General features: G+C 35.9%; 5 protein-coding genes and 1 long non-coding RNA gene across 38 annotated transcripts in view; 3 read left to right on the top strand and 3 right to left on the bottom strand.

Annotated features, from left to right (window-relative positions):
* The window catches only part of LCAT3 (lecithin:cholesterol acyltransferase 3), a 6,247-nt gene extending 2,567 nt beyond the window's left edge, over positions 1–3,680 (top strand). For 2 of the 6 annotated variants that reach the window (XM_088869476.1, XM_088869473.1), the window contains 5 exons: positions 2,182–2,364; positions 2,673–2,830; positions 2,956–3,010; positions 3,139–3,192; positions 3,315–3,680. In XM_088869476.1, the coding sequence (XP_088725602.1) occupies positions 2,182–2,364; positions 2,673–2,830; positions 2,956–3,010; positions 3,139–3,192; positions 3,315–3,425 (561 nt within the window). In that variant the 3' untranslated portion in view covers positions 3,426–3,680. Of the gene's footprint in view, positions 1–666; positions 795–913; positions 1,124–1,243; positions 1,296–1,401; positions 1,503–2,181; positions 2,365–2,672; positions 2,831–2,955; positions 3,011–3,138; positions 3,193–3,314 lie in introns of all 6 variants that reach the window. The other 4 variants (XM_006858567.4, XM_088869475.1, XM_020676353.2 and 1 more) reach the window with 4 other exon arrangements.
* A 3,544-nt stretch (positions 3,681–7,224) lies between these two features.
* LOC18448504 (putative respiratory burst oxidase homolog protein H) lies at positions 7,225–14,095 on the top strand. Of its 7 annotated transcripts, none has more exons than XM_006858568.3 (14): positions 7,225–7,774; positions 7,898–8,060; positions 8,300–8,348; positions 8,449–8,562; positions 9,001–9,420; positions 10,888–11,274; positions 11,685–11,780; positions 11,879–11,994; positions 12,139–12,241; positions 12,337–12,425; positions 12,504–12,831; positions 12,928–13,056; positions 13,199–13,277; positions 13,365–14,095. In XM_006858568.3, exons 1-14 carry the CDS (start codon positions 7,384–7,386, stop codon positions 13,472–13,474), a joined length of 2,574 nt encoding a protein of 857 aa, XP_006858630.1. In that variant the 5' UTR covers positions 7,225–7,383; the 3' UTR covers positions 13,475–14,095. The 7 variants fall into 7 exon arrangements, with proteins under 7 accessions (XP_006858630.1, XP_088725595.1, XP_088725594.1 ...); XM_088869469.1 differs by having other exon boundaries at positions 12,498–12,831; XM_088869471.1 differs by having other exon boundaries at positions 7,271–7,774; positions 7,930–8,060; positions 12,498–12,831.
* On the bottom strand, positions 10,804–22,905 carry LOC18448505 (uncharacterized). The gene is made up of 3 exons (XM_020676363.2): positions 22,763–22,905; positions 20,940–22,668; positions 10,804–11,258 (listed from the first exon to the last, which is right to left on the bottom strand). The coding sequence occupies exon 2, from the start codon at positions 22,585–22,587 to the stop codon at positions 21,151–21,153; it is 1,437 nt and encodes a 478-aa protein (XP_020532022.1). The 5' UTR covers positions 22,588–22,668; positions 22,763–22,905; the 3' UTR covers positions 10,804–11,258; positions 20,940–21,150.
* A 3,166-nt stretch (positions 22,906–26,071) lies between these two features.
* LOC18448506 (Pentatricopeptide repeat (PPR) superfamily protein) lies at positions 26,072–35,337 on the top strand. Of its 20 annotated transcripts, none has more exons than XR_016057475.1 (16): positions 26,154–26,487; positions 26,791–26,914; positions 27,408–27,465; positions 27,619–27,731; positions 28,037–28,268; positions 28,372–28,474; positions 28,588–28,652; positions 28,757–28,882; positions 28,983–29,075; positions 29,378–29,531; positions 29,665–29,715; positions 29,816–29,925; positions 30,750–30,854; positions 31,929–32,081; positions 32,765–32,860; positions 35,131–35,337. XR_016057475.1 is itself a non-coding variant. In XM_020676266.2 (15 exons), the coding sequence occupies exons 4-15, from the start codon at positions 27,727–27,729 to the stop codon at positions 35,242–35,244; spliced, it is 1,302 nt and encodes a 433-aa protein (XP_020531925.1). In that variant the 5' UTR covers positions 26,072–26,487; positions 26,791–26,914; positions 27,408–27,465; positions 27,619–27,726; the 3' UTR covers positions 35,245–35,337. The 20 variants fall into 20 exon arrangements, 9 of the variants coding, with proteins under 9 accessions (XP_020531925.1, XP_006858632.2, XP_088725585.1 ...); XR_016057474.1 differs by having other exon boundaries at positions 30,750–30,864; XM_020676266.2 differs by lacking the exon at positions 30,750–30,854 and having other exon boundaries at positions 26,072–26,487.
* Positions 35,338–37,267: 1,930 nt separating this feature from the next.
* On the bottom strand, positions 37,268–44,849 carry LOC18448507 (uncharacterized). 3 transcript variants are annotated; one of them, XR_016057483.1, is made up of 12 exons: positions 44,508–44,849; positions 43,898–43,992; positions 42,812–42,869; positions 42,001–42,195; positions 41,776–41,852; positions 39,595–39,677; positions 38,856–38,907; positions 38,514–38,582; positions 37,996–38,082; positions 37,840–37,879; positions 37,643–37,749; positions 37,268–37,526 (listed from the first exon to the last, which is right to left on the bottom strand). XR_016057483.1 is itself a non-coding variant. In XM_020676268.2 (12 exons), the coding sequence occupies exons 1-12, from the start codon at positions 44,653–44,655 to the stop codon at positions 37,483–37,485; spliced, it is 1,077 nt and encodes a 358-aa protein (XP_020531927.1). In that variant the 5' UTR covers positions 44,656–44,849; the 3' UTR covers positions 37,268–37,482. The 3 variants fall into 3 exon arrangements, 2 of the variants coding, with proteins under 2 accessions (XP_020531927.1, XP_020531928.1); XM_020676268.2 differs by having other exon boundaries at positions 37,840–37,901; XM_020676269.2 differs by lacking the exon at positions 42,001–42,195 and having other exon boundaries at positions 37,840–37,901.
* Positions 44,850–46,447: 1,598 nt separating this feature from the next.
* On the bottom strand, positions 46,448–47,605 carry LOC148781878 (uncharacterized). Its single transcript, XR_016057484.1, has 3 exons — positions 47,543–47,605; positions 46,659–46,699; positions 46,448–46,547 (listed from the first exon to the last, which is right to left on the bottom strand). It is a non-coding gene; the product is annotated as an uncharacterized LOC148781878 (long non-coding RNA).
* Positions 47,606–52,319: the final 4,714 nt, after the last annotated feature.

Genomic DNA, 52,319 nt, shown 5'->3' with positions numbered 1-52,319 from the left:
GGAATGTATCCCATTCAATAATTTAGGAAGAATTACTCAATCAGCTCTGATACTGATGCCAACAAGGATCAAGCACAACAATGATGGTTTAGGAAGAAATTACTCAATCAGATACTGCTTCCAACAAGGATCAAGCACAACAATGATGGTTTTCTCTATAGAAATTCCATGGAGGAATTGAATCCTAGGTCCTCTCTAGAACTAGCATCCAATCTGGTTTCATGGTCCCACATGGTGGTTTTCCTCTATTACTTCCTCATTAACCTTGTTTACATGACTGTAAGTTTCCTTGAATGGGGGGGGGGGGGAAAGGTAAAAAGAAAGAAGTTTACACAAATATAGCAGGGGACTTGGAGAAGATGGGGCGGTTGGGGGGGGGGGGGGGGGGTAGAGAGAGAGAGAGAGAGAGGAGACTTGTGGCTTTCTGGGTGCTTCCAATTTAACCTCTCTATCCTTCAGCTTACTTCTCAAAGCTTTCTCTAAATACTAACTGCTTTCTGGCTAACCTCTCTATCCTTCAGCTTAATTCTCAAAGTTCTCTAAATACTAACTGCATTTAGGTATAATTCCAGGATCCAGGGATTTTTGTTTTTCCTACGATTTGATTGGTAACCTCTTAGTTGATATCTATGCTATGTGTTAACGTATCCCTCTTCTACTTTCCAGTTGGTGAGATGTTTACATTTGACGGACGTATATCATTTTCATGATATGATTGATATGCTGCTTGAGAGTGGATATGAGAAAGGGACCACTCTTTTTGGATATGGTTATGATTTTCGACAAAGCAACAGGTAATCAGTCTTACCAGGCATTAAATAGGGATTGGTGGAGGCTGGAATGCGGTGCTTGAACGATTATTGTTATGAAATTAAATATGTCAGATTCTTAATCATAATTTTGTGTGTGACAGCTCAGCTACTGTTTATGTCATTTTTGTCTATGGGTGAACCTGTTACTCATTTTAGTGTTTGGTTGGATGATAAGAATAAAAAAGATTGTGGATGGGTTGAGAGAAAAACTGGTTACTGCTTACAAGGCTTCTGGTGGGAAAAAGGTGAATATAATATCACATTCAATGGGTGGACTGGTCGTCTTGGCCTTTTTGTCTCTACATCGAGATGTGAGCATCTCTTTTAGGTTATTGATTTGCACTGATAATAAATGTTGATTTCTTAGTTTGTATCCTTGAAGCATACCCATTGGACTCTGTGTGACTTGAAAACTTTATCTTATTTGGAAGGTGTTTGAAATGTATGTCAATTCTTGGATTTGCATTGCGTGCCCTTTCCAAGGTAAGGCCCATGAAGTCATTGGCAAGGAAGCAAATTCCTACTTAGCTATCCTCATATATGATTTTTAGATCAGCCACAATACTGAATACATTTACCCGGTCAACAGGTGCTCCAGGATGTATAAATGATTCCCTTTTAACAGGACTGCAATTTGTTTATGGTCTGAAAAGCTTCCTTTTTGTATCCAGATGGACAATGCACCAACTGGTAATTCATATATTTGAGTTTCCATATCTTGCATGAATTATTTTTGTTTAAAGATGTAGTGCATTGGACGTTTCTAAACATTCTTTAATTTAAGTTTCTATAAAACATAGTCTCAATATTGATGTGTATGTGTGCACGCACATGCCCATGGGATTGTCCTATACAATGAGCGTGGTGGAGCTACAGTGGTTTGTTGGACCCAAAATGTTGATTCTCAGTAGGGTCAAAAAATAAAATAAAAAGAGTTTACACAAAAAAGAGGTCCAGGTGGATCTAGGTCTTAAAAAACTCAAAATCATTTCTCTTTTAATTATTTATTTCTAATCCAAGATGTTTTGCAAATTTTCAGCCCAGAAAAATCCCTCTAGTTTGGCCAATGGGCTTGTAATGTAATTTTTTGTGTGTGTATATAGTATATATAATTGCCAGGATAGCTCATGTTTAATCTTGTTAATTGATTGCTCTATGTTTCATGGAGATTATGTCGTTTACGTGCCTTCTTGGAGGGAATGTAAGAGTTCAACTTGCAGGTCATATTTTGAATCCTAGAGTTTGTTTGTTTGAAAGATTAAGTTTGCATATTTTTTCTGGTTTTAAGAAACTGACACTTTGGCAGTCCTTCTGGCCAGTATGTTCCTGCATTGTTCAACTAATCAAGGAAACTTGTTTTAATGTATAGTTGATTGAATGCCCATCAATCTATGAGATGCTGCCAAACCCTGAGTTCAAATGGAAGCAATCACCACTCATCAATGTCTGGCGGAAACAAAGTGATGGCAAAGGAAGCACTTCAGTCAAAATGGAAAGTTTTGGCCCCATAGAAACCATGCATCTGTTCAAAGAAGCACTGCAAGATAATGAGGTATGCATTTTCATTGATAAAGTTTCATCTCAGACTCTCTCAATGTAGGATTAGTGAAATTCTGTGGAAAAAAGTTAAGAAATGTTAATCTTTTGGAAAGTCTATATAAATTACTCACTTCTCATACAACTTTACTCGAAATAAGCTTGTACTTACATGAATTTCTATTTTAAATCTCATGCATGTATTCCATTTCAAAAAGAAAATCTCATGCATGTATTCTCAGAAATCCATCTTATGCTGTTACAATGGGCATGTGCCTTCTTTATCTTTTTTAGTTGTTGGTTGACTACTAGCGTAATTGGCAGCTGGAGTATGATGGGAAGAGAGTACCTGTGCCTTTCAATTTCTCAATCCTCAAATGGGCGATAGAAACCCGCAGAATCTGGAAAAGTGCCCTGCTACCTGAGAGCGTCCGCTTCTACAATATATTTGGCACATCATATGACACACCTTTTGATGTCTGGTGTGTTGCTCTGACAATAACCTCACTCACCAGATTCTTCATATTTCCTTTTTCGATTGTTCTCTCGCCAGATTCCATAAACTGATATTATATACTACTTTCATCTGAAAAATCATCTTATGCAGCTATGGATCAGAAACGTCTCCTATTGGTAATTTATCCGAAATATGTCAATCCGAGGTAAACAAACCTGTCATACTGATGGCTTTATTAGTAGCTTTGTATACATGTGATTGAATATTGTATTCCTCTACCCACTTTCTTTCTTTCTTTCTGGTTTTATTTTTTATTTTTTATTTTAATCTCAGCCAGGATATTCTTGGGTGGATGGCGATGGCACAGTGCCGACTGAATCAGCAAAGGTGAGGTTTTGCATGAATCCACATTTTCATGCAACAATTGCACTTGGCTAGAATCTCCATCCAGGCCGATGGTTTAGTATTTGGGATTTAGGGTTTTAAACAAACTCAAAATTTCCATCCAGGCCGATGGATTTTCAGCAGCAGAACGGGTTGGCATCAGCGATACTCATCGGGGCTTGTTAAGCAACGAAACACTATTTCAGCATCTCAAACAGTGGCTGGAAATCAACTAACCAAATCAAAGGATTGAAGAGTCAAATCATTTTTTAAGAGATTTTGCAATACCGCAGTGACCAGTTAGTATGAAGAAGTGGAACCATGGTCCGATATGCTAATTAGCGAATGAAGTTTAACCATTCTAGTCATATCTGTTATTATTGCTGTTACTAAATGTGAAAATATCATGAATGTGCAATTTAAATGCGTTTTAATGCCAATATGACATTTGAAATTTATTTTTATACAAGTAATATGTATGCATTGTAACATTCAGTATTGTTAATCTCTCTCTCTCTCTCTCTCTCTCTCTCTCTCTCTCTCTCAATACTTTTCTTAATCTTTCTATTTCTCTCTTTATCTATTGCTTTTTTCTCCGATTCTTATTTCCTCGGGGTGAAGCAACTCGAATGGGAATCCCCCATGCATCAGCTGCTTCCCTTCATTTCCTTTCCAAAACCCTTTTTTTCCCAATAACCTTCGTTTGTTATCGAAATGGATATATATCTTTGGCAACGACCACAATTTTTTGAGGATTTATATCTTTCAACATGAGTAGAAAAAAAGTTCAATGTATCTCCATGATTTTCTTCTTCCAAGTCATGACGCATTTGTTTAATTTTTACGAAACACAAAAGAATAATGAAAGCAATACCAAGTAGCAACAAATACTGTACTTCACATTTCTTTCTTTGTGAAAATGAAACTGGAACTGAGAAATGTTTGATAATACAAATAAGAGCAAAAAAATGACTAGAACAGGAAAATGTGGTGGATAACGTTGATCTGAGCAAAGGACTATTATAATATCGTATGCCATAGTCTGGAGATTCAAAATTATGTATATGATCAAACAATCTTCTCACGCAAAAAAAAAAATGCACTCTAAATTGCATCAATTGTAAAGAGATGTTAAAACTGTGTCATCAAATCCACCTTGACTTTTATAAGTGAATTCTGTACAGGTGATGAGAACTACTTGTTTCATTAATAGATGGCCAATTTCTTTTGTATCTCTTAGAAACAGAACTTAAGAAAGAAAATAAAACAAGAACAATTATAGATAAGACAGAAAGCATAAAGATAAAGGATGAAACCTGTTTTTCCTGATAGTTTTGGGTGAAGCACAACATTCGTTAATATACAGCATAGAAAAGGTATTCCCATGAACTGACCTGTAGAATCAGCTGAACAACCAAAGGAGATAATCCCTAATAACAGTTTTTGCTAGAATCAGCTGAATAACTAAAGGTGATAATCCCTAGTAACAGTTTTTGCCCTAGCCAACAACACATCTGATACTCAAATGCCAGACTGATGATGCACCATTGACATTTCATGGTCTGAATATAAATGTACTATTTCACACCCTTGAGCATGGATTGTATATTATGGAATATTTATTCTTACTATAAGGATGTCACAATCATTTTTAGCCATTAGATGTGAATCCAATAGATATAAATCTATTACAACATTCGAGAAATTTTATCTTAGACTTTGTGTCTAAATAATGACATATCCTTAACCACCCGATTTCAAATCTAATAGACAATAATGTTTGTGACCTCTTTATGTCAAAAGTAAATATAGTCTCATTATATACATTTCCTAATAAAATACCAATAAAAATGAGAACTTCCAAAAGTATAAACATGCCCATAAAACTAAGAAAAAAGAAAATGGGTTCTTCATTGTTACCAGGTGCTGATAAAATGGACTGGGAGCTTGAGCTTATAGTTGCTAGATGTTTTGGCAACCGTATTAAAGATTTTGAGAGTTTGGTCATGGCGTAGTAAATTTGCTCTCTCTAAAAATTCCAATATGCTTCCACTCAACATGATCAATGAATACCCATTTGCATCGATAACGTTCCAATTGAACAGTCTGCATACAGAATGAAGATGAACAAATTCAAATGAAAATAGAGCGAATCTCAGAAGATAGTAAGGAAAAGAAACCAATATGGACGCCGGTTTTATAATGGGGAGGATTTCAGAGACAAACTATAGGTTAGAGACATAGGAAAAAGATGTACAATGAGAGAAAGGGAGAGAGAGTTAGCCGTGGGAAAGAGAGGTACCACACATTGGCTTTACTTCTGGTTGAGAACAAAAAAGCCACAATTAAGATCTCTCTCTCTCTCTCTCTCTAAGGTGGTGAGACCCTTAAAAAATACACATTTTTTTTAAAAAATACTAATGGTTGAAAACAAAAAGGGTGTGGTTTGTATAAAGTCACAACCTTCAACAATCAAAGTAAAGGTGCACCTCCAAATATTGTCACAAGATGTAATTTTGGTGTCGAAAATTCTTGGGATAGTGCGACTTTAAACCTAAAAATAGTTAAAATCAAGCGGATCTATAGACCGTCGAAAGGTTTTTATACTTCCACTATAACATAGAAGATTTATGCTTCCCCTACCATCTAGCCGTCCAATTTTGATCAAGTGAGTCATTCGCTATTTGATCCTAGATCCAAAGCCTCAGAATATTTTATTTTTTATTGTTTTAATACAAATGATATGAATATGAAATTTCGTACGTGTCATCTTCTCATTGGGGCGCACTATAAAAAATATTAAAAATAATTTTTTGATAAAATAAAATCAACAAAATACCCCTTAAAATTTTCTTGAGTATTTTGATCATTTAATTTTATTGAAAATATTTTTTTTATATTTTTTACAAGTGAGGGTTTAATAGAGGATTGGATGCCCAAAATCTGGTGTCAAAATGTTTTATATAAAAAATATTAAAAATAAAATAGTGCAGAGACTTGACATTGTGATTGGGGCAATCTTAGCCCTCCATTCAGAATGGACGATTGGATAAAAAGAAGCATAGAAGTTTATGTCGTAGGGGAAGCATAGAAAGCTTGCCTTCTGGATAATATGTTGCAATATGTACTATTTTTAAGACTTGAAATCTTTTTTTCTTTTCTCTATATCTATAAATCTCGATGTCGAGATAATCAATTAGATATTTTTCCACAATCAAAACAATATTTTTTGAATGATTTTTGAGGTGCACCTTAATTCTACATTTTAAGCTGCGAACATTATTTAAACATTTTAGCCACAATTAAAATCTCTCTCGCTAAGGTGGGGAGACCTTTAAAAATATACACAAGTTTTTAGAAAGACCTTTGATTCACCTGGTGAAATTTCTTAAAAGAAAACTTTCAAATTCCTAGACATATTCATGGTTAAACCAATGTTGTTCGACTATTCGGCGAGCAACCTGGACTTCCCAATTAACTCGGGCTCCTCACTCTAGCTTGCTTAAGTAGCTCGAGTTTGGTGGTCAAGCTCTGGGATCTTAAATAATAATAATTAAGAAACTCAAAAAAGAGAAAATTTATTGGTAATTTTTTTTGTTATGCTTTTGTCATTTTGGTGAAGATTGAGAAGAATTTTGGCCATGAGTATTATTTTTCAATGTTCTTTCATTTTTGGATTATGTCTAAAATACTTCCAGTCACAAATTGATTTTTTTAAAATCTATTTTTCATTAATTTTTTAATCTCATTTAGATATGTTTTGTTCAATTTTACTTTAAATATATTTCTTCATTTTTTTTTAGGATTTAATTTTTTAACCTGCCCAACTCGGGCTGTGTTCAGGGGCCGAGTCGAGTCGTTCTTCCCTGCACTGGTTCAAGCTCGGAATCAAATTATTTTTCCCTATAAAATTGAAGGTGACGGGAGGGGAGGGGGGGACCATGTGTTGTGTTAGGGGTGGTCTCGCGGACCACCTAGGAAGCCGCAGTCTGTTATTTCCGATTTAAAGTTAGTTAACGAGCACCCGATTTTCCCACCACAAAACAAACTGCTTTTAACTAACTATACGCGCCTTCGGCCCTGTGCCTTCCATTTTCTTCTTTCTCCTCCCCCTCTCTACCCACTTTCCTTCTCTCTCTCTTTTTGAACATCTCGACCATATCTCTCTCTCTCTCTGTAAAAAGATAAAGATTAATGGGGCACGAAGAGCCAGGCAAAAGCTCTTCGCGCTGGGCTCCCACTAGAGAAGACATGGATAAATCAATAGAGATGGTGAGGCCAATACGAAGGGAAATGTCAGCCTCAAGCCGAAGGCTTTCTTTCACCGCTCGAATCAAATCTGAGGTCAAGAGACTCTCCACCTTCAGTTCTCAGGAATCAATGAAGATAGAGAGTACGAACAATAAAGCCATGTCGAGGATGGTTCGAACTAAATCGAGTGCAGAGAGAGGGCTTCAGAGCCTTCGGTTTCTAGACAAAGCATCAGGAAGTAATGAAGGAGAGGGATGGAATGCAGTTGAGAAGCGGTTTAATCAATTCGTGGTGGAGGACCGGGTCTCTAGAGAGAATTTTGGGCGATGCATTGGTGAATCTCTCTCTCTCTCTCTCTCATTATGGGGAAGAAGAGCCCCAAGTAATATGGTAGTTTGATACTGGGTGATCAGAAACCTGTTCTGCTATTGTTTTGTCTCTTTTTTTTTTTTTAAAGGAATGGGTGATTCGAAGGAATTTGCATTACAGCTCCTTGATGCCATGGCAAGGCGTAGGAAACTAGATGTCGAAAACGGTTTATCGAAAGAGCAGCTTAAGGAGTTATGGGGAGAAATGGCAGATCAAAACTTCGATTCTAGACTTCAGATATTCTTTGACATGTAATTATACAAATCCTTCAGCACTCATCTCTCTCTCTCATCACTACCAATGACAAATTTGATGTATCTGCGAGTCTTCACACTCATCTCTCTGTCTCTCTCTCTCTCTGACAAATTTGATGTATCTGCGAGTCTTCAGGTGTGATAAACGGTGATGGCCTCCCACCCTCCCTCCCTCCCTCTCTCTCTTCTCTCTTATCAATACCAATGACAAATTTGATGTATCTGCATGCCTTCAGGTGCGATAAGAACGGTGATGGCAAACTTTCGGAAGATGAGGTGGAGGAGGTCTGATCATTAACCCTGTAGACTCTTAGATTTCCTATTTCATCAAACAAGATAAAAGACAAGACACAGTAGTAGTGATCAGTTTGTATCTCCTCTGAAGGTTATCGTGTTGAGCGCCTCAGCCAACAAGCTAGCGAAGTTCAAGGAGCATGTGAAAACTTACACCGCACTAATAATGGAAGAGCTCGATCCCGATCATTTAGGTTACATAGAGGTACACACATACTTGCTTTCTCAGTAAATGATTCTATCCATGAAGCAGCAGATCTGGAGATTGTCACCTCACAAAATGGGAACAACGAAATGGGACCTTCACGTATTGTTTATCTACAAAACTACAAATGAATCGTCATAAATTATAAGGATCACAACTAACAATGATCCTATGCATTATGCTTTTTTTTGGTGGGGGGGGGAGTTCAGCAATAAGAATCAAACTTGAGATGTAGACCTCAGCCCAATTCCTGATCCAATGCATATTTATTCTGATTACTTTTACACAAGTAACAGAGAAATCCTTTCAACAAGTTGCATTTTTCCTATGCACTCCTTACCCAAATTTCAGGAAAGTTTATCATAACCCAGGGCTATGCTCCCACACAAATCAAGTAAGAAAGCCCGTCATAACAAATCCATCCGGCTATTTGCACAGATATGGCAGCTCGAGACCTTACTACAAGGGATGGTGAAATCACAAGGGCATGAGGCCTTCGAAAAGAGCAGCCAAGCTCTGACTAGGACCATGATCCCCAAGAGATATCGGAACCCAGTAAACAGATACCTCGATTATGCCAAAGACTTTGTGCATGAGAATTGGAAGAGGATATGGATACTTCTTCTGTGGATCATTGCGAATGTAGCACTATTCACATGGAAATTTGCACAATACAAGCAAAGATCCCCATTTCAGGTTATGGGGTACTGTGTGTGCACAGCCAAAGGAGCGGCAGAAACCTTGAAACTCAACATGGCAGTCATACTCCTACCAGTTTGCCGAAACACCATCACGAGGCTAAGGTCGACTTTTCTGAGCAAAGTTGTGCCTTTTGATGACAACATCAACTTTCACAAGGTGAGGCATGGTATACAGAGCTGAATTACATGATTGAGAGATATGTCACACTGTTATTTCTTTTTTTTTTTTTGGAGAAATCTCAATAAACTTTCACTAGTATAATGAGACTTTTCCTCCTCCTTTTTAAATATTCTCGGTCTTTTTTTTCTTTTTTTCTTTCTTTTAACGTAAATGAGACCATGGAAACTACACTTTATAAGAGAGGCAAAGTACACCATGAAAAGGTCCAAAGAATCAGTGATTAAAACCAGACTCGCGCTCAGACTCACTAGGGTCCCCGATTCCAAGTGACCCAGCTTACCTCCAATTCTCAGGTTTTCCTTCAGAATCACTAGGACCGCTATCCGGACCCAAAGGGAATTTTTCAATGGCTATAATGAACCATGCCATATGGTAATCCAGCGAGAGGGACAGCCAACTTGAGACAGGGCTCAAGGGGATATATCAGGACTTAAAGTTCATCTGTGACAAACTTGGATGGAGCATGGATGTTATTTATAAAGGAAAAAGTTTATACAAGGGTGAGGCCATAAACAATCAAATTAAAGCGCACATCAAAAATTCACTAGAAAAGGTTATTTTGATACCCAAAAATCATCAATTGATCATCTTGACCTTAAGATCTATGAAGATGAGAAAAAATGGATTTCAAGTCTTGAAAATAATGCTCCTTGTAATGTATTTTTTGGAATGATAATTTTCAAGATTCTCAAGTATTCGTAAATCTACTAGATCTAGACTATTTTTTAAGCTTTAAATTTTATAATTAGATATGAAAATAAATTTTCATGCCATCACAAAGATTTCCAGTACTGAAATAACATCTTTCGATACTATTAAAGGTGCGCTTTACTTTTGATTGTTTAGGGCCTCAGCCTTAGCCTTATGCAAACCACACCCGTTCATAAAAGGAGAAACTGTTTCTCTCTTCTTTTTTTTTCTTTTTTTCTTTTTTTCTTCCTTTTTTTTCTTTTTTTTCTTCCTTTTGAGGTTTAAGATGCATGGCAGCATGTTGTTGATAAGCAGGGTCATATGCGAATAGTAGACTGGACCAAACTGGGCCCTTTATAGTGGGTGGAGACGAAAAAAAGCCCAATTCCCAATGTCTGGTCCTCCTAATGGGGATGAAGGCTAATGGGGACGAAGGCTGAAAGAGCAGTGCGCCACAGTAAATTGGACAATCATAATTTCACAAATTTCACTACAATAGTATAGGGAAAAAATCTTTTTATTTTTTATTTTCTATTTGATATAATTTTCAATTCTCTTCAAGCTTTTCTTATCTTCTCCGGAGCTGTCTTCCAGAAAAACATAATATTTTTCAAAGTTTCCTACAAAACTACCTCACAAAAAGATAGCCAGGAATAAGATTTCTCATTATGGCTCAAACAAACAAAAATTCCTCATTTATTTATCAAAATAATGGGAAAAAAAAAGTTTCTTACACCTCTCTTTCCATTGCAGGCAATCGCATTTGGCATAGCAATTGCAGTTATAGTACACACAGTTGCGCACCTTGGTTGCAATTATCCCAGAATCACGTCATGCTCAAACACAAAATTCTTAAGAACAATAGGGCCTGATTTCAATAACAAGCAACCCACTTTCCAGAGCCTGGTCTTCAGCTTCCCTGGCATGAGTGGAATCATCATGATCTTTCTCATGTCATTTTCCTTTACACTAGCGACGCACAGCTTTAGAAGAAATGTCGTGAAATTGTCTTGGCCCCTCCACCATTTGGCTGGTTTTAATGCCTTTTGGTATGCACACCACCTCTTCGCCGTTGTCTACTTTCTCCTCGTCTTCCATGGTTTCTACATGTACCTTGCAAAACTCTGGTATAGCAAGACAGTAAGTACTTATCCTCTAAATTCCAAGTGATAACAACAAATGCCTATGGAAAAGTTCATCATAGTCGTCATAGTTAAATGGACTGTAGATGACCAAAGTGCCATGGGGTTGTCATGATCCAGTGATGTGACGCATGTCAATGGAGAGAACCAACGCCCCTCAGAATGGACACCAATGGTGGATCCTGATCTCTTTAAAACCATCCATCATTAGAATGGATGATGATGACCTACTGGAAAATGGCGTTCCATAGTACATTGGCTTAAAAACCATCCATCATTAGAATGGATGATGATGACCTATTGGAAAATCGTGTTCCATAGTCCATAGGCTTACAGTATACTTTCTAACATTTACGGCGTCTAGTATTGCTGTTAGTCATTCTAACTGAAAGTTCCCAACATTTACAGACATGGATGTACTTGACAGCCCCAGTTTTGTTCTACATTTGTGAGAAGACAACCAGACTTTTCAGAGAGAAACACTATCGAGTCAGCATCATCAAGGCACGTGAACATTATGTCACAACATGATGCTAACTAGGTTCTCTTTTGTTCTGGTTTTGGCAGTAAAACAATAATTTTTTGGGTTAAAAAATGTGCAGGCTGCAATATATCCAGGAGATGTATTGGCGTTGTATATGAGTAAACCTCCGGGATTCAAATACAAGAGTGGGATGTACATGTTCATAAAGTGCCCCAATGTTTCCCCTTTTGAGTGGTACACTTTTCTAAGTCCAATAGATATCTAATTTTACGATCCTTCTTGTAAAAGAAGCCCGCATTCTCTCTCTAAAGGCACACTTTCTTATTTTGTTTAAGACCTCGTCTTTGGATCTCTCTCTCTCTCTCTCTCTCTCTCCAGGCACCCCTTCTCCATTACCTCTGCACCAGGAGATGACTACTTGAGCATCCACATTCGTACATTGGGGGATTGGACAACAGAGCTGAGAATGCATTTTGAACAGGTCCTCTCATATTAGCAAGCATTATATCTAGGAATGAACTCTTTTTTTATTGGTACCATGAAACTAAGCAGCAGTTTGGGTTTGTTCCAATTCAGGTCATTCAGTCTGGTACAACCTACAGGAAGAGTGGCCTGACTAGGCTCGAAACCACAGTATATGCTGAAGCAGGTGTTCCCCATTCTAGGTAAAAACCCCACAACTTGCTTGTGGATAAGAGGATTGAAGATTTTTGTTTTGTCATTATAAGCTCTTTCAGTTGCAGGTTTCCCAGGCTTTTAATTGATGGACCATATGGTGCCCCTACTCAGAACTACAAGAAATATGACATACTTTTGCTCATTGGACTGGGAATAGGAGCCACCCCAATGATCAGCATACTAAAGGATCTTCTCAACACTATCAAGTTGCACGAATTTCGCTCCATTGATTATGATGATTCCAAAGATGTGCACGAAATTCAAATAACAGAAGTTCGAAGGAATAAGGGAAAGGGACCAAATCGGGCCTATTTCTACTGGGTCACAAGAGAACAAGGCTCTTTCGAATGGTTCAAAGGGGTCATGAATGAAGTTGCGGAGTTTGATCATAACGTACATTCACAATCAAACTGCTTCAATTCATTTCATAATTCTGTAACTCTCCCCCAGATTACCATCTGAAATCTTTGATGATATCGACTGTTGCAGAAAATTATAGAAATGCACAACTACCTAACAAGTGTGTACGAAGAAGGAGATGCTCGATCAGCACTCATTGCCATGGTTCAGTCTCTGCAACATGCCAGAAATGGAGTGGATATTGTCTCTGGAAGCCGGGTAAGCCCTTCCATAACAAGTTCTCCAATGAATGTACAAATTTGCCCATTGTGTTTCAACCCGAGTGTATTGTACTCAAGCAACAGGTAGAAACGGCAGTAATTTTTAACTTTCACTAAAGCCATGAGATGGGAACTGGCAGATACGGACGCACTTTGCCAGACCGAACTGGAGTAAAGTGTTTGCAGAACTAGCCAACACCCACAAAACAGCTCATATAGGTAAAATAAATCGGCTAAAGGAAAGAAACGTATCTAGCTCCTTGAGGCTGAAATTGACATTATCTGAATTTCTTATGGCCATTGCAGGTGTCTTCTATTGTGGGACACCTACGCTTACGAAGATGCTCAGGAAGCTCTGTCAAGAATTCAACCACGGCACCACCACCCACTTCCACTTTCACAAAGAGAACTTCTAGTATACTGAGCTTTTTTTTAAATCTAACCTTCAACAAATTGTTTTGTATAAAATTGTCTATTTTCTCTTCCGTTTTGTACATTCTTTCCTTATAATCTACTTTCTCTTCCCAAAACTGTAGCTTCACAAGATCAAAAAACTAATGTTGAGAAGATCTAAGATTAAACGCAAAGCTTGATTTCATTAGTTCACAAAAACTGCATCTTCTCTAATGCACTTTTCATGTTGTCATCCAGCTAATTTCATTGGAAACATGCGTGGAGTTTCTGTTGAATTTTTTCAACTTTTCTCTGACCTTCAATTTTCTCCTTACCAGTTTTTCCTTTTGTTTTATTGGATGGCTTTGAGGGGGTTAACCTTCTGTGGGACCTGACCGTTTTTGTTGGACCACCCTTTTTATGCAGCACCTTGCACTTTCTTATTCACCCATTGTGTCCCTGCCCTCCCTTTTCTTCTATATTCCAATTCACCTTCTTAACATTCAACTACGAGCAATTTCTAAGGCATACTGCATTATCAAATAGAGTTTGATCGGGTGGTCAAGTGATTGAAGAACCACCTCCTGTAATTTCAGTTCTTGCTCCAATAACAAAAGTTCTTTTGAGAGTGACCAATAACAAAAGTTTCAATTGCATTTAGTAAGAATTTCATCCAGGCCAGCAGTTTAGTGCTTAGGGTTTAGGTTTTCTAAATAAAGTCAAATTCTCCATCAAGGCTGATGGATTTTCAGCAGCAGCACGAATTGGCATCAGCAATCCTCATCAAGGCTTGTTAAGTAACAAAATGATATCTCAGCATCTCAAGCAGAGTCTAGGAATCAACCAACAAAATCAAAGGATCAATTTGTCAAATCATATAAGACATTTTGGCAATATATCAGTAACCAGTTAATCTGGTGCAGTGGAACAAGAAACCAGTAAGCTAATGAAACTAGCCATTTTACACATAGGGCATGGGCATTCACGTATGCCCTATTATTGTTGGCACTAAATTTGTAGATATCGTGAATGTAATGGGAATCCTCCGTGCATCAACTGCTCCTCTTCATTTCCTTTTCAGCTTAGAAGCTGCAACCTTTTTCCTGCCAAGTATTGCCTTCTTGTGCTCTGGTAATGGTTATATGTATCAGGGTAACCACCGGAATTTTCTGAGGACTGTAACTATTTCAACATGAGTAAAAAGAAATGCAACGGATATCCATCAAATTCTTCTTCCAAGCTATGAAGCATTTTGTTTACACTTTTCTAAACACAGAAAAATAATAAAAGCAAATCCACCTAAGAAGTAACAAATATTGCGCGTCCATTTTCTTTCTTTGAGAAATAAGAAGCTAGAACTGAGCAATGTCTAACCGTACAAATAAGATTAAAAGATTCACTAAAACCACATGACCAATTTCTACTGCACACCTCTTGAAAACACAACTTAAGAATGGGAAGAAAACAATGAAATGGCCCAATCCATTGGAAAAAGAACACCTGGAAAAGATAGGCATCAAAATATAGAGGATGAACCTTTTTTTCTTTCCTTTCCTCATAGTTCTATGTAAAGCACAAGTTCATAAATGGTATAAATACAAAACTGGAGATTAACCAGAACAAACAAAAGAGAATCTTCCGAATTATAGAGCTTTTTTCCCTGTGGCCATCAACATCTGATAGTCAAATGCATAAGGAACATGACTTTAAGGTCTGAACATAGATATGTCTATGTCATGCCCTTGAGCGTATGGCTCATTCGACCTTTGTTCAGTCACCATGACTGTGCTTTGGTTGTTGGCTCAAGAGCTGCGAAAACTCTTTCTTTTTCCTTTTAGCCAAAACATACTGCTTATTGACTCATTTCTCTAGTGTATTAGTAACTGTTATGGGCCTCATGCCCCATTAACGAAATCTCCTTGTCGAGACAAAGCACTTTGACTTAGAATCCATGAATTTTTGGAAACCTGATCTTTACCAGATTTGTATAGCTGAATGTTTTTCCTGTTGTAACCTATATGCACGATTTGTATAGGGCACATTGCCCCATGATTTATACAATGAGAAAGACATCTATATTTTACCCAATCATGTGCTTGAATATTTCTCTCTTCTCTCCAATCTTAACATGATATTTGATGTAGGGAGAAAGGAAAAAGAAAATAAATGAACCAGAAAAAAAAAAAAAAATTTAATGGTGAGAGAATATACCCCTCTCTCAAGATCTATAAGGGTGTCTACCCTAAAATACTAAAATAAATTCTTCTTCTCTTATCTTCTACCTAAAATAAATTCTTCTTCTCTTACCTTCCTTTTTTTTCTTGTCTATTTACATATTTATAGAAGTGAACCCGAAAATCTAATTTGCTCCTTAAGACACCCTAATGAATATTAAATCCTAGCCCTTCATCTTTTAAAAAAAAAAAAGTAAACTTTCAATTCTACCGTTCAATTCTCTACAACAAGAAAGACACAAATAGAACAAAAGAACAGTAAAAAACCAAAATAAACCCAAAGCTAAATTTTAATCTAACAGCAAAAATAAAAAAAATAAAAATAAAAGCTAACTGCATCATTCTCCCGGTTCGGGAGAAGCTCGACCTTGAACTTAAGGACTTCAAAGAAATTTCTTTCTTGTCTTCACCACTGTGTTCCAAATAGAAATTTTCAACCTTTTCCTGTTTAACTCTTGATTGTTGGACTTAATGCAACAAAGTTATGATATACCTGGAAAATCAAATGTGATACCAAAATCTTTACACCTTTCATCACTTGTAATTCTTGCTTTACAACCACATCAATTTCCAGAGCAAGCTGTGGTGTGCAATTAATGCTTGGACTTGTGGTTGATATTTTATCTTCCACCTCTTCGCATTTTTGTTCCTCATGTTGCAATCTATTGAGTAAATCTTGTAACACTTGTTGCATCACTTTACCAAGGCGTTCTTTTAGGTCCTTTCTTACTTAATTATTTGACTACATTCTACACATTCCATAACTAGATCGCTACATGTCTTTTGATGACATTATGGTGTATGGATCATAAGGCATGGATCTCAAGGCTTTGATACTAATCGATGTAGGGAAGACAAGCAAGAAAATAAATAGATATAAAGGGATGAGAGACTATACCCTCTAACACTTGGTAAGGAAGTACACTCCCAAAAAGATCTTTTCACAAGACCCAAAATAAACTCTTATTCTCTTCTATTCTTTTTGTCCAATAGTTACATATCACTAAGAAACCCTAATCAATATTAAATTTTAATTCTTGATCATTAAAAAACAAAAGAAGAAAACGAAAAAAATTGAAGTTCCGATTCTACCCCTCACTTATCTAAAACTAAAAAGACACAAGTAGACAAGAAAACTAGACCCAAGATAACCACAAACCAAAATTCTAATCTCAAAAGAAAACCTAATAAAATAATAAAAAATAATAACTCTAATTGCATCAGTAATCCTGATGAATATTAGAGATTATTGGATAGACTTATCTATTTAACTATCACATGACTAGACATAGCATATGTTGTAAACGTGGTGAGTCAGTTTATGCACGCACCGCATTTCCATTACCTGGAGGTTGTTTATCACATTTTACAATATTTGAAATCAGCTCCAGGGAGAGGACTACTTTATAACAGTCATGGTCACATTGAAATATAAGGTTTCTGTGATGCAGATTAGGCCAGGTGTTCTCTTGATTGACGATCAACTAGTAGATTTTATAAGAGTGGGTGGCTCATCTAAAAGAGTAAAGAGGAGTGTTGTAGCCCAATCTTCAGCAAAAGCCGAGTATTGAGCAATGCCAAGTGCTAAATGTGAAATAATTTGATTTCATTCTCTACAATGAACTAAAATTTGGCCGCCTTGCCACCTAAGAGGCCTGGCCGACAAACTGCCTAGGCTATGCCTAGGTGGGGTCTAGGTGGGCATGGCTAAGGCAAGGGGCCTAGGAGGTCTGGGTGCCCCAAAAAAAAAAAAAAGAAATTTAAATCCACCCAAACAAAAGTACGGCCAGGTATTGCCCTTCTCTCTCTCTCTCTCTCTCTCTCTCTCTCTCTCTCTGAGGTCTATATGTGCTCTCTCTACTTATGAGAAGAAGAAGAAGATGGACTCCATGTGTTCGATGCGCAGCCTCACTCTCACACACACATACAAAGATACACATGGACCCATATGCTCCTTCTTTACATGTAAAAAGAAGAAAAAAAAATGACCTCTTAAGTGTTCAATGTGAGGTCCCTCTCTTTCGCAGTCTCTCTCTCTCTCTTCTCTAGACATATCCTCCAAGTGTTCGAGACCTCTCTCTAACAAATACAAATTCAAAAGAAAAAAAAAAAAGAGGATGATCTTTAAGAATTTCATGCGAGACCTCACGCACATATACACACACGAAACACGTACACACACACATTCACAAAACACACACACACAAAACAACATATGGCACCCCAACCCCTTCCCTTAGGGCCGCCTTTGTGTCTGGGTGCCTGCTTAGGCGACCGCTAGGCAGCCACCTCTGCCTTTTTGAACATTAATTTTCTACTTCAAGAGAGGGGTGTTAATGTATCAGCGCCCATTCATTTACATTGTGATCATCAAGTAGCAATTTATATTACCTCAAACCCTACATGAAACACCCAAGCATATTGAGGTCAACTAACACTTTGTATGAGAAAAAGTCGCTTCAAAGACAATATGTCCATTTTTTCACTCCAAAAATCAATTGGGAGACATACTTTCCAAGGCTTCTAATTGAGTTCGACTTACTTTGGGCAAGTTGGCCATCTATGATAGATATATTCCAGCTTGAAGATGAGAGTAATGATAATTATGGGTCATGCCTATTAAGGAAACTTATAGTAACTATCATGGGCCTTACACCCATAAAGGAAATCTCCGTGTGGCAAGGCACATTGACCAAGAATCCATGATTTTTGGGAAACCGAATCTGTTATATAATATTCTACTATATCAGGATTCTTCTCCTGTTATAAACTATATGCATGATACCTGCAACTTAGATGCATGCTGACCTATATTATAACTGCCATAAGGATGGATCTACAGCAACCCTCTGTTTTGAATTCATCGGTATACAAATACAGAGCACCCAACCTATGAGATGCCAACATCACCCAAATCTCACCGCTCCTCTAAGCAAAATCAAAAGCTAGGATGGAATTGACAAAGTTCAAGCTAGCTAACAACATTAAACAAGATTAATAGATTCTAAATAGTCCTAACTAAAACAGAATCTTCTAAGTGAAGTTAAGACTTAAAACTGATCCATGTCCCAAAGAACCTTAATTTTTTTTGTTTCCTTTTTATAAAGACCAAGGAACTTCTCATAAACAGTCATCAAATATAAGTTGGCAAAAGAAAAGGGATTGATTGCTCAATCTCCTTGATAATATCCGTACTTTGTAGAGGGTCTGTCCATGCAATACCCTCAACCACTTCTTTTATTGCCTCAGTCACAAGAACGCAACATCTCCCTACCTTTTTCTTTTCTTTTTTTTTTTCAAGCTGTGCTTCTATCAAATCTGATACGAAATCAGTAGAGAAGATGTACATACTGATCATATATCAAGGAGTGGGAGATTGTTTCCAATAGAAAGGACATCTCTAACCACTTTGTTTAGCCAAGGAGTCAACAACCCCATTTCTTGCCCAAAGACATGCTCAAAGAAAACCGCCACTGAGGTCTTGATATCATGTAACTCTTCCAATAAGTCTGCTATCCTCCACGGGTCTCCTCTTCTCACTCACCACATCACATTTATTTATACACCCTTAGACAGAACTCTCCGAGACCCATCACGCTAGAGCTCGTGCTTCTGCCTCAATAAACTCACAAATTCTAGCTTGCCCTGCAAAGTTCTCCATAAAAAGCCTATCCCTTTCTGGTTATTAGCATAATGTGTTGAAGTCAGAACACAACCAACCCCGGATAGCTAACAAATCCAATCAAAGGTGTTCTGACCAAAATTGCAAAATCTTCCAAAGGCCTGCATTGTATAAGCAACCCTAAACCTTGATAAGCAAAACTCTGCTGACAAAATTGCAAAGCAGTTGTTCATAATCCAGACTGTAAAATCAATTACCAGACATATGGTGTTTCAAACCAGATACAGGCTGCACCTTGTGCCCTACAACCAGAGCCAGTCAGCCAAGAACCCAGAACCCTACCTGATTTTCCAATAGACCCTAGGGAATCACAACCTACATTTTATAAGGGCAATATGGATTTCCCAACTTGCCAAGTTGCCGGGAATTGAGCTATGCTCCTATGAAATAAAGGTCAGTCTGAGAGTAAACTCTGACATCCAGAATCATCCACAATGGCAAAATTGGTGCTTCCTAATGGAAGAAGAAAAGGAAAGAAAAGCACAAGAACTTGTCACTTCTTGGAACTAAATGTAAGCTCAAGGGACTTGAGATCCTAGGACACCGTATGAGTACGTAACTTTATCAAATGACATCCTTCGAAAGGCGCAGAATGCATATGCATGATACAAACTTGCATAGGGTGCTTCCAAGATTCCTTAATATTCGATCCTGACTATTTTCCTGCAAGGGAAGCAGTATCCATAGAATGAGTGTAACTAAGATGAGGATGAGGACGTTGAGATGGATGAGTGGTAAGACAAGGAGGGATAGAATCCGAAATGAATATATTCGGTATAATTTAGATGTGGCACCAATAGGCGATAAGATAAGAAGGAGTAGACTTAGGTGGGCAAGCCATGTGCAGCACAAACTCAATACAACACCTATTAGGAGGTGCAAGTTAGTTCAAGTGGAAGCTCAAAAAGGGCAAGGGGTAGGCCCAAAAGAACATAGTTGGACGTAGTGAAAAAAGATATGGAGACTTATGGCCTAACTGGGGGTATGGCCCATAACGGTGGACCAGAATTTGTGTAGCCGATCCCAATTAGTTGGAAAAAGGCTCTGATGATGATGATGATGATGGAAGCAGTATCCAACAATTATATCTCATACAAATCAAATAAGCACTTTTTGATCTTTTCATAGTTTTATTCTTTATTTTCTTGATCTTTGTCAGAAGTTGCTGAGGCCTGTGCTAAGTTAATTACATTTACATGAATGCCATTCAATAAGGATAATTAGGTTCCAAAACAATATAATTTCTTTAACACAAACGCATGCCTCCATGTCCATATACCCCAGTAAACTAGTGACTATCTCATATAAACAGAACAACAGTCTGGAAAGATTGTCCATTGCAATAAATCTAAATGTACTGCCAACTTGGTATTAGAATAAATACGAAGCAAGCAATAAAACTACTGGAGTTAGCAAGCATAGATTATAGGAAATTATATACACTTGGCTATGTAAAGCTTCTCCAATGTAGAATGTAAAACAACAATCAGGGCAATGTTTATGTCCCACTTAGAGGACCCACAGGGTTTTGATAATTTTCAGTAGACAAAAAGAACTCAATAAACTACTTACACTGCTGGCAGTTAGTTCTGTTGTGGGAGATTTCACCATGATCCAGCCATTCGTAAGAGCAAGAGAATCAACAGTGCATTCCATCAACACCTAATGTACAAAAGATAATACACGGGAGCTACCTTGCAAAATAACTTTCATAAGCTGAACTGTAACCACAATCAAATAATAGCACAGAGAGACAGATAGAGAGAGATAGGCAGGGCATTATTCATTCAGTAACCATGAAGTGTGAAGCAGGATTGGCATCCGTTTTGTCACCAATGGGCACTATATTGTCCGAATGCTGCAAATTATGCAAGACTTGAGGAGGCAGGGAAGTGAGACCCCCCAAACTGTCATTCCCCGGACTGAATATTTGACAGACGAGCCTAACCAATGTCCCCATCGTCTGCATCTGGCTCTGGCATGCATCCACTTGCATCTGCATCATCAACTTCTCATGCTCCATCTGCATCCTTACCATCTGCTCTCTCCACTCCATTTCCTCTCTCTCCCTCCTCTCTTCCAACTCCATCCTCCTCCTCTTTTCCTCCGTCCTTTCATGTTCAACCTGTACTCTACGCTCAAATTCCCTCCTTGCCCATCCCCTCTCCCTCTCCTCCCACTCAAACTCCCTCATGATCGCTCGCTCCTCCCTCTCTCTCTGCCTCTCCTCCCTCTGGTTCTCCCTGTCTCTTTGCCCTTCTTCTCTCGCAGCGACCTCCTCCTCCTTGTTAAACTCTCTCTCCCTCTGCCTCTCCTCCCTCCTCATGACCATATCCCTCATTTCCACCAACCGGGCACCCATCAAACCCAAACTCTTCATCACCCAATCTGATGCTGCTCCTCCCAAATCCTCTCTCCTCAACATCTTTTTCTTGCTTCCTACCTTGCCACCTCCCTCTTCCAACTGGAGCTCCTCTTCTCTCTCTGCCACACCATATTCCCCACCACCACCACTCATTTCGCCTACACCATCATCATCACCATCCAAATTCTCATACTCAAGACCCCCCAAACACAAGCCCAGAACATCAGAATCCCCCATATGAACCCTGTTACACTCTCCTCCATCCACCACAAACCCATTAAATGAAGATGGCAACCCATTCCCAGTGTTCTCGTCATCCAACACAACATGAGGAGGAGGAGGAAGAAGAGAGGGGCTCTCCCCATTCCTCTGCCACCTTCCTGAATTCAAATTGCCACCAAAATTCCCCCTGTTCTTTGACGATGAAGATTTATTAGCATTGTTGCTGTTAGCCAAATCACTCGGATCTAAATCTACATCTCCAAATACCTCCTTGTATTTGATAAAATTTTGCCAATGGTTCTCCCCATCATCCCAATTATAATAATACTCTTCTCCTCCGCCACCACCATCAGATGATGATGCAGTTGATGTTTTCCTGACAATGATCTTTTGCTTAACGCCGATGTACTGGTGGCGCATGTTCTGGACCTTTATAGAGGCGTCGCGCCAAGTCCACTCCCATGGAAAGGCAACGGGATCCCTGCAATGGTGCACCGAGTTCACGTGTTCTGCAATGGGCTGGAATTTCTTCAGCCTGGTCTTCAGCTTGGCCAGAGAGCCTGAACTGAGCATGTCTGAGTACTTGTTTATTAGGGTTTCCTCCTCTTCTTCCGTCCATTTCTTCCGCTTCATCTCTTCTCAATGCTTTCCAACCAAACCCTGCTCTTTGAGCACCTCCTTCTACATATGTACTACCAAATTCTCTCCACCATTCTAAAAACCGAGGAATTGAATTTTCAGAAGAGAATGGAAGAAAAATTTGCCGCAGTTGTGTTAGTTGACGGAAATAAAGGGCAGTTCTTCTTACCTTGACTGAATTAGGGTTTGTTGTTTGTTGCTGAGAGGAGTGTAGGGATTATTACCTTGATGAATGAATCAATGAATTGGGGTTTTTTTTGTTAGTCACGAGAGGAGATTGGGCATGATGCGCTCTGCTTGCTGAAAGGGTATGAGAACAACTTCGGCATATTCAAGAGAAGTCTTCTTTTCTTGTGTTTTAAAAATCTAGAAAATCATATTTAGTTTGGCCATTTTATATTAAACTTTTTAATAAAATGGCTGATAAGTAATTTAACTGAAATTTAAACTTTTTAATAAAATGGTTGATGAGTAATTTTACTGAATTTTTTTATATTTTATGTTCCATTTTATTCAGAAATATATACAGAAGTAACTTATTTTATTTTTATTTTTTAAACTTTAAACATAGTCTTACATATTTCGTATTTTATACTCATGTTCACTTTTTAGAGTGTAAAGCGTATTTAACTTTTATCTTTTTTTTTTATACATCGATTTAACATTTGCCCCAAAAATTAGGGGTATTCGTTTTTTATTTATTTTAAATTATTTTTAAATATTTTTTATTAACGTGTGATGGTGTGAAATATTATAATCTCAAATTTGAACTCAATGCAATGCGTAAAAATTAAGATAAAATAAAAATACATTTTATGCTTTTTGGGAATTAAATGTAAACTAATATATATATATATATATATATATATATATATATATATATATAGGAAAAGTCTTCCCAACGTTATAGGCGAAATTGAATAGTGATTTTACCAATTTTCATCATCGTCCAAATTTTATCGTACGATCACAATTGTCCAATAGTGTTTTATTTTTAATTTGTTTTTTACAAATCAGAATGACCTAAATTTTGGAAGGTATGTACATCTTACTGACGCACATTTAATAAAAATTTAAAAATAGTATCCGCAAAAAACAAATTGGCGAAAATACCTCCAAAACTTTTTGAGGTATTTTGGACAATTTTTTCATGTAAAATATTTTTTTTATATTTTTCAAAGATTCTCTTATTTTTTATGAATATACGCTCCAAATTTCAGGTCATTTTGATTTGTAGAAAAACAATAAAAAATAAAACACTACCGAATAATCATGACCGCACGATAAACTTTGGATGGTGATGGGGATAGGTAAAATCATTGTTCATTTTAACCTATGGACATTACGTAGTGTTATATATATATATTTATAACTATTTTTTAATTCCAAAAACAAAACTTAACTTTTATGCAAATTTCCCTTTAAACTATCAAACATATAGGGGCTTATTTTGGAAATTTTGCACATACATTTATTCAATGGAGGAGTGATTTTTAGGGCCCGAATGCTTAAGCCATTTTCATTTATATAGCATTTTATTTTAATGGAGTGATTCACTGCATTTGTGTTAGGGCCTGAATACTTCAGCTATTTATGTCAAAGAGAAGCGAATCTGATAACATTGACATTACCTGGTAAATATAAGATACAATATTTATGCAATCACAACCTCCAATCTTTTAAGAAAAATAGACAATGCACCATCCAATGAATGAAAATGGCACAGGCACTAATACAATGCATCTTGTGCTCATATCGTGCATGGGATGGGCACATGGCTACCAACGATTATATACTCACATCAACTGTAATTGTACTCTGTTCAATTCATTAACTAAAGCCTAACAAATAAAATTCGCAAGAGCTCTAATTTGTTATAATTTTTTGTTCACTATCCATCATCAAATTAAGATCAATAAATATGATTTTATAAATTACATGTGTGTGGAGACAAATATAAAATTTTATTTCATTTATAAATTTATATTTTTTTTTAATTAAAAATAAATAAATAAAAATCAAAAGATCGTAGAGAGCCCTAACTTTCATGAAAAGCAGTGCATTTGCTATATGTGGTGTCATAAAATTTATTTCTCTAATAAACTCTCTTCTATTGAGGCAAAAAGGTAATCATTATGAGATAGATTACAAAAAATTTGATTTACTTTTTAAGGTAGCCATCATTTACCCTTTTTTTACTGGAGAATGATGGATGAATGCTATCCTCTTAAGCTAGAGTCTTAATAAATATTAGAAAAAAGCCATCCCCCTACCTGATCTATCTATAAAATAGTATAAACTTGATAGTTCAGATTGAAATTTAAACGCTATAGATAATTGATATTATATGTTAGTATTTATTATTATTATTTTATATGAGTTTGATGGACTCCAATACTTGGGAGCATGTGTGGTACATCCGGCATTCCAAATGAAAAATAATAATGTAACAAACAAAAAATAGGTTAAAATGTGTCCAGCATTGTTGGCGAGCACCAATTCTCCAAATCACATCCTATGATTCAGTCTCGGCCATCCGGACCATATTGTTCTATAAACGAGGCAACTCATTAAATACTCATCCATAAATCTTTTAATTTAATTTTTGCCATTTTTTATCTATTTGATCAAACTCAAATTTGGGGCATGCATATTTCTTACGGGCATGCACCAATACAAAATATAAACAAATTTATTCAATAATAAAAACTAAAACTATCCCAACAAGATTTAGGTGTATTTTGATAAATTTATTATTTTTTTCACATACGTGATGGTGAGAAGCATGGACGCCCTACTCGATCTTAATTTGATATACTAAAAAAATAAAAAACATTGTATGCTCTAAAAAAGTGGACTAGAGTGTAAATATAAAAGGATAGTGATTTGATAGGGCTGCAACCCCATCAAAATAAATAAAGCCTCGGCTCAAAACTCATCGAAAATTGTATTTTGGTATTGAAAAATCTTCAAATCAATATCTTGTCATTTAACATTATGGTTGCGAAAAGAATTAAGATTTCAAGCACTAAAAAATATATATATTGTAACAAATTATCTAGATCTTCTATTTGACCACATCAACAAGAATATATTTTTAGTTCCAAATTTTATATTTGACATTAAAAATTGATTTTAGAACCATTATGGAGATTTCTAATGCCTAAAGTGCTTTTCAAATTAGTATTCGAGATGAGGCATTAATTTGCTTTCATAAAAAGTAGGTCCAAACTCCATCGAATACAAAATATATAGAATGATTTTCAAATTCTGAAATAGAATGGAGTTTTTTTGTAAATTTTCTGTAATAATAATATTCCTGCAAGGATACCCGTAATATTCTTTGAAGTGGGAACACAGATCGGTTGAGATGTTGAAGATTGACCTAGCCCTTCAATAAAAATACCACCAAAGTCCAAAACAAAACAAAAACAGAAAAGAAAAACCAATATAGTATAGGAAAAGTTTATACAGAGCCGAGGGTCTAAACAATCAAATTTAAGCCTACCTCAAAAATTTCTCTAAACATATATATGTGCTTATATATTATCCAAAAAATTATACACCAGTCACTCTACCTTATGCACGTGCACGTTGCTTATGTACTCCTGCATAAAAAACTGGTTAGGAAGTAAGATACACAGAGGGAGAGAGAGAGAGAGAGAAGAAACGAAGAAACAAATTTATTTATGAGAGGCCGAAACCCACTGAGACATTGACTCGTACATCAACTTTGTTTATGAGAAACCGAAACCCACTGCGGCATTGCCTCATACATCATAACATGGAGGAGAAGGATCTCTCTCTCTCTATCTCTAACATAACATAGACTGATCGTCATCTTCATCCTTGTGTCTATCATGACCACTCTCTCCTCCTCTTCAATATTCATCGGTAATGAATCACTGTAACTTTGTTTCTTATTTTTGAAAGTTAATCACTTTAGCTGTATAAAGTTTTGGTTTTTTTTTGGGGGGGTCTTCCGTAGAGAGCTTTCACCACTTCAACTTTCTTTCTTATTTTTGAAAGTTAATCACTTTATCTGAACAAAGGAAATTTTATTTTTTTTTGGTTTTTCCATAGAGAGCTTTCAGGCATATGTTAATGGGGTTATTTTTTTTCCCGATTTTTCTCTTCATATATGGGAAAACTGATTTCTTCTCTCCAATTTTGTTGTTGGGCAAATGGGTTTTTTAGGAGGTTCGCAGTCCTGCCACTCCGAGGAAGTTTGCTGCTCTTTGTGGATCAAACCATCTTTTGAAGCCCACAAAAGTTTCTCGGGGAGCAAGCACAGGACTTCTCCTGATCATTGTAGCGTGAGGTGCAATAATACTCCTCCCTCCCTCTCTCTCTCTCTCTCTCTCTCTCTCTCTCTCTCTCTCTCTCTCTCTCTCTCTCTCTCTCGCTCTCTCTCTTTCTCTCTCTCTCTCTCTCTTTTCTGTTGGTTTTTTAAATAAACGTTTTTCTCTGGTATTGAGCCCAGATTGCGTGATTGTCCTCCATGAACGAGTTCAAGTTGTTGTGAACTTTATAGACAAAGGGAATTAGTGTATTTCACATTTAGGTCTGAAATGGCGCTTCCGAATTTAATTTGGGGAAGAAAAAGCCGCTTTTCTGTATTGAAATGCAATATTTTTTAGTTTGGTTGAACCCACTCGCTTTGAATCACTGATATATAATCAACAAATCAACAACATACTTCATGGAGCATCTAGCCACATTGGTTCGCCAAACCATTTATAACTGTACTCATAAATTTCTTTCCCTGCAATTATATCTTTATTTTTTCCATCCATGCAATTATTTGAGTGCAGGATATGTCATTGTGATATGAATCTTATTGGTCTCATCTCAAACATCTAAGATCGCCATGTGAGTGTTTCAATTTAGCTTTGAGATACTCTGCCATTGTATTCTGAATTTTCCTAAGATATAACATGAATATACATACTCTACTCTAAGTTCTATCAATAAACGGAGTCTGATAATATGAATTCACGTATGTTGTTTGTTTTTGCTTTAAAGCATGGCCTGCTGGAAGTAAGTTGAGGAGATCAGTTAAGCACTGAATGTGGGATGATCCATTATATATGATTCTCAGCCTAGTATAATAAGCGGAAATATCATTCAGGGATGAGGTTGCTATACAAATCCTCTGCGTTATGACTTTCCTTTGTCTATTCTATGGTTTCCATGTCCAATTTACAGCACATGCACACCACGCACAAAAAAAAAGGAAAAAAGAATCCTAGGTAGCGCTGTTACTCTTTCCAATTTTGTAGAAATCATCGGTTCCCAAGTTGGGAATACAATGAAGTATAAGTGAGTGGGTTCTTCTGTTTTTTTTTGTTCCTTTAGCTGGCTGCATGTATCCTTTTAAACCCTTTTCTAAGAGGCCATCCTTATACGTGATGAATTGATCAAGCCTTTTTTTTTTTTGCAGCTTTAGATGCAAGAATCCCCTGTTTGGGGCTGCAAACTCTCATTTGTTGCCCATAGGGCATGAGCTGTCCTCGTCAAAGGTTTGTGTTGCTGCAGATTACTCAGATTCGTTTCCTGATGCATCTAATTACAGGAGGGATTCAGGTTACCATCCTCTCGAAGAAATAAAGGACTTCAACAGGAGGAGAGATACCGTGCTTACTGATGCTGAAATAGCCAGGACTGCTGTTGAGGTGATTCACATTGCACCAATATCACTGGTTCACCACTCGGATAATGAGGTTTGTTGTGATTTAAATCTGTTACATGGAAACATTCTTCTTTATGATGGTGCAGGCTAATAGCAGTGCTTTGCTAATATTCCCGGCTGCTGTGCATCGAGAACCACATGAGCATCTCTCCTGGGCTGAATTTCAGTATGTCATTGATGATTATGGAGGTCGGTTGCTCTATGTTGTTCACCTGTAAACTGTACTATACTGTGTTTTTGACATTTCTTTTTCCTTATGCAGTGCACAGATATTACTGGACTGATTCATTTGAAGTTTGCAGATATGTATTTTGAGATCTATGATGATGAGAACATCTTGCAAAACCGTGGGGCGAGTAATCTTGTGGTGAGAAATTTTGTGCGCGTTCTTCTTGCTCAGCACATTTGTTGTGTGGTCAATGGCATAGATAAGTTTGTCTTTGACCCATCCCTGATTGAAGTTGCATTCAGAATGTTTTGATAGGATTAAACGAGGCGCAGGTGTATGGTGATAATCAAAGAGTACTTATTGAAAATCTTGACGATATTTATAGTGACAGTAGTTATGAACTCGATGTGGAAATTGATCTTGATGAGGTATCAATCAACCTATCTTTCTGGGGTACTTGTATTTTGTATCTGATTCTTAAATGGCGTACAGTAGACCATATTTCTCATGAGAATTCATTTTAAACAGACTGGTGTTTTCGAGTTCACTGGCACAGATTTGGGGATGCCAAATACGATGCTTCAGGTTCATCCAATGTACTTTGCAAAATGTTTGACTAAGGTATTGTTCCTAAAATGATGAAAGTATGTTTTCCACTGTATGTGCATGCATATGTGCATGGCATATGTGAGGATTCTCGTATCAGGATTTGTTTTTTGCAATATGTTGACATTAAGCTTTTGAGGCAGTTAGAGATCATGTCGCCCATTTATCAAGCAAAGATCGACACCACTTAAAAGAAATGATTGATAGTTATAAAAGCGTCTTTAACAGCTGATATTGGAAATAAATCAATGTTAGGTATTGCTGCTGGAATTATATTATTCTTTATGAGTATGTCTTATATGGTTGCCTTTCTATAGGCAGTTTATGCAAAGCATGCAGAGAAGATGGACCACCCCACTAATGGGCTTTCTATAATGGGACTTCTAAGGCCTGCTTTTGTGGATGAAGAATCTTATTTAAGAAGGCTTTTTCACAGTGATGATAGTGATGGCTACACTTCAGATGGGAAAGGTAAAGAATCATGACAATTATAATGAGACCGTTAATGGACTAGGCAACTGTGCTGAGATTTGCAATCAGCTGTTCATTCATTCTTTATTTGTGTTACAAAGAGACCTGAGGCCTTACAATTCAACATATGCAGATGAATCAGAACGAGAAGACGAAAAAGTGGCTTCCACATACGACTTAATTGGTATTTTTCTCCTTTTCCGAGATCAGATGAACTCCTTGTAAGAAGTTCCAGGAAGATCCTTCCAGCTGACATGTTTTCTATATCTTATTACCTTGTGAAGATGATGGATTTTTAAGATTTCCCTCTGGTGAAGATGGAGCTAGCATGGGATCAACCCTTTACAAGTTGGAGATCATTAGCATTCAGTTGCACTCTATATATGGGGATCAGGTAGGTTGTTCTAATGGTTGTGTAGGCTACATTATATATTGTCAATTTTATTGTAAAACAACTATAGGTTTTCCAAATTTGTCTGGGATAGTATTTTAAAGGAGGGAATGTGGGCGAGGGCTCCAGGTCGCTTGAAGCGCTCTTTGTCAGTTCTGCACGTCGTAGTTGTAAAGATTATTTTATTTCATTCTCCGGAACAACAGTCCCTATGGACCATGCTTTAAAATCTATAAAAAAAAAAAGGCATACGTTCGATGTATGCGCAGCGTAGTTCGCCGGGAGCAAGCTTGTGAAGTTTGCCACAGAGCGAACTCATCAAGGTTGCCGTCGGTGAAATTATTTGTTTGCTCTTGCGCGAACAAGTTGAGGGCACTTGTGGCCTTCCCATTTTATTGGGAAGATGCCACATGTGCCATCACCATTGTTATAAAATAATTCTCTTTTTTACTTAAAGCAAGTGATCTTTGGGCGGTACGTGATAGTGACACGTGGGTTGGCCACCCACATGTGGCCATTCATGACTTCCTACGTGTTTGGAGGATGCCAAGTGTAACCATGAGGGTGACAGTCGCCCTTAGTTTTCAATAAAAGCCTTAGTTTTAATGTCTTTTGAGGATAGGAAGTTATCTTTTCTTAATTTCTCATGCCTTCGCAGTTTCAAAACTGGAAACGTCTTATAACATTACGAAATCCACATATCAGTTTTCAACAGAATTATTCTCAAATTTGAAGTGTACTATGTTTCCTACTGGTTCATAGTAAAAAAAAAAAATATATGTGAATTTAGAGATCTTTGGGAGTGTAACTCAATGATCCTACGGCAGATTTTGTCAGGATGGTTGTTCTTGGGAGTATACTCAGCGGGACCCAATGTATCTTAGGTTATACACCAAGTCGAGAAAATGCTTCAAAGAAAGCTTGACCATCTTGTGCGTTCAGGTCCCTTGTATATTTTTATTTCATCAGTTTAATATTGTATCTCTCTATCTCCTCTACTTTGATATCCGGACTGAAACCCTCGGGGTTTAGCTGGATTAAAGATAATTATGAAATATCATGTGAAAATTGACTTCGGTTAAGGAGAGACTTTGCTAAATTTTTGTTACAAGGGAATTAGGAAACCAATAGGGTGTTCTAGATTTTTCTCATATTTCATATACTTTGGTGAATAGCTAAACTGAAATAGGAAACCCAACTTATTTAGTGTCCATTAATATTACATACTAGAAAACAACTTGACATGCTTGATATGTCTATAGATTTTTCTTTTTTTTTTTCCCTCCCACATCTGGTCTTCTTAGTGTCATCGCATGTAGAAAATGGAAATGTGCACTTCTTACAAAATGAAAAAGAAGAAGAAGAAGAAGAAGAAAAAGAATAGGACATGAATGGGGAAAATAGTAGTATATGTGATGTTTCAATGGGAATAATAACATGAGATTAGTTCAACAGGTTTTGAAAGGTCGGACTGAGAATGAAAGCCTTGTGACCCCACATGCCAAGATTTTGTGAACGTTTACTGATTTTCTGTGTCTTCCTGATATTAATATACCTTGAGTTGTGGAAACCTTCTTATAATTCACGGATATTGGTAATTGTGATCTTATCTACACAGGCCATATTTTCCCATTTGAAGTCGGCCTGTTTTTTTTGCCTTATTCTTATTCATGGTTTGTAAATTCTACTATGTGTGTTGTGTTATTCACCATTCGAGTTCATACCATTGGTTAGATACCCTTGCATTTGAGTGTTGGCTGATTACTCTCTTGCACCCTCATCTTCTCCCTCTCTCTTTTTTCCCCGCTACCCTCCTGTTGTATGTGTGTATTTTCTGTGCTGTTGAGGGTATTGCTTTCACTTGATGATTGAACTGTTGTTTGATGAAAAAATAGAGAAGCCACTGGAGTTGTTCCACGTTACTTTTTAACCCTGTGCTTTGGAGTTTTCGAATTAATTAAGTTTCAGAACCATTCTTATACATCCTGTGTGTACTTCTGCTACAGTCTGGGATAAATTTGGAAGATTTCCAACAGGCTGAACCAGATATCCTTGTACATTCTGCTTCAGCAATAATCGAACGGTTTAATGAGTATGGTATGAAGTGTGATGTTGCTCTTAAGACTCTCTGCAGAAAAAAGAAGGGCCTTAAAGTTGAGGTAGATGTTTTTTGTGCTGAAAAACTGATTTTGCGTGAGTTCTATAATAATTTGGTTTTCTTTGTAACTTAATGCATAAAAGTTTTATTCATTAAATTAACATGCAGTGCATCAGACAGATCATTTATCAGCTTGCAATCCTTGATGGTTGCAGTGAAAAGGCTAGGTGAAAACATGCAAATATGACTGACGCCAAGTTAATTTGCATTCTAATTGATATTGAGCACCTATCCACACTGTGATGTCACTTGCCATCAGTTTCGATGGATGAGTTGTATTTTCCCATGCATTTCTGATTCGTTCCCTTCAATATGGTAGACTCACATTCATTGTCTCTACTTCATCATTAGAAACCTTGCTTGGTGATATCTCAGATCATTGGTGCTCAAAGCTTCGCCTCTAATCTGAGCTATCTATTGCTTGATGCTCTCTCAGATAATGTGTGGATATTCTTATTAGTTGTGCTTATGTAATTACTTTGAGTATATATCCTTCATTTTCAGCTTTGTGTTTTTGGCATTCACAGCTAGGTTGCATTTTCCATTTATTGGAAATATTGAACATTTCTTTCCTTTTTCTTCTGTGGATTATCTGGGAATCGTGATAAGCAACATATCAACACATCAGGGCACATCACATGTGGAATCGTAACTGATTTTGACTATCTTCTTTTCTTTATGTAGGGAGCAAATCTTATTAATGTTGACAGCCTTGGCATGGATGTACGGGTTTTCTCTGGTGTTGAAGCCCAAACACTTCGGTTTTCATTTAATTCTCAAGTAAGGACGTGGTAAATAACGTAATGTAGGCAGTAGTTCATCTATTCTATACTAAAAAATTATTTTTTCTGTCACTTTTTTCCTGGCCTTTTTTGTGTTACGTTTGATGTTGGAATACAATCAGCACAAACAGCTCGTTACAGTAGGGATGTTATGACGATGGGAAGATCTCACACGCCCAAATTGTTTTTTTTATTCAACTCAGGATGAGTGCATATGATATTGATATCCATATGCACTTGCTAGAATGAAATCTCCATAGGAAATGACACTGCTCTTTGGATTCAGGATGATTGTATGTTTGTTCTAGAGATCCTTGTTTGTTAGTGCAAGGATGATTTTTTCTCCATAAATTCCATATTCCATCTTTTAAACTAGAATGCACTTATTCTTTGTTTTTTGCCCTTTTTTTCCTGGCCTTCTAATATGAGCTACAACAAAAAAGAAAAAAAAGAAAAAAGGTCCATTAAGTGCAAAACCCAAATGGTTTATTGTCTAGCTTTTTTTCCTGGTGATTCTGGGCCTGTCTTTTTATATATTAAAGAAACCATCATTCTTGCAAATCTTTTTTTTCTTTTTCTAATGGGGAGTCACATGATAAGTCAATCCATAAAGGGAAAATTTCATGTAAGTGCAAGGTTCTGAACAATAAAATTATGGCGCATCTAAAAAATTTCACTAGAAGATGTTGTTTTGATACCCAAATATCCTCAAATTGATCATCTCGACCTCAAGATGCATGGACATGAGAAAAAAATGGATTTCAAGTTTTGGAATGGTGCATCTTGTAATGCATTTTTTGACAGTCTATTTTCAAGTTTTCATAGATTTGCTTGATCTACACTATTTTTAAAGCTTTAAATTTTATAATTAATAATGACAACATTATATATATATATATATATATATATATATATATAGGAAAATTCTTCCCAACGTCTATAGGTGAAAATGAATAGTGATTTTGCCTACCCTCATTACCGTTCAAATTTCATCGCGCAGTCACGATTGTCCGGTACTGTTTTATTTTTCATTTTTTCTTTTACAAATCGAAATGATCTGAAATTTGGAGGGTATATACATCTTATTGCGGCGCATCTAATTTGGTCAATTTTTTTCGGGGATATTTTGGTCAATTTTTTTCATGTAAAATATATTTTTATATTTTTCGAAGATTCCCCTATTTTTGATGAATACACGCTCCAAATTTCAGGCCATTCCGATTTGTAGAAAAAAAAAATGAAAAATGAAACACTACTGGACAATCGTGACCGTACGATGAACTTTGGACAGCGATGGGGGTAGGCGAAATCACTGTTTATTTTCGCCTATAGGTGTTGCGTAGTGTTTTCCATATATATATATATATATATATATATTTAAAGACTTTCACAAAGATTTTCAGTATTGAAACCACATTTCTCGACACTATTTGAAGGTGCGCTTTACTTTGATTGTTTAGAGCCTCGGATGTATACGAACCACACCCATCCATAAGTTGTAGACTACTTGAGATATAGTTTGCCATATATATGTGATTGTTAAAGTTCTAGCTCACTAAAGTTCTTTATGATCTTGGTGTGAGGTAGCAGTACCTCAATGTCTGGTTTTCTATGTTGCTTTTTACTTCTTTTTTTTAATTATAAAATGGTTGAAGGCTTTATTTGTCATTCTTTCAGCTTGGATGACTTTAAAATTGAGTTACAACTTTTATCTTCTATAAGATTCTGTTTTTTTTTGGTGGGTGGGTATGTGAGAAATTACTCGTAACATGGAGATAATGTATGTTTTTGTGCTTTCGTGTCTGGGCACCTGCATCAATGGACATTATGTGAGTAAGAGTTGACATATATTCAGAGGCAAATGTTTCACAAGGACAATAAACAGGAGCGTTCGGAAGGTGTGGTGACCCATGGAACTTATGAATCATGATGATATTTTGGATACTCTGAAATGTATAGAAATTACCTTGCTCATTATTTGCATAGGGATGCTAATATGGAGGTTGACTTGAAATCTAGTTGGACTATCACCAGTTTTGGATTTTAATCTTGGGACTTATTCCTGGCTTCTTGATCCTTAGCATAGAGCTTTTGTGATTGTGTATAAGCCCCTCCATGATGTGTTACCTTTCAAAAAACAAGAAATTTATGTTGATGCCTTTGCTGTTTAAGACAATTCTTCATGGAGATGATGTATGTAACCATTCAATATCTTTTTTATCATAGCGATATTATTTATTTTTCTTTTTCTGTGCCATCATTCTGCAGGCCACTTCTGAAAGTTCTGCTGAGAAGAAGATCCGCCGCATGCTGTTTCCTCGTTTTTATCGCAAAAATCCAAAACCATCCAATGATGGGCATAGATATTTAGACTCTTCTTGACGAGCTTTTCCTTCCCATGAGCTTGTAAAAGAGTGAACTGATTCATCAATTCTGAATAGCTATTAAATATATAAATTATGTAGGTGTTCTCTATTTGTTTTGGCATGTCATATGTTTAGGTTTTTCATGATTTTGGTGTTGTAGATTTGTAGCCACACCTGTACAATGCACCCCTACAAAGCTTGGGAGGAATGGTAGAGTAGGATTGTCATATAGGATCTTTCTTTGGAAGGTTGATCTCCACTGAGGAAATCATGCACCAGAGGATGAGCAAACCAAATGGCCGCATCCCCAAACAGTAGTATGCATAATGAAGAAAAATGATCATGAAGAGTTGTTGTGTAAGCAAGAGATAGAGTCAAGTGCCAACTGTTCTGTTTTTCCTTTTTTTCCCCCTTATTTTTTGACGTCCTTGTGTATGCCCAGTTATTTGAGTTCCGTGAGCAATTCAGCACCAATCGTCATGAAGAACAATGCTAGCAAGATCTATGTTAAAGGATAGGATTTATGTGCATCTTGGATGCACATGTTACAACATACCTGTTTCGGTGAGTCCACCTTTCCTTGATCCACTTGGAGATGCATTTGTGATTCAAAACTTTGCAGGTCTACCATAATATCATCTAACTGCCACGGTCATGAATATGAGATAAAAGAATTTGAATTTTGAGCCTTAAAAATAGTTTGTTTTGTGCTTCTTTTTGGACCATTCATGTTAATTCTTCAAAAATGACTCTATGTGCATTGTTTTTAAAGCCTTAAATTCATGAACCTTAAATGGAAATGGAGTCCCAATAATTTTGGGGATGTGTTTTGGTTTCCCAAGTATGTAAAAAACCAGATGCATGAGTTGGCCAATTCACCAAATACGTTTGCTCTATGTGAAGGCTTGACAACTTTGGTTCTTAGATACCTCTGTCCATTTTGAATACTGAATACATCTTGTCACAATGGCTAGTTCTTGAAGTTGTCTATATGACGTTGTACTGGTGAAATCTTCATTCAATGTCATCCACCAGACATTGCTTTCGCTCGTTCTTTGTTTTTTATGGATCATCATCCGAGTTTTCTTTCAATTATTTGGAGTTGGCTATATAGATCTTGATCCACCATTCCACTCTAAATATTTAATGGATCTATAATCAATATCAAAATATTGTCCAGTCATATCATGTCTCTTTTAACTGCCATTTTAACTTAGAATTGTGTTGCTCTTGCTGGAATATTGGTAGTCTCTTTTAACTGCCATTTTAACTTAGACTTGTGTTGCTCTTGCTGGAATATTGGTAAAATGGTTGTGTTCTCCTTGATCAATTTCAATGGATAGTGATAAAAGAAACCAAATTAATGCCGGTGCTTACCATAATCAGTGTATTTATAATGTTTATCCTGTATGAATAAAAGATGAGAAATATCAAGGTTTATTTTGGTTATTCAAATTGTAAACCTATTTGTTAACGGGAAGGCTTTCTATGTGACCCTACCCACATGTATAGTATATGTGACTCTTAATCTCAACCATCAGATCCATGTAGATGGCTAAGATGGCTTGAGTCACAATGTCACAAATTGCCTTTTAAATGTCATATCTTGACCAAACGGTTCAAAGTTATTTATTTTTAATTTTTATTTTATAAATCATTTTAAAACAAAATTTGAGAATGCATGGATCTGACAGGGGTACACGTGATGATGAACATAATAATAATAATAAAAAAATTTTTTTTTTGGTGATAAACAATTACCAAAATACCCCTGAAAATTAAGAAGGCATTTTGGCCATTTGTTTGTACAGAATTTTATTTTATTTTTATTTTTTTTCAGGTTCGCCCTAATTTTATGATGGGACACCCAAAATTTCATCTAAAAATATTTTGTAGAAAAAACTAAAAAATAAATCAGAGGGCATGAACAATCGTAGCTAAGTGTGGTCACATATAACTTATACGTTTTGGGGCCCCATAGAAACATTTCCCTAGGCATAATTTATCATGGAAGTAACCAATTACATTTTAACCACATCTTTCACTGAGACAATCAACCTTTATTGCAAAAACTGGCCAGATTGTTGAGGTAATTATTCTAAATAAATATATTGTTAACCCTAACTCTTTCCTATGAACACCAACTGAACAATAATAATAATAATAATAAATTAAAAAAAAAGAGCAAGGGTGATGCAGCAAATATGATGACAGCTTTGTAGCATTGCGACGCTGTCTTCTAATGGCTGCACCATTACGACTGCTCCATTACAAGCGCATGATACGGGCCTCTCCTTGCTACAAAAACATGCATACAACGTCAAGATGCTTTTTTGCACTTGGCACCTCTATCAACTTTTCCTGTCATCAATAGGAAGAACCACATCTTCAGGGAGCAGATGAGTAGTGTTTACCAACTGTCGGTGTTACTCCTCCTTGATCCAAGTTCTCTATCCTGGCCTCCTCATCCTCTATTGCAGCTTCATTAACCTCTCCTAAGGTCTCATCCTTCTTGGATTCCCTATACATAAATTTAAAGTAATGATCAAACCAGTCTATGTCTCGATGTAGAGAATGAAAAGAACGATAAGAGCACAATAGAGCATTTTACCACGAATATATTAATAGCCCAACGGCAACAGCTCCGAAAGCTACAAAATACAACCAGTCAACCTGCAGATTTTTCATTAAACAATCTAATGGGGTGAAGCATCCTAGTAATTATAATCAGGCTGCAGACAAACTTAATATGTGAATAAATATAAACCTTCTCATTATATGCAAAGATGCGAATGACAACTGCCCACATGTCTGAGGTCAGAAGAGAGAGGTTGAGCATGGTTGCACCACTAATCTGCATATTCAAAAACGATTTAGCCTCTGAGAAATTAAATATGCATATATTCCCCTTTTGCAACAACTATATAGATTTTCACGCATGCATGCCAAAAGAGGGACAAGTATGACAGTGATGCATGCCATTTTATTTAAGCAATCCATTAGGAAGCCTAATACGATCTTACATGCTCCTCAGCCCATCTAAATATTACAAAATGCATTTCCTGTTGTTTAGGTTTGCAAGTAATCTTTTGTTCTTTCTTAATTCAATTCATTTCTTTTGTTTCTTCTTGATTCACAATATCCATTTCTGGCACTCTTTTCAGCATTTAGCATTATATTAACGTCCAATAAAGTAGCAGTGTTATCAAGGCAAATTAAAAAATATAATAAATAATAATGATAGAATGTCGTAGATGGAAAAGATCTCCAGAAACTATTCATTACCTTAAGCAAGAGAGGAACCGATGAGTAAAACAAGAACATCGCCAGAGAGAACCCCAAGAAAGGAAGCACCTGCAATCAAGACAAAATATTACAAATTTCATAACTAGATTGCCTCGATAATCAACGAACCCAATTTTGAGTATATCAGAATACGTTTTCCACCAAAATTTTGGGGAAAATGCTAAAATATGCATTATTCTCCTTCAGTTGACATCATACATACATGACTTAAAAATGTTTAAGAGAGTGGACAATGGAAATCAGAACCTCCTTTAAGTATCCATACAAAAGAGAGAGAGAGAGAGAGAGAGAGAGAGAGAGAGAGAGAGAGAGAATAATTACAGCAGCAGCTGTCCACTTAATTGATTGAAGCTCTTGACGCTCAAGTATACTTCTAGGAAGAAATCAAGGAAATCAAAGTACACATCACTATTTGAGGCCCATAGAATCAATGCACACTTCTATCTATGCAGCTAGTTTGTAGAACACTCACACCAAAGAAGTATGCCATGACCTAACATTATTTTCGAGGCCTAAAGGGTGAATATACACATCTATCTATGCGGCAAATTTGTTAAGCAACCAACACCAAAAAAGTATGCCATTACTTTATGTGATCACTTAATTTCATCAATTCCAGATGCTCTGCACCTCTCCTAGAAAGTATTACTGTGTAAATGTTTCAGAATTATCTCCATCGGATGACTTAGATGAGAAAGTGAGTGGCTGCATAAGATTTTCCTTAAAAAAAGCACAACAAACTCTGTGTTAAACGTTGAAGATCAATAGGTCATTAATATTGGCAAGACATTATAAGAACCATGGATAATACCCAAGCAAAAAGGACATATCACAACTTGACATGCAAAGGTTAAAATTTTCCATTACAGAATAAAATAGCCAACTAAAGTACTTGGAAGTTTCGAGTAATGGAGATGTAGATTATTCGTTGTCACAAAAGTGTGCAGATATTATAGTCTATAACCAGATTCATGTGGACTACTTGGTTTCAAGTTTCAAATGGCTTGCTTGAGTGCACACATTGCTTAACAGTGTGGACAAACCATTGACTCAAGGATACATTTGGCAAGCACTGACAACAGCTCCAAAGGTACCCAACATTGCCATGAGTTCAACTCTATCGATGTTCTTCACGAAAAACTCCTGCATAAAAAGTTAGTAGATACTAAGTCAGCATCAACAAAAACAACATGACACCATAGTGATTTCACCTCTGCCTACTAATTACATTATAATAATTATAGAATTAGAGGGTAGTCACCTAAAAGAAATGTAATGTATTCAGTAAGTAACTTAAAGAAGATAGATTAAAGTGTATGACAATACACGCAAATTGAAACTCGAGCAAAAAAACCATGAATACCGCACGTAATTATATAGCTATAGGGGCTAAAAAGCAAACCCATACCTCCACATGCAAGTGGCAGCTGTGGGATGTAAATGGATTTTAAAACATGATGCTACCATGTTAAGCATATAATTTGTTAGACACTTAGATTGCATAACAATGTAACAGTATTAAAAAGTTCACTAAATAAAAACACTATATTCATAAAAGTACGGTGCATCTTAAAAATCCACCCGAAAAGGTTGTTCCAATTTTGAAAACCTGATCATCTCGACCTAAGATCATGTCCCCCACTATATATTACAACAGTACCCCTTCTTTTATTTTTTTTAATATTTTTACAAAATTCCCCCACGTCAGACTTTTAAGATCCACAAGTCATAACTTATGTGGTGACTTCGGATCTTAAAGAACCGAAGCTAATTTTTTAATTCTTAACTTTGGACCTTCAAGATCCGAAGTCATCTTTTGAATGGACCTTGAAGATTCAGAGCCAAGTCTTATATCAGTCTTGAAGATTTAAAGCCAAAGACCTCAAAAAAGTTGAAGCCTATCCTAGAATAACTACCAAACGCAAAGTCTTTGGCTTTGGACATTTGCTTTGGACCTTGAAGGTTAAAAACCAATACTTATATATTTTTGAGATATAAGTCTTGACTTTGGACCTTGAGATAGTTTGCATCTTGAAGGTCAAGACCATTATTTTAAAAAATTTATTTCGGATCTTGAAAGTCCGAAGTGGAGGCACTTTGAGAAAAATTCAAAAAAAGGGAATCTTTGAGAAAACCACCTATATTCTCAAACTCAAAGATATCATCAACTTCAGACCTAAGTACCTAACTGACCAGCACTCTCAGTCTTGGAGATCATAGTTATCAAGACCAGACCGGACCGGACCAGACCACCTGGTCTGACCGATTAGACCGCCGGCAAGTGCATTGGCGGGTCTAGCCTAAAGCAAAAAACCATATTTGGTTGAAAATCAGTGTTTGACAAGTTTTCGCCAGAAGGACCGTACGGTTCTAAACAAAGTAGAGATTTTTTTTCTAATATATTTCACATTTTTAAAACTATTATTTTTATTTTCTTTTTTTTATAAATTTGGTCTGAATGGTTTGACTGGTAATTGAATTGGTTTTTATACCCTTATCAATCCAGTAGCCAGTCCAATCATGATAAATATGCTGGAGATCTTTGCTCTTAAACTTGAGGAGAACATATAACCAAGACAAACTACTGGCATGACTAGAATCCTAATGTTTATTTGTCATTCGTGACTTTCTGTTTTGGTTGGAATAAGAATCAGAAGAATAGATTAATAGCCACAAAGATGTGAATCTGAAAACTGCCATTGCACATGAACCAAGGTTGGTGATGCAGGCCTACATAAACCATGTTTCCGATTTTGTGGAATCACAATCCCCAAAGATTCACTAATCTCAAAAGGAAGACCCTCAAGCAGAAGGCCACCCTAACTGCAAGACTGCTTTAGCTGATGATGGTATCAATTGTGAGAGAGAGAGAGAGAGATTTGCGAACTCCAGTTGAGAAACCTATAAATTGAATAAGAGTGTAGTCTCGAAAGACTGATAAAGTAGTAAGGAGTGGAGCATTGTATTTCCATCGATGTCCATTTTTGTTATTAAAGGCATTTTTTATCCATCAATGTTTGTATATAAGGGTCATGCCCTTTTCCTATGAATATCACATTTCTGCTGTACCCATGAGGTCAATGAAGCAAGGCCCGCCTGTTTGACAAATTTTAGAAAGAGCGTCCCTCCACATATTTGCAATAAACAACAAAAAGTCATTCCAATCCAGGACAATCAATTCTAACCAAAAGATACCTATAGTGCATGTGATTCAGATACAGTTCAGAAATTAAAAGTATACCTCGCCAACATTACTAATTGCATAAAGCATAGAGCCTCCAATCACAAGCATGTCTCCTTTCACAGGGTGGCTTCCTCCTAGAAGGCATGCAAAATGGTAAATGATCATAAATTCATAATTGCAGTCATATAAATAGATGGGACAGCAATGAACTAAGCTTTTAAAATATATGAAGAACATGCTAAATGATTATTGAATAATCAAGAAAGAATTAGAAAGAATTACCTGCTCTATCACCTGCATGGACATCTGAAAATATGACCAAAACAAGTCCACCAACACATATAGCAACACCAAGTAACTTCTTATATCTATATTTTGTCTTCAAGAACATCCAAGTGAGAAATATAACACATGGAATAGTCCAGCAATCCAACAGCATAACACTTGTTATTGATGTATATTGGTAGGCCTTCACCACTACACAAATATAGCAAGTAGTACCGGATATTTATCATTAAACAATAAATTCTAATTGGATGAATAAAATGAGGCATCCATTCTCTTCACAAACTAGCTGAGGCCAGCAAGAGTTTCAGAGAATGTAAAAGTAGTAAATCCTAATCATAACAGGGACACTTTCCATGTGGTTTACATAAAATGTGAATTATCACTAAAGCATGAAGAATTTACATGAAATAAATGTTGGACATTTTTAAGTTTCCATTGGCATAACTATCAGCACTCAAATCATAAGGCAATGCACAACTCCCAAATAGAAATATTTGTACAGGAGAATTCGTCCCCACACTTGAATTGATTCAAAGGACAATTCCTCAAGTGATGTGTTACACTTAATGCTGACCCCAAATAGTTGGATAAGAATCAGATGATGATGATTAATGTGTTACACTTAATTTTCAGAAATCTCATTCAACTAAACTGAAATAACAATTATTGTTGGACTGCTAATACAAATTTAATTAAACAAGAATAATTACTTGTCAGAAATCCATGAAAGATTGGACTATGACTGAAAAAATTACAAGTAAATTTGTTCACCAGAAGCAAATTGGTGGAGTCCATATTTGCTTACCAAGATAATTAGCTTCGACATCAACTACAGCCAGCATAAGGTAGTAATACCATTTTGCCTACACAAAAAGTGAAATGGAAGTATCAACAGGGGACACTGCACAAAAAGTGAAATGAAAGCATCAACAGGGGACAGCAAGCAACAAACTCCTGATAAAACAAACAAATAGCAACCCAGAAGATAGGACCACCACATCATCCATAATTATAAAAAAAATTGGATTGAGAAATCTTCCACCAAGTAAACAAGTTGGAAGAGTTAAAAAAAGAATATTAACACTGAGATGCAACATAATGCTATATATTTGCATGTTTTTAAATTTGTGTACCATGTCATATGCCAATGTATCATTATTCAACGGAAATCAATAAGACTCTGTCATAGAACTGTAGGTTTTCACTAACCTTAGAAAGCAAAGGAAATCTCTCCTTTTTAAGGTTACACAGACAGATGTGAATGTCTATTTTATTTTACTCATGGTGGGGTGTGTAAGTAGACAGATATGAATGTCTATTTTATTTTACTCATGGTGGGGTGTGTAAGTACTGCATCAATATAGCAAAATTATACTATAAATCATACCAAACTCTTGCTGGATCATATTTTCCATATGCGAAGTACCTTAGAAGGGAAACACCCATTGAGATCAATTTAATATGAGCTATTCATCAGATTAACCTCATGAATGAGCAAATCCACCACCCATGCTTGGGAATAACTGTTCGAGAGAAGGCAACTGGAGTCATATGCATACAAACGTGCATATGCACATATAACATACATGCATGCCCTCATCTAATCTCAACAGTATATTTGTTACTATACATACACTAGAAGCCTAATTTCATCTACAAAATTTGGAACAAGCAGTAGAGATTTCCTCATAACAATCAGTTACCAAGTTTGTAATACGTAAACAATAATGAAAATTGAAAAATGAGATTTAGGATTTATTCTCACCATGCAATTATTCACAAATCAAGAGGTCAGAGACCAATGCTCATAAAGACCAGCTTATACTAAAAGAAAGGAAAGAAGAAAAAAGAAAAGAAGCAGTTAAGTTGCAACAGGAGAAGGGTTCATTACCAGCAGTCCTCTCTGGCGATGAATCATGATACCTCCATAAACAACGGCCAAAAGTACGTAATTAAGAAAAGACTGTGAAGTCGGTGCATTGATCCCTAAAAGAACAAACCCAATTCAACAATTCATCGCCAACCCAAAAGAATTTAGTAGATTAAGAAGAGACCTATAGCTGAAGAACGAATAAAAAAACCAACACATTAACGAGGTGCGGCACTGGTGCAAAGAAAGCCAAAATATAGAATAAAACATATAAATGTGATGTTGAGGAACAAAGAAGAGACTGAAGCAAATGAAAACAGCTGAACATGTTCATCATTAGCCAAAAGAAGTACAGAAAAAAGAAAAGAAAAACAGATTGACACCCCAATTGAGTTATCAAAATAAACAAGAGAACAATTTACACAGATTACTATACTGAAAAATGGAAGAAAATCAGCATAAAAAATGACTAAACCATCCATCAAAAGTCCATAACGAACCATACAAATAAGTGGAAGATGAGAAGTGATGCAAAGCTAAGCAACAAAACTAACAAAAGAATGAAGAAATTGAGAGAGAGAAGCCAATGAAAACAGGACCATGAAAGAAAAAGGAAATGAGATTAAATTACCTCTGCGGGAAAGCTGTGAGGAAGAAAAACCAGTGGAAGTGATCAACAGAGACAAAAACTGACCCAACCCAAGTGCCACAAGTGTCCTCCGAGACAAACAAACTCCATTGCTTCCTCCAATTCCCAATACACCATTCTTCCTACCCATTCCCTCCCCCCCTCCCTCTCTCTCTCTCTCTAAACTTCGGCCCACGCTCTCTCCTCTCTTCTCTCAGTGCTACCTAAGCTCTCTCTCCCTCTAAATTACCACCTAAGGAGTATGGACTCCCTCCTCTCTCTCTCTCTCTCTCTCTCTCTAAATTACCACCTAAGGAGTATGGACTCCCTCCTCTCTCTCTCTCTATAAATCTATAAGAACGAAGTAGGAATATATACAGCGGGTCAACCCTCCCTCACGAAACGGGATTGCGCCAGAAGAGAGCTAATGGAGAGACAGAGAGAGAGAGCGAGAGCATGTAGCAGCTGGGTTGTTCATTCCTTAAATTTCTTTTTTAGCTCCCTTGTTATTATTAAATAAAAAATTGCAAGGATATTTCTCAACCGTCCTTTAGGAAAGGTCATTTGTTATGAAATTTGATTCTTATTATTAAGAAAAAAAGCAAAAAAAATTAAGCAAAAAAAAAAAGAAAAAAAATAATAATAATTTGTTATGAAATTTGATTTTTATTATATGGCATGGTAGAACTTGGTTCTAAGAGCCACCAACCCCGCACTTCTCGATGAGTGTTTTAGTCGCCGTTGATCTTATTCTAAATTTCTTCTAGAAATCGTCTATATGATTAATAATTGCTTTAATAAAACCGTCAATCTCATTCATAATTACTTTGGACCGGAATAGAAAAATAACACTACCACCTAATCTTACTCAAAAATCTCCTTAGTCCGATTAGAATTGACCTTGGGTTATGAAAACTAAATGAAATGAGATAGTTGAAAAAGCATAAAAGAAATAAGTAGAGAAAAAAAAAAAGTAGCCGCAAAAGTGTACATACATATATATTCATATCATATCATTTATGTAAGAAAAAAAAGTTTATATTAAGATAGGGCCTCGAACTATCAAATTAAGGCATGCCTTAAAAATTTATTAGAAAATGTTGTTACGATATTGAAAAACCCTCAATTCAATCATTTCGATCTCAAGATGTATGGACATGAGAAAATATAAATTTCAAGTTCTGAAAATAGTACATCGTGTAATGTATTATTTAGACCGTCAATTTTTTAGATTTTCAAACGTTCAAAGATCGGATTGATTCATTATTTTTGGCTTCTATTTTTATAATAAAAGATGAAAATAAATTGTTAGGCCATCATAAAGATTTTTGACACTGAAACGACATATTTCAACACTTTTTGAAGGTATTGCCTACTTCTATTGTTTAAGACCTCGGCCTTATACGAACCACACGATATGTATTAGTCAATGTTCAAAGTTAAAGTTGGAGCGCACAAAAAAGCGAGAGGCTTTTTTTTCAAGAGACGAAAAAAAACCGGTTTGCATCATGAGAGAGGAGACACCACTTTTCTTTTTGACATCAACTGAAGAGACAGAGGGTCAACCTTATACTATTGAAATAAGGTGTACCTCCAAACCGTGCCCAAAATGCAGTTTCCATGCTATAAAGCCTTGCGATTTTATGAAAATCCATCGCTGCTCCCATTATAAAATTTAAAATTTTAAAAAATAGCGATGGTCAAACATATCTATACATATTTGAAAATCTTGTAAGTGGACGGTCTAGATAATGAGTTAGAATAATTATTTTTAGGACTATAAACTTTTTTTTTTTTTTTTTTTTTATGCCATGAATCTCGAGGTTGAGATTATCGATTTGCAGATTTTTTGGTATAAAAACAATCTTCTTTTTTAAGTGCACCTTACCTATATAGTATAAAGTTGACGCCTTACATAAACATTTTCCTTATTCAAATGTTACCTCAGTTGCTTCGTTGTGTCCGTGGCAAGGTGGGACCCTTGAGAAGCCGATTCCAAATAAGTCTTTAAAAAGACAAAATGTCATCTCAACTATTAGACACCTTCAAAAATGGGCAGGGGTTTTTCCATTAAATTATCCCAAAAAAAAAAGAAAAGAAAAAAAAAGAAAAAAAGGACTCATTTAATTAACCCAAAATAAAATGTTTAATTACGCATAATCTGCTGGATGATGCCACTTGCAAAATCATCGCCCCTACAAAAGCGCAATAAATCAAAACCGTTGATTTCACAAGAAAAATGGGATTTTGTAATACAATACTTGCTAATAAATATTTTTAAAATTTGCCCTTTCCCACCTATATCTATTAATGTATGTTAGTTTTGGATCACATTAATATTTTTTAATATTAATGTATCTTAGTATTTTTAATATTTTTTTGCATATTAGTTTCGGATCACATTAATGTCCTACAAAGAGCAGAATTAAAGTGATGCAAAACTATTGGTTTTAGATCACATTGACGGCCTGCAGTTCACAATGAGTTGCTCTAAACTGCTTTGATTCCTTACAATAACCACTATTAGTTCTACCCTGCATTGATTCTTTTTTACACTTGTGTGGTTTTAGGTACTAACAATCATCGCCCAATATTTGATCAAATAGTTGGGAGTAAAACCGACAATAATATCACAAACTAATAATAGATGTTCTTGACAAACTGTAATAATATAAGATATTATTGTCGACTCATTGCTAAGTGTCCCATTAAAATCAAACAACAATAGGCCCCAAATGCATATAACTAATTATGCCCATAAGAACAATTTTAGTAGCCAAACAGAGATGTGCCTTTAAACATAGAGAATTATATAACAAACAGGATTTATACTACGAGATCATTATCTTTGTTACAAGGAGGCCACAAACATTCCTAACTATTCAATGTCAAATTGTGGCTTGGAGTGTGTTATGAAGTTCTAGTAATTATTTTTTAATTTTGAATCTAGTCAATAACATACTCACAACTACCAAGTTTGAAATCAAATAAACAAAAATAATTGCAACCTGTTTATACTAAAAGTTAATGGTCCATACTTTTCCATAAGCTTTTCCATACCAAACACAAGCAATTTTGTTTTCTTGAAATTTGGTTATTATGGTATTCCCAAGCTGACCCATACTATAGAAAAAAAAAAGGCATTATTCTTATTTCCCACGCCAAAGAAATGGAATCCCATTTCATTATTCATGGAAGACTCATGACTACCGCTCCTTTAAAGAAGCATGTCAAGTAATGACTCCTTTTCACTTTTTCATGACTTGTTCAATGTATAAAGGTGGGGGACCATATTACTAAAATGGGGCACAACAACTTTTCAACTCAATCTGAACCGAAAAGTGGTACAAGTGTTTGATGGTAGGGGTGGCAATGGACCCCGACCTGACCTGGATTCGATTATGGGTCCAAAAATTATACCCGATGGGTCGGGTCAGGTCGAGTCCGGTCTAGGTCCAAATACCGGACCCGAATGCTATTCAGGTCTGATCCATGTGGACCCGACTCGGACCTCGATCTGAATGATGTTATTATTTAACTAATATTTAATATATAATATTTAAATAAATATAACTATATATTTTTAATTATAATATTTTAATAATAATCTATATATATAATATGATATTAAAATATATTAAACTATATATATTCTTTTATTTTTGGATCGAGTTCAATCGGGTCTAGTCGGATCCGGGTGCCATAAGTTTTTTCGAGTCTAGGTCTAGGTCCAGCCGGACATTGCCAGCGGTTATCACCCCTATTTGATGGGCTCCTAAGCCCACAAACTAAGTTTGAAAGGTGGGGAAAAAAAAGAAGATAAATCATCTTAGACTTACTAACTCGACACCTCAACCAACTTCAAGTGGTCAAGTTAATCTAGAAACCAAACAGCTTAATTCTCGCAAAACCCATGTCTTAAGCTCGAAACTTTGGAATTAGAGCATGTTGCATGGTCAAGGCTCCATCTAATGTAGCCCCTTACGGAATGTAGGGAAGGCCATTTAACTTGGTTGATTTTGGTTTAAACTAAAAAAGCAAAGTTTTGACAACTTGTTTTGTTGTTTTGAAGGGAGACAAAGGGATTTGCCTTGGTTTTTTAAAAGGAAAATTATAGGTACTCTCAATTTGTACTTTGTAGGCATTGCCCCCCTCCCCCCTCTCATGTTTTCCACTCTTGTATAGAGCTAGTCCAACACAATTTTTTGTACTAGTCCAGCTCTATATGCAACTTGTGTTGGTCCGGTATACTTTTGTGCTTGAGTAACACATGTTGGGGGTAAAAAGAAAGTATATATTATGTACCATATTAATATGAAGGTATATATTATAATCAATATATATACGAATGATCATGTACCTACCCTTCCTATATATACTGATTATAATATATGCCTTTCATATTAACCTAATGCACAATATATACTTTCCTTTCACATTGGGCATCATATTTTGGAAACATGGGCTAAAACGGGAGAAACATATTTTGATCCAAAAAAACTAACTTTTTTACTTTGAGTGTGGTTGCAAAGAACAATAGCGTTAGTAGTAATATTGTGGTATCAAAAGTATTGAGGGAAAATATGCTACAAATTGAGAGAATATCAATAAAATTTCCTTATTTTTTAAAATTGAATCTAATTAATTAAATGTATATGTTGAATGAATGTCAATTAAATGTAATGTTGAAAGAATGTCAATGGATTAATAATAGGTGGGGATTGTATAATGTGTCAACTTTAAATAATCAAAATAAGATGCACTTCTAAATCTTGCTAAAAATATAGTTTCAATATTGAAAACCCTTATGATGGCCTAAACATATATTTTAATAATTGATTATGAAATTTAAAGCGCAAAAATTGTTATAGAACAAGCAGATCTATAAATACTTAACATTTTTAAAATCAAATAATCCACATAATGTGTTACCGGATGTACTATTTTTCAGACTTTAAATCCTTTTTCTTTTTCCCCCTTTATGTACATATCGAGGTTGAGATGATCAATTGTAGGATTTTCCACTTTAAAATAACATTTTCAAGTAGATTTATAGTGTGCACCGTACTTCCACAGCATAAGATGTCAGTGTCAGCCTTACATAAATGTTTTCCTTAATAACAAGGTATTATGTTAAATGAGACATTTATCTTTTCTACACAAGGGTCACAAATACCCTCAACTGAAAGATAATGCCACATCAAGTGGTTGTGGTGTGTCATTTATCTTCACAAAGTCTAAGAAAATTTTTATTAGACTTTGAGCATGATTAACAATATACTTTCAACAATCTAATTTCACATATAACAATTAAAAGTGATTATGATTTTTTTGTACAAAAAATAAACAAACATCATTGTATACTTTTACTAATTATTCATCAAGCAAGCCAAATCAATCATAAATGTTCGGGTTGAGGAGAGAAATCAAATCACTTCTATTATCAAATCTCTTCAAATTAATAATTATATCCTTATTATCTATCATGGGATGTACACAATGTGATACATTTCATGGAGTTTATCTTATTTTTCTTTTTCTGTTTTTTGTTTTGGGTGAGTCAGTGGGGAGAGGGCCCCTACCCTTGGTAAACTTATTGTGTCTATGGAAAATATTGATTATGATGTTTTCCGACCTCGATAGCCACTTTTAAAGCGGGCAAAAGATTGAAGGAAGTATCATTTCGGTCTTCTCCTCTCCAGTAAAAGGGAAAATTATAGAAACTTCATTGAAATAAATTTTGTAGACATCCGACCCCCTCATATTTTTCATATCACAATTTTAATCCAAGTACTGTTTTTCATCGCTTTTACCTCCAAGTAAAAAAATTATATTTTTACGACAAAACTACCATATTTAGTACACGTATTGTCAACTTACGAGGCATGCTGCTTGAAGCAAAAATGGGAATCAGCCTGGCACAAAATTTTCCAAACCGGTGGAATTTGCCCAAAAAATGCAGTCTAGCTTAGGCATAACAAAACAAGTGTCTGATCAAAAGAACATGGCCAAAAATTCGATTTGGCAAAAACATGTGCCGAACCGGTCATCGAAAGCTATAAGCCGGTTTGACAGAATTTATGCTGCATCGTATTTTTTACCATGTTTTTTTTGTCCAGCACATTTATTATCGAACTGTGGCAAAAACAAGGAAAAAATGCTTTTATGGCACAACAGTGTGTCAGTCCGGTAGTGAGGCTTATAGAATTCAAAGCCTAAAGCTGGTCCGACACATTTTTGTATTGAATCAAAAGAGGATCTAGCCATCCGACACAAATGTTTGTCGCATTGGAATCTGACTTCAAATTCAATAAGCCTCACTACGATTCGACACACTTTTGTGCCGAACCGCATTTTTCTATTATGAGTGGGGAGAAAGAGAGAGAGAGAGAGGGAGAGAGTTTTAACAAGTAAGGGAGGATTAAAAATGTAGTTTAGCCCTTAGCGTACTATTTAATTGACTAGGGATCCAAAAGCAAGGACAAAAAATAATTGAGTTAGGGATGTGATATGAAAAGTGTTGAGACTTAATGTCTAAAAAGTACATTTAAGGGGGTCTGTATAATTTTCCCTTGAAAAAAATTGATTTGGAGCCCAAAAAATGCCGCTATCCTATTTTTACCGGTCATCCACGGGCTATGTATCTAAGGAATTCAGAGCTCATACTATTTGGAAAAATAATGAAACTCAGCACCTATAAAATATATAAAAAATATTCTCAATAATAAAATGATGAAAATACCTTTAAAAAATGTAAAGGTATTTTGGTCATTATATTTTTATCAAAAATATTTTTTAAATATATTTTTAGGTGTGCCTCATTGAGATGATGACACGTATTTAATTTCATATTTATATAATTTAAAAATAAAATACCATAAAGCATTGAATCTAAATCAAATAATCAATGACTCACTTGATTTAAATTTAATTGAATACATTCCATATACAATAGGTGGAGCTTAAAGCAGAAATGCACGAGAAATACTGTTTTATAAGGGAAAGGTTTCTATAATTCCGACAGAGATTTGAGAGAGAGAAATAGAAATTTCCATTGGTTTTTTTAATTTCATTTAAAAATATATTTTTAATTTTATAATTATAATTTTATTTTTATATTCATGATCATGTTGACCTAGTTGAATCAATAACAAAAATTCCATCTTTTAAATAGATTTTAGAGAGGGCTTACATACGAGTTGGCCGACTTATACAAACCCGTCCTTTCCACATATGAGTGGGCCGGCTGACTCATAGAAACCCCATCCTTTATCCTAAATTACACTAAAACAAAGTGCCGAACGGGTGAGTGAAAATAACATGCATTTTTTAGTAACTAAAGTTAGAGACATTTCAACTAGGGCTTTTTTTAAGTTTGGGTGAGGTTTGTATAAGGTGTCAATCTTATACTGTTGAAGTACGGTGCACCTAAAAAATACAGTTTCGATGCCACAAAGTTTAGCAAATATATGAAAATTGATTATCGACCCCAATTATGAAATTTAAAGTTTCAAAACTAATGACGATCAAGTAAATCTATAAATACTTGAAAATATTGAAAATGGATAATCTAAATAATGTGTCAGAAGCACTTTTAATACTAGAAATCCTTTTTTTTTTCATGTTTATTAATCTCAAAGTTGAGATGATTGATTGGAGGGTTTTTTAGCATAAAAACAACCTCTTTTTGTGGGTATTTTAGGTGCACCGTACTCGTACAGTAGACACCTTAAATAAACTTTTCCTTTTAAAAGTTTTTTTGAGGTAGATGTTACATATGGGGCATTCCCTAATTTTTGTTTTTTGTTTTTTTTT

The sequence above is a fragment of the Amborella trichopoda genome, chromosome 6 (assembly GCF_054954075.1).
Source record: "Amborella trichopoda isolate Santa Cruz 75 chromosome 6, AtrichopodaSantaCruz75HAP2 v2.0, whole genome shotgun sequence".
Classification (NCBI taxonomy): Eukaryota; Viridiplantae; Streptophyta; class Magnoliopsida; order Amborellales; family Amborellaceae; genus Amborella; species Amborella trichopoda.
The sequence above is the reverse complement of the archived record's forward strand: the minus strand, read 5'-3'. Positions and strand labels throughout refer to the sequence as shown.

Coding starts and splice junctions, on each gene's coding strand:
- LOC18448505 (XM_020676363.2), bottom strand. CDS start 22,587: ATGAAGCGGAAGAAATGGACGGAAGAAGAGGAGGAAACCCTAATAAAC.
- LOC18448507 (XM_020676268.2), bottom strand. CDS start 44,655: ATGGGTAGGAAGAATGGTGTATTGGGAATTGGAGGAAGCAATGGAGTT. Junction 39,678..41,775: donor CAATTAGTAATGTTGGCGAG/GTATACTTTTAA, acceptor CTTTTTATGCAG/GAGTTTTTCGTGAAGAACAT. Junction 38,083..38,513: donor CGGTTCCTCTCTTGCTTAAG/GTAATGAATAGT, acceptor TTGAATATGCAG/ATTAGTGGTGCAACCATGCT.
- LOC18448506 (XM_006858570.4), top strand. CDS start 26,454: ATGACCACTCTCTCCTCCTCTTCAATATTCATCG. Junction 29,532..29,664: donor CTACACTTCAGATGGGAAAG/GTAAAGAATCAT, acceptor CAACATATGCAG/ATGAATCAGAACGAGAAGAC. Junction 32,082..32,764: donor AGAAGGGCCTTAAAGTTGAG/GTAGATGTTTTT, acceptor TTCTTTATGTAG/GGAGCAAATCTTATTAATGT.
- LOC18448504 (XM_088869467.1), top strand. CDS start 7,384: ATGGGGCACGAAGAGCCAGGCAAAAGCTCTTCGCGCTGGGCTCCCACT. Junction 8,349..8,448: donor CGGAAGATGAGGTGGAGGAG/GTCTGATCATTA, acceptor TCTCCTCTGAAG/GTTATCGTGTTGAGCGCCTC. Junction 11,781..11,878: donor ATCGAGTCAGCATCATCAAG/GCACGTGAACAT, acceptor AAAAATGTGCAG/GCTGCAATATATCCAGGAGA.